The sequence below is a fragment of the Choloepus didactylus genome, chromosome 12 (genome assembly GCF_015220235.1).
Source record: "Choloepus didactylus isolate mChoDid1 chromosome 12, mChoDid1.pri, whole genome shotgun sequence".
NCBI classification, from domain to species: domain Eukaryota; kingdom Metazoa; phylum Chordata; class Mammalia; order Pilosa; family Megalonychidae; genus Choloepus; species Choloepus didactylus.
The window spans coordinates 102,662,666-102,734,754 of record NC_051318.1 but is presented as its reverse complement, the minus strand read 5'-3'; positions in this window follow the sequence as shown (position 1 = coordinate 102,734,754).

Here is a 72,089-nt window from a genome sequence, read left to right as displayed (position 1 = left end):
AGTCATTCGGAAGAAAGAATACGTTCCCATGCCAGAGTACACAGAGAGTGGGGTGAGAGCTCAGGAAGAGGGAAAGGGTGGGGAAACAGTTTACAATTTAATATATGCATAGAAGTGCTTTATTAAAATTATTTTCATTTTCTCATAGTCATGTTGGGTGTTTACCCTGATCTCCTCTGTACATGTTTCAAACTATCAGGAAAGATCTTCCTCCTTCCTGATACCCATGCCCATTTAGCCATCGGGTCCAACCTATTCTGCCTCCTCCACATCTTGTGCATTTTATCTCCTCCTTTCTATCCCCACAGGTACCAACTTGGTTCAGGCCATCACTAAGTTTTGTCTGGCCTATTACCATCATCTTCTACCCGTTCTTGATCGTCTCTGAATTATCTGTCCCTGACGCTCATACCAAGCATCTCCTCCTACACCACAAAAGCTAGTCAGTTCTTTCTTGGCACCATCACTGAACCTTGTGTTAACCATTCTGTGATTCTGCCCAAAATGTATTCATATTCTTAGTTTATTTACTTTTCTCCCCTACTTGCTGTGAGCTCCTTGATGACTGGGATTGTGTCTTCCTTATTTTCATATCCCTAATGCCTAACCATGTTGGGCAAATGTAAATGAATGAAAAATGAACAAAATAGTGAATGAGTCCACTGAGTGTTCATTGATGGACATATTAACTAGGAAACTACTCATTACTAATCTCTAGCAAACATTTCTCCCAGGAGCCTATGATTTCTTACATGCAAGATCGTCTCCTTTAAGATGACATCTTACAAGCTATAGTTTCTCTTGTACAAATACATTATTTTCTTAAAATAGCAAAGGTTACTTTTCCTTTCGAAAGGCATTTGTAATTATTGTGTCTTACGTCTCCATCTAGTGAAGTGAATTGATAATACAACAATCACAATACCTATGAATGAATATATTAGAAGCACAGATGTGAAAAATTATAGAAAATTAATCTTCCTTCTCGAGGTTCCAAACACTTTGTCTGTATCTACTTCTAGTACTTTATAGTGCTCCCTACTTTCCAGAGTCAGCAAGTTTTTCCCTGCCAAAACAATCTATTTCTAGATGCCTGGACAGTATCATGCCAATGGAAAACAATATGGGTGTAAGAAAAACATTTACAGTTAGCTTACTTTTCACCATTTCTTAATCAAAAGGCCAATGATCTTTATTAACATCAAATGTTATTTAGATATTTTTTGAAGTAACATTTTCACAAACTGTGCAAACAACCCCTCCAATTCAGTGTAATAAATATTGAGTGGTTCTCTTTTTTTCTTTTCTTTTTTTCATTAAATTCAGTTTTATTGAGATATATTCACATTCCCTACAATCATCCACAGTGTACAATCAATTCTTCACAGTACAATCATATAGTTGTGAATTCATCACCCCAATCGATTTTTGAACATTTTCCTTACTCCAAAAAGAATAAAAATAAGAATAAAAAATAAAAGTAAAAAAGAACATCCAAATCATTCCATCCCCCCATGCCACCTTATTTTTCATTGAGTTTTTGTCCTCATTTTTCTACTCATTTGTCCATACACTGGATAAAGGGAATGTGAGCCACAAGGTTTTCACAATCACACCATCACACCATGCAAGCTATATAGTTATACAATCGTCTTCAGGAATCAAGGCCACTGGGTTGCAGTTCGACAGTTTCAGGTATTTCCTTCTAGCTATTCCAATACATGAAAACCTAAAAAGAGATATCTATATAACGCATAAGAATAACCTTCAGAGTGACCGCTCAGCTGCATTTGAAATCTCTCAGCCACTGACACTTTATTTTGCTTCATTTTGCTTCCCCCTTTTGGTCAAGAAGATTTTCTGTTGAGTGGTTCTTAATGTTCAAGATATGCTTCAGGGTAAACACTATTTCATCATGGTACCCATTGCACCTAGAATAAATTTAAAATTTCTTACTTCGGCCTAAACACTTTAAATGACCAACCCTTGCTCTGATCTCTTCCGCTACTGCCTGAGTTTCCTGGCTGCTGTAGCAAACTACCACAATTTGGGTGGCTTAAAACAGCAGAAATGTATTGTCTTGCAGCTCTGGAGGTGAGAAGTCTGAAATCAAGGTGTTGGCAGGGTGTGCTCCCTCTGAAATCTGTGGGGGGATCCTTCCTTGCCCCTTCCTGGCTTCTGGGGCTTGCTGGCAGTCCCTGGCTCTCCTTGGCTTGCAGATGCACCCACGCTTCCATCTCTGTGTGGCTTTCTCTCTTGTCTCCATCTTCACACGAGCCTCTCCCATTGTCCTTGTCTGTGTCCCCTCTCTCCTTCTCATAAGGACACCAGTCATCTTGGATTTGGGCCCATCCTAATCCAGTTTGCCTCATCGTAATCAATAATGGTTTTGTTCAAAGACGTGTTTCCAGTAAAGGCTCATTCACAGGGCCAGGGATTAGGACTTAAAGGTGTCTTTTTGGGGGACACAATCCAACACATAACACCAATAAAGTTCCCTACAGAACCCAAAAGGTTGACTCTAAAGTTAACGTGGAAATGCAAAGGACTGAGAACAGCCAAACCAATCTCAAAAAAGAAGAAAAAGTTTGGAGGATTAAGATATTGATTTAAAACGTGCTGTGGAGCTAGAGTAATGAAGACAGTGTGGTATTGGCATAATACGACAAAGGAGACAATGGAACAGAAAGGAGTCTAGAAAGAGACCCCCCTAAATAAGTCAATTATTTTTAACAACACTGCGAAAGCAACTAAATGGGTAAAGAAAATTCTTTTCAACATGAGGTGTTGCTACAACTGGATAAACATATACAAAAAGAAGAAACTGGAACCCTACCTTACAACACACAAAAATAAATCTGGGGTGGTTCCTATATCTAAATGAGTGTTTCTAAAACCCCTTTTTCATTATTGTCCCCTCTAACTCATAGAATGTAGGTAAAGTGGTAATTAGAGGGAGATTTGAATTTATGTCTTCAGGTACTTGCATTACAAGGGGGAAAAGAGCAAAAATGGATGAACTAAGAACCCAGTGTAAGAAGTTAGGAAAAGGACAACAGAATAAACTTAAAGTAAAAGGAAACAATAAAAACTAGAGTAGAAATTGATGAAAGAAAACAAAAACAAAGATATAATAGAGAGGATCAACCAAACCAAAATTTAGTTCTTTGAAAAAAAATCAATGACATAGAATACTGCTGGTGGCGGTGTGTGTGTGTGTGTGAACCTACTATTCAGCTAGTAGAACCTACTAGCTGAATAAGAGTGGAGACTGGGCACCCTTGTCTTCCTGAATCTTGGGAGGAAAGCACTCAGTTTTTTACCACTGAGTATGCAAGTTTTTTGTAAATGTCACTTAGGTTGAGAACGTATTCTTCTATTCCTAGTTTGCTGAGAGTTTTCATCAGAAATGGAAGTTGGATTTTGTCAAATGCCTTTTCTACATTAATTGAGATAATTGTATGACTTTCCTACTTTGTTAATATGGTGAATTAAATTTGATTGATTTTATAATGTTCAATTGCCCTTGCATTCCTGTTTAAACTCCACTTGGTCATGGTGTGTTATCTTTTTTATATGTTGTTGGACTTGAGTTGCTAAAATTTTGTTTTGAATTTTAGCATTTATGTTCATGGGAACTGTGGGTCTGGAGTTTTCTTTTCTTATGCTTTTTTATTTGGTTTTGATAGTGTTAATATTGATGACAGATTCGGTTGAAAACTATTCCCTCTTCTTCGAATTGCTGGAAAGTTTGTGCAGAATCGATACTACTTCTTCGTTAAATGTTTGGTGGCATTCACTAGTGAAGTCACGTGGGTCTGGAGTTTTCTTTGTTTGAATTTTTTAACTGCAAATTCAATTTTAAAAGTAGGACAAACCAATGCCCCAACGAAGACTTTCCCCCAAGGTGGGACGTACTTGGGTTATGAAGGAAGTCCTAGACATCTCTGTACATAAGAGGGGCACAATTTGCAAGAAAACTGTCCCAGTCGGAGATCAGGAAAGGATATTTTATTGTCTCTGGGCTACTTGGCCTGGTGTCATCTCCCTGCTCCTACCTTACACATCAGAGTAATCCTGATGCATCATTCTTAACATTATAAAGTGAGATTGTCTCCATGCCATTAAACTTTCATAGAAATCACCATCTTAAAAGTATAGTTATGAAAATTTTAATTTGAACAACCTAACTTGTGAGTAGGACCAAACAATCTGCCAGAAATAGGGAAGCGCAAATTGAGTTTCCTTATGAGAAATACTAAGTGCACTGGCTTTTCTTATCACAAGGGATAATGTCATTGTTTGCCACAGCAAGACTTCTTTTACAAATCAAAAGAGACCCCCCCCAATATATAGTCAATTATTTTTAACAATTATTTAACAACACTGTGAAAGCAATTCAATGGGTAAAGGACGAGAGGTTATGTGTTTCATTGGGGGACACAATCCAACACATAACACCAATAAAGATCCTGGCAGAAGCTAAAAGGCTGACTCTAAAATTAATATGGAAATGCAAAGGACTGAGAAAAGCCAGACTCATCCATGTATCCCCCGGGACACCCGACAGGGCTTTGCACGTGACTTGAGCTCGAGCACGTCAGCCAAACTGATTGACTTGGTGAGATGCTGGTGTGTAGAAAAAGCCTCGTCTGAGCATCAGCAGCTGGTTCCACCCTGGCTCTGGGACAAAATAGTGGACTAATTTTCATTAAGTTCCTCCCATCTGCCTGACCTTTTACAGAAGTTCTCTATTTGGTTATAAACGCAACCTTGAGAGAGGGACTCTTAATATTCATTATGTAGAATTAATATTCATTAATATTCATTATATATTCATTATGGATGGGAAATCAAAGGCTCTAAGAAGGGAAGAGACTTGTCTTGACTAGAGGCACACAGTTGGTGTCCAACCCAAACCCAGTTCTGTACCACCCTAGCACATGTGCTCTTTTCATTATATCATGCATGGGAAGACGAGACTGGGAGGATGTTGACCACCAGGGTTGGCTCATTCTATCTCTCTGACCCCCTTGTCTAGCTTCCTCTCAATTCCCTTGCCTCCTTCTCACAGTTTTTCCTTACTTTAGAAGGAGAGCAAATCTCTAGACAAGAGCTTGTGTCTGCTAAGAAGGTAACACTGGCTTCTTGGGTTGAAAGTTGAATCTCCTTATTCTCCGTAGATTAGCCTTTCATATTTCTGGAGATGGGAAACTTCAACAGTATATAGGTGGCTTTTTTTTTTTTTCACTCTATATTTCTTTGTGGGGGTGGGAATGGGAATACAATTACCCATAAACTGAGTGTATCATTTCATCCTTCCTTTTGTCTTATGGATTGCGGGTTGTCTATTTCATCAGCTCTTCTGCAATGTGGTTTTGTGATCCACTCTTAGGCCCAGAGCCCAATCAGCCCCTCTTGTACCTTTGGAGAGGACGTGCCCACACTGAGCTGCAGGGGAGGCTGGGAGCAGGAGTCACTGTCAGCTGTGCCACTTCTGGACTCCACAGAACAGAGATTCTATTGGTGAGAAGGAAAAGGACTGAGTAAATGTTGGATAGGAGGTCACAAGAGGGGACTCCAAGCAAGAGGGTGCTCTTTGTGGAGTTCTGAGGTCCAACATTCTGTAGAGTTGTCCCATCCTGGGGACTTGAGTGAAGATGTACTCACTCACCTGTGAGCAGTTGTGACATGGGGAGTATGAACCAGAAGCATAGAATATGTGTCCTGGCTACCCACCCTCTGCTCAAGGTAGGGTCCTACCCTCCTTCTTCGTGGGGAGACCATCTGCTTCATCTTTTCTCTGTACTTGGGAACTCCTGGTTTGAGAGAGTGAGCCTGATTATAGAATTTTTTCTTGGGCTTCTAGCTCATTTTCTGCTAAGGTCCTCTTTGTCAACATCTTAGGTCATAAAGAAATGCAATTATGTGTAAGAGATATTGCACATTGCAATATATATATATAATATAGACAAATATATATTGTACCTATAATCTGACTGATAACATTATTTCCTAGTTCATAATTTCCACATGCAACAATCGATACTCCTGGGCAATATTTTCACAGCTTTCCTGAGCTGCTGGTGGGCTCATTTCAATGTGCTGTGAATGGCAAAGTCAGGGGCTCCAATCATTGTCCCCAAATCCCTCCTCAGCTCTCCCTGCATTCTCCTGAGCCAAGGATGAAGGCACATTACTGATTTCCTGGCAAGTCTCCTTCATTACACCTCAGAGACCTCCCAAGTCAACAGGACAATGTCTTTTCTGGAGAAAGGCTGCTGGCATCTGGGACACCTCTGTCACATGGGAAGGCACATGGCCGGTGTCTGCTTGTCCTTCTCTCCTGTGTTTTGTTGCTTTCAACTTCTGGCTTCAGTGGTTTCCTCTCTCAGCTTCTGTGGGTGTGTTTTTGTCTCTCAGCTTCTCTGGGACTTCTCTGAGCTCTCTGGGCTTTTCCTGTGTGTCCTTTATCCTCTCATAAAGGACACCAGTAAGGAGATTAAGACCCGCCTTGAATGGAGTGGGTCATGTCCCAATTGAAATAATCAAAAGGTCCCACTGACAATTGGTCTACACCTACAGAAATGGATTAAAAGAGCATGGCCTTTTCTGGGGCACCTAACAGCTTCAAACCACCAAACCACGACTCTTGCTGACAGGGCTCTGGATCTTATCTCCACCAGCACTTAGGTTCCTCACGTGCTTGATGGGGCCTTGCAGAGCTCCTCCAGGAGCACAGAGCTCATGCACCACAGGAGAGCCCTGCACCCTGCACCCAAACAGCTGAAGGGATCAGAGAGCTCCTTATCCTTATCTACTTCCATGACATATAGATCGGAGCGGTGGAAGGGCCCGGTTGAACAGCTGCTGGTAAGAAAGATTTCAAAAAGGTTAGAGCTACCAGAGAAGGAGGGGCATAGGAGTTGGGGTTAGCATGTAGGTGTAGTGTAAAGAGACATGGGGTCATGGTGTACACCACTTTTCTTCAAGCTCAGAGAGATGGACAAGTTTGGGGCCACAGGGCTCATCCTGGCACCACGCCACTCTGCTCTAGCTCTCGGATCTCTGGACATTTAGGCCCTTACAGAGAGGGCCAAAGTTTACAGGCTGGCAAGATTAATAGCTGCTCTTAATAATTTAACAATATCACATATCCATCATTTTATTTGATTCTCACAAATTGAGTTTCAGAGAGAATGAATTACACAACAGATGGAAAAGACAGGACTAGAGAACTCAGGAGTTATGACTACAAATCCAATGATTTTTTTTTTCTCATGTACTCATGGCCCCAAAACTTTTTAAGTAATGTCTTAAAAGGGCCGAGGCACTGTCCTGAGTTCATATAGCAAGTCATACCTAACTCCCAGGTGTTTGCTTATCTCTAGTGACACAAGTGGGGAGGAGACCATCAGGATTTGCACACACAAGGGGGCTAGTAATTGACCTGCCCCAAATGAAGAGGGGGCACATCCAGGAGGGGAGCCTCATCTTGCTCTGCTGCTATCGCTGTGTTTCCCTGTCCTCCCATTCCTGCCCATGTGGGAAAGCATGAGGGTCCAAGAAACCAGGAAACAACAGGTGGATGAGAAGCTATTTGCCTAGAAAAAAAATTAAACACTTTCTGCTCATACCCAGGGCTTACAGTTTTGCACAACTTCAGGGGGGTTCAGTCACTTTGCAGAGGGTTGCACCCCAGGAGATGCCAGTGACATTAAGTATATCACGAGTGGGGTGCAGTTTGTTATTCAATACCCAGGCCTCCTCTCCACCTCTAATATCTGGGCAACAAAATTGCCTGAAGGGGCTGGCATCTAGGGGGTGGTGTGAGCACAGGGCCCCCAGAGCCCAGCAGCTGGTCTTGCTCTTTCTCTCTGGGTTCACACTCCTGGGGGCGGCCTTCAAGGCAGTGATGCACAGTGAGAACTGAACCTGCATCTGCAGGCTTAGGGTAGGGGCCTAGCTACAGAAGGGGCTCTTCTCTTTGAGGCCTGTCATCTAGAACTCCCATTGGCGCCGGAAGCCTGAACCTAAATGAGTGTGTTACATGCCTTGGGTCACAATGAGGAGTTCAGGTTTTATTGGAGAGGCCAAGTGGCAGTCCAGAGACCTGTGATTGCTGCCTTCCTTCCTCCTGCTCCAAGAGTCAGGGTCAGGGAATGGGCACACTATTGTGCAAGCTTAAGGGCGAAGGCAATGCTTCAGTGTGGGAGAGTCTGGGCCAACAAGAACTGGAAGGCATTCTCCTTTGCAGACATGCCAGCTCTACCTCCTTATGCAGGAGGGAAGTGGTCACAACCTAATCAATCTTTTTTGTGGCTGTTGCCATGTTGAAGTGGGCTTGTAGCCCTACCTGTTAATGGCAAGTTATTCTTGTAAATTAAACAAAATCTAGCATGTTTATACACATAGTATATGTTATGCAAATCCTATAAATGATGCTTAAAGAAACTACAAGTTTTGAATGCTAAATAAGTCCTTAAATTAGCAATTTTGACAAAAAAGTCCATGTAGTGCTGTTAACCTTACTAGGACACACAAAGCTATTTGAATGCTCTTCAATAATATTCACTGTTCTTTCCCAGTGTTTCAATATTTGTTATAGGCCATAGTTTTGGGGAAATATTACTAAACTTAGCATTTCTTATTTTTTAAAAAAATAAATAAAGGGTTATAAAAGTACACAGTAACATATGATTTGGGGAATTCCTTAGAATTTCCAAGAATTCAAATTTCTAATTCCTGAAACCAGAACTAAATTATCTTTTGTGAACTTAGAAACACTAGTGTCAGCCATGATGAACTGAAGATGAGAGACTCTTTCCTAAGCTTTTTAGAGCAGTGTATTCCACAGTAAAGAGCGAAAAGGGCCCCGAATCATGATTGATATTGGGTATCTTCTTACATGGATGTAGAACCAGATTTAATTTAATTTAATATAGAAAAATTAATATGATGTTTTTTCCACCTCAATGTGGAACAAATTCATTTTTTAAAATTTATTATCCACTTAATCTTTTTGAACTATTTACTGTTCATTCCCCTTGACAGAAAGAGAAACTGAGACCTAGAGAAGTTAATACGTATTTAGTGAGTTAATTCAGGCACAGGAGCCAGTGATGAAGAAACTCGTGGTATCATGGGGAATAATCTGGATGTTGGTGATGGAGCATACAATTCCACTGGCCTAAATACAAAAGGGAATATATTGACTCATGTAATTAGAAAGTCTGGGAGGGGGTGCTGGCTGCAGGTGGCAGGGTTGACGCAGGTCTCAGTCAATGTCACCAGAATTTTGTGTGTTCTTGGCTCTCTGTCTTCTCAGACTTTAGAGGATGGCAAGATGGCTGCCAGCAAGTTCAGGGCACCATCCTCCCAGGTTCAAATACAGCTAAAAACGTGGTGCCTCACTCATAACAGTCTGTGCAGAAGTACCTCATAGCTTCCAGTGGGGTCCTGCGCCCATTTTTTAATCAATTCTTGTGGCCAGGGGAATGGAAAGTTCCTTTTGCCAGGCCTGAGTCACAAACCCATCCTTGGTTATCACTGCAGTGTAAAAGACCACAATACCTGCATATGGACCAAGATTGAAGAATGGGGATCAATTCCCAGAGGGCAATAGATACTGTTTTCCAGATGGGCAAATGAACACTGGGTGTCAAAATAAAACAAAAACAAAACAGTTGTCCACTACATCCCTCCTTCACTGCCCACTCCTGTTGTCTGTCCACTCCATTGCCCCTCTGGATCTCAAGCTTAGATTGAAGGTGAATGCACATTCTTTGGAGGCCCTGGGAGGGGGGAAGGAGTGGGATGAGTCTCAGGGCAGGGATCTTGAAGAGGATGAATATCTCTGGTGAATCCCAACATACTCTGAGTGAACCATCCAATAACCTAGATTCTCAACTCATAGAACTTCTTATCTCAGAGTCCTTCATCTCCATGCCAATTCAGCTCTGAATACTGCTATATTTTATTACTAGGAACAGCTCTGCTTTCTGAAATAATACAGACTGACACCCCACCCTTTGATCTCGACCTCAAGTCCTTCCAGCCTATATCCTCAATTTGCCAATTATTCAATCTTGTCTGGATCCATCAATCTTTCCACTTACTTACTGTCCATCAGCAACCTCTCACTTCATTTCTTCCCTCTGTGTGGTAGATTTAATGGTCCATCACTTTGGGGAATTGAATCATGCACCCCACAAATGACATGTTCAAATCTTAATCCACATTCCTGTGTGTGTGAACCCATTTGTAAATAGGACCTCTGAAGACGTTATTATTAGTTAAGGTGTGGATTCATTAGTGAATTGGATCTTTGAAGATCCTATTTAGATGAGACCAAATTGAAACAGGGTAGGCCTTAATCCATGTGACTGAAGGCCTTATAAAGAAAAGAAATTTGGATGCAGTTAGTCAGTAGAGGCCGGAAGTCAGAAAAAGCGAGAAGTAGGAGAAGCAAGGGAGAGAGATTACCATGTGATAGAGGATTGCCAGCACCGGAATGCAACAGACTCTGGGAGAAAGTATGGCCTTGCTGAAGATTTGATTTGGGACTACTGGCCTCTTAAAGAAAGCCAAAAAATTCCTGTTGTTGAAGCCAACCCATTGTGCGGTATTTATTGTAGCAGCCCTGGAAAACTAAGACATTCATTTAACTAATATCCTGAACACCCACCCCATCCTCTTTGCATCATTCCTGCCTGGCAAAAATCCCAACTGCCCTCTAAGAAGTGGCTCAGGCTTATTTGATAAAATAACACACAAGAGGATGTTGATGCCAGCATGAAATCATGGTCACAACTGATGATCAGCACCTGAAAATCATTTATTCATTCATTACTTCATTTGCTCAATTCATGTTAAGTATCTGCCATGGGCTAGACACAGTACTTAGCACTTGTAGGAAAAAACAAACAAACAAAAAACAAAAACAGAAAGCTTCCTGTCTCATGGAGCTTACATCATTGATTTCGTAGTTAATCCTCTCTTTCTTTCGACTCCAGACTATTTCAAACCTTGTCCGCTTTCCTCAGAATTTCCCTCCCCCCACTCTTCCAGCAGATGCGCTGGAGCCCACTTCACAGGGGCAAAGAAGCCATTAGACAGGAACTTTTCATCACTAAACCTTCAACGAGACGTTATCCCACCCCATCTTTCCTCTGTCCTTCCTTTTATTGAGAAAGAAGTGTTCCTCTGGGAGCTGTTCTTCCGTGACCCTTCCTTCCTCCATCCCAGCACTTTTCACCGTGGTTTGTAACTTTTGCTGGTTCATCTCTTTTCCCAGGTCGGGGACCCTGTCCCCAGCATCTGGTCGTTAGCATGTCGTTGGCGCTCAGGTATCCTTCCGGAGAAGGAAAGCGGCTCAGGGGGGATCCCTGGTGGGGAGCCCCGCCCAGCGCCCTCTGGGGGCGGGGCCACCGCGATGGGCGGGGCCTGAGGAGAGCCCTCCTCCCGCCTCCAGCTGGTGGTTTCTGAGGAAACGGATTTCCGCTTCCGTTCTCTCCCAACCCGGAGGTGAACCCTTAACCTCCCAGATAAGGGTCAACTCGGCCTTCTTGATGCCCGCGGGACCTTTCAGCCTGCACCAGCTCAGGCGCTTATCCCTGGGCCCTGCCAGACCCGCCTCAGGGCCGGCGCAGCCGCTCGCTTCACGCAGGAGAGGCCAGGGAACCCTCGAGGCCCGCTAGGCCGCGTCGGAGCGCGCTCGCAGGCCTGCCGGGGAGCTGGGCCCGGCCCGTGCACCCCAGCTCTCAGGACGACGGGGATAAGGATCATAACGCCAACCATAACATTGACGACTGTTTATTGAGCCTCTGGGACGTGCTAGTTGCCAGGACTGGGCGAGTTGGACCACCCAAGGCCCAGGCCTCCTCCATTCCATGGAGATCTGTCAACACCTCCCTGCCCCCGTTGTCGTGAGACAAGGAATGAAGCAGCAGGGCGCTTTGCTCAGTGTGGGACCCGGCCTGCCGCATGGCCTTAGCGGACAGCTTCTCCAGTCCTGAGAGCCCTGGCGTCCTGGAAACGTCAGAGGATCGCGAGGCAGCGAGGCGCCAGACCCTCCCCGCCCTCCAGATTGGGGGCCGAGTCTCTCAAACGCTCTCTCTGCGGGCCCCATATGCAGAAGGTGGGCACACCCACAGCCTCACTGGGACTTGCTTCCGGAAGAGCTGACCAGGGTTTTGAGCTCCCCGGTGTGCACAGTGAGGCCAGAAGGAAGGGTGCGTGGGAGCCCCCGCTAAAGGCCAGAGAGGGGCAGACGCCAAGACCCGGGGGGCTGAGGCCTGGGGATCCCTCCAGCAGACAGGACCAGACCCCAGGCGGCATAGTAGGGCAGAAAATCAGAAGCCACTGCATTTAAAATAAAACACAGGTATTGATAAATTCTACAATTATGGAGGGCCTACCATGTGTCAGACATGGTTGGATAGGAATTGTAGCTGTGTTTGTCTCTAGAGGTGAATAGGAATGTGGTTTTTCAAAGACTTTTATTGAGATATTATTCACATACCATCCATTTCATCTGTTTCATGGATTTTAGTATATTCATGATGTGCAGCCATCACCACTATCTAATTCCGTAATGTTTTCAACACCCCAAAAGGAAACCCCATACCTGTTAGCAGTCATTCCCTAATTCCCTCCTCCCTCCCACCCCAGGCCCGGGCAACCACTAATATACTTTAACTTTATGGATTTGCATATTCTGCACCTTTCACGTATATGGAATCATACAATTTATGGTCTTTTATACATTGTTTGTTTCAGCCTAGCATGATGTAGCATATGTAAGTACTTCATTCCCTTTTATTGCTAAATAGTATTCCATTGTGTGACTGTATCACATTTTAGATATCCATTCATCAGTTGATGGATATTTGGGTTGGTTCCACTTTTCGGCTATTAGTAATAATGCTGCTACGAACACTCAGGTACAAGCCCTTGCATGGGTGTATATTTTCATTTCTCTTGGGTATATACCTAGCAGTGGAATTGCTGGGTGGTATAGTAACTTTATCTTTAACCTGTTTGAGGAACTGCCAGACTGTTTTCCTAAATGGCTGCACCATTTTAACATTCCCACCGCCAGTGTAGGAGGGTTCCAGTTTCTCCACATTCTTGACAGTACTTGTTTTTGTCTGTCTTTTTAAATGTAGCCATCCTGGAGCAGGTGGTGGTGGTGGTAGAAGTGGTAAAGCAGTTGTCATTGTGGTTTTGATTTGCATTTCCCTTAATGACTAATGGTGTTGAGCAACTTTTTAGGTGCTTTGGGGAAATGTCTATTCAAATATACATTCAGAATATATATTCTGGATATTTATTTTGGATACTAGGCCCTTTGCAAATATAATTTGCAATATTTTCTCCCATTGTGTGGATTGTCTGAAAATTACAGATTTTATTATTTAGTACAGTTTTAGATTTACACAGTAATTGAGCAGATAGTACAAAGAGTTCCATGTACCCACTTTTCCCACAGCACCAGTATGCATAATGGCTCAAAAGTGGAAGCACTCCAAATGTCCATCAGCTGATGAATGGATATCTCAAATGTGGTCTAGTCATACCATGGAATATTATTTACGCATAAAAAGGAATAAAGTGTTGATTCATGCAACAATATGGATGAACCTTGAGGTCTTTATGCTAAGTGAAAGAAAACAGACATAAAAGGCCATGAATTATATGATTCCGTTTACGTGAAATGTCCAGAATATTTCTAGGCAAATCCATAGAGACAGAAAATAGTTTACAGGGACTGGAGAGGGGGGAATTGGGAGTGACTGTCTTGGGGTATGGGGTTTCTTTTTGGGGTGTTGAAAATGTTCTGGAATTAGATAGTGGAGATGGTTGCATGACCTTGTGAATACACTAAAAACCATTGAATTGTACACTTAAAGAGTGAATTGTATGTGAATTATCTTAACAAAAAAATGTACATTTGCTTTAATTTATCAAGAAACACTTGTTTTCATCTAGTTTATTAAATTTTTTAATCAAATTATTGCAGGTATGTTGTGCTGTGGTGGGAGGACATTTCGGAATAACTTGCTTTGTTAAACTGCTGGAAATGGAAATGTAATAGGTATTGCTTATTAAATTAGCTCTGTCTCATGATTACTTTTACCACCTAACCTCTGTTAAACACTTATTTTTTCTTCTAAGTTATTTTCAAAATTATTTTCATCAGATTAATGCATGTACATTGTTTTACAAGTTAAGCAGTAGTCCCCCACCTTCTTCTATTTCAAGTCCTTCTTCACAGAAGAAACCACTTTAACTGTTAACTATTTCTTATTTTTGTGTCCATATTTTAAAATAGTATACTTTTATCAATATTTCTTATATTTACTTTAGTCATTACATACTCACCTTTTACTGTCAAAGATGAGGATTTGGCTTCCCACAACCACCCCCATTTTCTTCCTCCTCTAAATAAAGTCATATAATTTTGAGGTATGTCAGTGTTCAGTTTCTACATTATTCTATATAAATATTTTGTTTATTGTTGAATCAAGTAATGTGCTCTAATTATGTTTCCTTTCTTGTACAACTTTTTTGTTTTGTTTTTTTCTGCAGTCAATAATTAACTGATTTTTTCATTTTCTTGGTTTCCTATATGTCTATAATGTCTGAAGTCTGCTTATGACGTGGGCAAAATCATTAAATAATCATCTTGCATTTTTTCCCTGTAGATCTCCCTTCTAGAATCCTCCATCCTCCTTTTCTCCTGTGGTCTGGTGGGTTTTAGGACCTTCTGTACAGCTGTCATTCCAGGACTTTCTTTTGCTGCTCTCCTGTATTGGAACCCCATTTCCTAGATCTGTGTATTCCTTTTTCTTTTAATTTCCCCTCAAGTATTGGTGACAAGACATCATCCAGTGGCTTCCTGAGAACGAGTACATGGGAGATAAAATTTTTAAGATTTGCTTGTCTGAAAATGTTTTTTTTTCCCTTACTCACAAATGATTAATACTTTGTTAGGGTAGAAGAGAATTCTAGATTGGAAATAATTTTTTATTAGAATTTTGAAGGCATATTTCCATTTTTTTATCTTCTAGGGTTGTGATTGGAATGTCCAGTGCCATTCTAATTTACTCATCCTTCATTATATGTCATTTTTTCTCTTGATACTTGAAGAATTTTCTTTTTATCCCTAGTATTTTGAAGTTTGCAGTTGAAGTACCTTACTATATATTTTTCCATTCATTGTTCATGGGCCTTGGTGGGTCCTTTCAATTCAGATTCAGTCCTTCAGTTCTGAGCAACACTGTTGGCTACATTTTGAAATATTTCTTCTTTCTGGCAGTCATAACTAGTTGGATTCTTGGACCCTGAACCTCTAATTGTCTAAGCATTTCTTTCCTTTTTTATCCATTTTATTGAAAAGACACTTTTTTTTCTGTTTTCTAGAAGATTTCTTCAACTTTATTTTCCAGTCATTCTGTTGAAGTTTTCAGTTTTCAAAAATCATTTTTCCTGTTTTTTATTAAGGCAAGTTTACATAAAATAAAAGTCACCCTTTTTAATATTCAGTTTTGTGAGTTTTGACACATGTCATCAGTCATGTAACCACTACCACTATCAAAATATAAAGCAGTTCCATCACTCTCTTTTGTAGCTAGCCTCCATGTTCGGCAACTACTATTTGTTTTCTATTCCTATAGTATTTCTTTTGCAAGAATGTCATATAAATGAAATCATACAGTAAAATAGTCGTGTGAGTCTGACTTCTTTCACTTAGCATAATGCATATGCGATTCATTCACATTATTGTGTGTTTAATAGCTTGGTCATTTTTCTTGCTGAGTGGTATTTCATTGTGTAAATATGGCACAGTACCTTCATATATGGATTGCACAGATAAGCAAATTGGGTTGTTTCCAGTTTTAGGCACTTAAGATTAAAGCCACTACAAACATTCATGTACAGGTTTTTGTATAAACATAGGTTTCATTTTACTTGGCTAAATCCTTAGGAGTGGATTTGCCTGGTCATATGGTAAGTATATCTTTACGTTATAAGAAATTTTATTTTCCAAAATGCAAATTATCATTTTGCATTGTTACCAGCAATGTTTCACACTTCAGTTGCCTCACATGCTTGCCAACACTTGGTATTGTTGGGATATTTTCTTTGTTGTTTGTTTTTTGCCATACTCATAGGTATATAGTGGTATCTAATTGTAGTTTTAAATTGCAGTTCCCTAATGACTAATGATGCTGAGCATCTTTTCATGTGTTAATCTGCCATCCATATTTCTTCTTTAGTAAAGTGTCTTTTCAAATTTTTGCCTATTTTTTCTCAGGTTGTTGTTTTCTTATTGAGTTTTGAGAGCTCTTTTTATATTCTGGATGCAATCTTTTATCAGATTTGTGATTTCTGAATATTTTCTCCAAGTCTCTGACTTATCTTTTCATTCTCTTAACAGTGTCTTTCAAAGAGCTTATTAATTTTAAGAATTCTTAATTTTAATATTCAACTTATTAAATTTTTAATGTATCATGTTTTTGGTGTTATATCTAAGAAATATTTGCCTAACCCAAAGTTGCAAAAAAATTTCTTCCATGTTTTCTTCTAGAATTGTTAGTTTTAAACTTTACATTTAAGTCTACTGTCCATTTTGAGTGTATTTTGGTTTAGGTACGAGCTATGAATCGAGGTTCATTTATTTTGCATATTGATATCCATTTGTCCCAGCACCACTAATTGAAAGATTTTTCTTTCTCTATTGGATTGCCTTGGCACCTTTGTCCAAAATGAATTTATGTATTATATTTGCATATTCCTTTATTTCTGAAAACTGTGTTCCGTTCCTTTTGTCTGTTTGTCTATCCTTTTTCCAATAATAAGTCTAGGAATCAGGTAGTATGAAGAAAAGCTTGTTTTTCTTTTTAAAAATTGTTTTGTCTTTCCATATACATTTTGGAATCAGCTTGTCAGTTTCTACAAAAAGTTCTGCTGTGATTTTGTTAGAAATTGCTTTGAATCTGTAGAACAGTTTAGGGAGAATTGACATCTCAACAATTCAGTGGTCCAATCTATGAACATGATATGTCTCCTAATTTATTTAGATCATGGACATTTTTCATCAATATTTTGTAATTTTTATCATACAGATCTTGCAAATATGTGGTCAACTTTATACCTAAGTATTTCATGTTTTTAGGGAACTGTTATAAACAGTCCTTAGAATTTCAATTTATAATTGTTCATTGCTAGGCTATAGAAATATGATTGATTTTTGTTGGGTTTGGGATGAGTCACTAAGAACTAAAGCCTATAATGAATATGAGGAGCCATGCCCCCCTAATTCAAAGTTACCTTGCTCACAGAATCCTCCAACTATCAGTAGCACTTGCACTGTTATTTCACTCAACAGGGTGTATTTAAAGTCCATCCATGTTGTTGCATATATAAGGACTCCATTCCTTTTTATGGCTGAATAATATTCCATTGTACATATATACCACATTTTATTTATCAATTCATCAGCTGATGGACACTTGGGTTGCTTCCATGTTATATCATTTGTGAATAATGCCGCTATGTACATCAATGGGCAGATATTTGTTCGAGTCTCTGCTATCAGTTCTTTTGGGTATATTCCTAGTAGTGGAATTGATGGGTCATATGGTAGTTACATACTTAGTTTTCTGACTACCTGCCAAACTGTTTTCCACAGCAACTTCACCATTTTACATTCCTACAACAATGAATGAATGTTCCTATTTCTGTACAGTCTCTCCAAAACTTGTAATTTTCTGTTTGTTTTTTTTCTTTTTAGTGGTAGCCATATTAGTGGGTGTGAAATGGTATCTCATTGAGGGTTTGATTTGCATTTCCCTGATGTCTGCTGATGTTGAATATCTTTTCATATACTTTTTAGTCATTTTTATATCTTCTTTGGAGAAAAGTCTTTTCAAGCCTTTTGCCCATTTTTTAATTGGGTTGTTTGTCATTTTATTGTTGAATTGAAGGATTTCTTTATATATTTTGGATATTAAATCCTTATAAGATGGGTGGTTTCCAAGTATTTTCTCCCACTGAGTAGGTTGTGGGGCTTGATTTCTGAGCTCTCGATTTGATTCTGTTGTTCTACATGTCTGTCCATATGCCAGTACAAGGATGTTTTGATTTCTGTGGCTTTGTAATAAGTTTTAAGACTGGGAAATGTGAGTCTTCCAACTTCATTCTTCTTTTTCAAGATGGCTTTAGCTTTTTGGGGCTCCTTACCATCCATATAAATTTGATGATTGTATTTTCTATTTCTGCAAAGATGGTTGTTGGAAATTTGATTATGATTACATTGAATCTATAAATTGCTTTAGATAGGATTGACATCTTTTTTTTTATTAAATTCAGTTTTATTGAAATACATTCACATACCATACAATCATCCATGATATACAACCCACTGTCCACAGTATGATAACATAGTTATGCGTTCATCACCACAATCTCTCTCTGAACATTTTCCTTACATCAGAAAGAACCAGAACAAGAATAAAAAATAAAAGTGAAAAAAGAACACCCAAATCATCCCCCCATCCCACCCCATTTGTCCTTTAGTTTTTATCCCCATTTTTCTACTCATCCATACACTAGATAAAGGGGGTGTGATCCACAAGGTCTTCACAATCACACTGTCACCCCTTGTAATCTACATTATTATATAATTGTCTTCAGAAGTCCAGACTGCTGGGTTGGAGTTTGGTAGTTTCAGGTATTTACTTCTAGCTATTAGGATTGACATCTTAATGATAATTAGTCTTCCAATCCATGAACATGGAATAACGATCCATTTATTTAGATCTTTTTTGATTTATTTTAGCAATATTTTATAGTTTTCTGTGTACAAATCTTCTACATCCTTGGTTAGACTTATTCCTGGATATTTGATTCTTTTTGTTGCTATTGTGAGTGGAATTTTTTCTTGATTTATTCTTCTGATTGTTCATTGCCTGTGTATATAAACACTAGCGATTTTTTCATGTTGAATTTGTACCTGCTACTATGCTGAGTTTATTTATTAGCTTTAGGAACTTTGGTATGGATTTCTCAGGATTTTCTGTATATAGGATCATGTGATCTGCGAATAGGGAAGGTTTTACTTCTTCCTTTCCAATTTGGATGTCTTTTATTTCTCTTTCTTGCCTAATTGCTCTGGCTAGAACTTCCAGTACTGTGTTGAAGAACAGTGGTGACAGTGAGCATCCTTGGTTTGTTCCTGATCTTAGAGGGAAAGCTTTCAGTCGTTCACCATAAATTAGGGTATTAGCTGTGGGGTTTTAATACATGCCCTGTATCATGTTGAGAAAGTTTCTTCTATACTTAGTGTTCTGTGTTTTTATCAAGAAAGGGTGCTGGGTTTGTCAAATGCCTTTTCTGCATCAATGGAGATGAGTATATGTGTTTTTTCTTTCATTGTATTGGTAGAATTCCACTGTGAAGACATCTGGTGCTGTGCTTTTCTTTTGGAGGAGATTTTTGTTTACTAAATCAATCAATCTCTTTATTAGTAATTGTTTTGTTACCTTCTATTCTTGTTGAGTCAGTGTAGGTAGTTTGTGTGTTTCTAAGAATTTGTCCATTTCATCTAGGGTATCTAATTCATTGGCACACAGTTTTTGTAGTATCCACTTATAGTCCTTTTTATTTCAGCATGATTGGTGTTAATGTCCTTCTTTTCATTTCTGATTTTCATTATTTTATACTCTCCTTTTTTCTTTGGCAATCTAGCTAAAAGTTTGTCAATTTTGTTGGTCTTTTCAAAGAACCACCTTTGGTTTTGCTGATTCTATTGTTCTTTTATTCTCTATTTCATTTATTTCCACTCTAATCTTGGTTATTTCCTTCCTTCTGCTTGCTTTCAATTTAGTTTGCTCTTCTTTTTCTAGTTATTCTAGTTTTGAAGTTAGGTCCCTTACGTGAACTTTTTCTTCTTTCTTAATGTAAACACTGAGAGCTAAAATTTCCCGCTCAGCCCTGCTTTTGCTGCACCCCATAAGGTTTGTCATGTTGTATTTTCATTTTCATTCACCTCAAGATATTGCCTAATTTTGCTCGTGATTTCCTCTTTAACATATTGGTTTGTTTAAGAGTATATTGTTTAATTTCCACATATACATTGTATAATTTCAGTATTTTTTTTAAATTTATTGAGACTTGTTTTGTGATGTTAACAATTCCTGATCTTTTCTGTCCTGGAGAATGATCCATGTGCACTTGAGAAGAACGTGTATTCTGTTTTTGTTGGGTGAAGTATTCTATATATGTCTGATAGGTCTAGCCGATTTAGTGTCTTGTATTTCCTTATTGATATTCTTCCTCCAAAGTGTCAATATTTGCTTCATACACTTTGGGGCTCTGCTGTTTGGTGCATAATATATTTATAATTGTTACATCTTCTTGTTGAATTGTCCCTTTCATCAGTGTATAATGACTGTCTTTGTCATTAAGAAGACATTGTCATTAAAAAGATTTGTCATTAAAAGACGTAAAGTCTTTTTTATCTGATATTAGTATAGCTATCCCAGCTCTCTTTTGGTTACTACTTGCATGTTATATTTTTCCCATTCTTTTATTTTCAACCTACTTGTAAGTGTGAGTTTAAGTTGTGTCTCTTGCAGACAGCATCTCCCTATAATCCCTCCCTTCAGTAATCTTTTATACTGGATGTGGATGGTGGTGAATTGATGATTAGATGGAAAAAATGCTGCCCCCATTATACAATATTATTTTCAAAACAAGAATTAAGAACTTAATTGGTGCTTCAACTTTACTTGCCCTTCACCCTATACTGGGCATATTTCATATACTGTTAATTTTCTCTGGAAACTCCCTAGCGTTAGAGTTTTTTTTTTTTTTTTTTTTTTTTTTTTTTTAATTATTGCAGCTTATGAATTTTGTGTTTGAACAGAATAAGGAGTGAGAGCCTCCTTATAAATCTAGGAAGGCATGAAAAGGTCTGCAACCTATCATTTCTTGATGGTCTTTCTCTTGAGTCTTCTTTAGCTACCAATGTCTTGGCATTTCCATTGCAGTATGAAGGAAAATATTTTAGTATTTTTCTGTGATTTATGTGTACTGAACATGGTTTACTGGTTTTCATCTCCTCAGTTCTAGTTCAGTAGTTATATTCTATTATATATTTATTCTAAGATAATATGTAAGGATGCAATGGGAACCATGGGGGATGGAGCATGAATTGCTAATGGCAGGGTTGATTCTGGGTGAAAAGGAATTCTTTTTCATGGCAAGATTGACCAGTGTAGGAGAAGCTGAGAGGGGAAGAGTTACACAAGATTACTTACTAATCTGGGTTTTCTCATTCACCTACCAAGCATCATCAACCAATCAACCATGCTTTCCAAGAGCAGTCTGACTGTGGTCAGTATTTGCTGACAAGAAGAGTTGGACAGTTCACTTCTGGTTTCTTGTTCTGTCTAGCTCCAGTTTATCTCCTTTTTTCCAGCCATTTCAACAGATTACTCTTTGGAGTTCTGAGATGACATGTTTCTGTTTTTATGTAGGTGTGTCTTTTAAAAATATCTCATGTTTGGGAAATCTTGTGTACTCATTCACTTTGAGAACCTTTGACTATTATATCTTAGATGTGAGTTCTGTATATGCTCACATTCTGTTTACTATGCCTAATTTCTGCTTTTATACAGACTGTTCTTATCATCCTTTGTGGTTTCTGAACAAGTATTATTTTATTACAATTATACTAATGACAACTAATTACTCTTCCAACTCCACCTGCCATTTTTAGTTACAGAAGTAGTTTATATAGCCAGTTGATTAGTTTACCTGCTCTTCCCAGTATTGAAAAATGATTTTTCATTAAAAAGAACTGAGAAAGTTTGGGAAAGTCAGTCAAAAGCATGAATATTTTTGTTATGAAAACAAACATAAAGAAGAGAGCATATTCTCAGTATTTTTTCCAAGAAATCTGGAGGAAAAGTCCTTATGAGACCAATTTTCCCTGTTGCGTGACTTTTTGTTTTTTGCAGTAATACAGCATGAGGATTTTCAGGCCAAAATGTGTTACTATATTTCAAATGCAATTTATCTTGAATGTCTGTATCTTAATCCAGTTTTTACTTGTTGGTTTTATTTTGGCAGAAAGTCTAATGTGCAGTCAGTTTTCACGGAAAATTAAACACAGTAATTTTTCAAAAAAATTATTTTGCTTTCAAGAATGACTCACCATTAGCAGCAGACAAAGCCCCAACACACATTTATGAACGTGAAAACAGCTGTAAAGAATTAGTGGACTGATTAGATTGTGTCCACTTCTCTCCTGCTGTTTCTGTCACAGTTTGCAGAAATGCTGATGTTAATCTTTGACTCCGTGTGTCAGCATTACCTGCTCTTGCTTTTGATTTGACCTCAGTGAATTCCTGCCAACCAGTAACATCTCTGTGTGGATTGTTAAATTTTAATTATAAAAGAATTATAAAACTTTCTCATTTTTTCCCAATTTCTTAACTGGTTGCTTTCAGATTTAGAAAAATATATAAATTTCCTTGAGAAATCTAGAGAGAATTTGCCTACAGAGACACTAGTTGCTATGGGGGATGCTCACCAAACAAGCTCAGATGGCCCATTTGAATATATGTTGTCATCAAGTGTGATTAGAGGGAGACGCCAAGCTCACCTTCCCCAAAGAATTTGCCTCGCTGTTTAGGAGTGGGGATGGGGGAAAGCTGGCCCAGGCGGAATGTCAATTTACATGTCCTGGGCTTTGAATACAGTTCTTTCTCCAATGGCTAGGGAGTGACCTGAGTGTTACTCGAGGATATGTTGAGATCCTTGGCCAAGTCTGAAATTGCATGGCCCCTTCCCTTCTCAGACTTGCTAAGTCCTTCTCTCTGCTCTCTACTGCACCTGCCCTCCTCCTGTTGGCGGTAGGAAACAGAGAGAAAGAATATTTCTTTACCACCCCATGCCACTCTTGGATCAGAGTATCAAGTAGACATATGCCCACACATTTGCCACCCACACAGGGCAGCTTCTGCCCTCTTTGGGGTTTGGTAACTGACAGACAGGGTCACTGAGTATAAGAGAGCCTTCACTGGAGCAGGGAGGCAAACTTGGTCCTGAGCAACCTCTCTAAGGCTCCTCTGCCTGAACACACACTCACAGCTGTGTCCCTCCTTCTCTCAAGTATGTTCAGAGTAGAGGAAGGGAAGATGGTAGATTTCTATATTAAAGCTTACTCTGAGACTTGGAGAGCAGAATCCATTTCCTCAGCCTTGATCTGAAAGAGGAAAGAGTCTTGGGGCCAAGTGGAACCTGTTCGCCACCAAGGGATCCAGGATCACAAATTTCTCTCCACAGTCTGAATTCAGGGCCTGGTCACAACCAAATTCCAGTTCCTCCTTTTGGGATATGTGAAGCTACTTGCTTTATGCCTTTCCTAGAAGCTGAATAGGGATTTCTGGTCCTGTTAGGCCTGTGTAACCCTGCTGATCCCTACAGCTATATGGTGTGCAAGGTAGTTGGAAAAAGGAGCAAAAGAGGTTGATTAAGCTCCTGGGGTGGAGCCCCTATTGGTTTTTCTCACTTTGGCAAGTCTCTCCTTAAATTTTTAGAGCAATATGTATATATACATTCACACACACACACACACACACACACAATTATTAATTGAAAACCAAATTATTTTTAAAAATAGAGCACCTGAGTAGGTAAAAATGAAGGAACCAGGATGGGAGTGGGTATCCAGTGCCACTGTCAACCCCCTCCATGTACCTGGAACAACATTTTAGAAATTGAAAAAGGCATTCAAAAGAGCCAAAGCTAGCATGTTCCCTTATCTAAGCCTAAGCTTCTGGGATATCCTAAACTTATTCCCCAAACCTGATACAGACATAAGACAGCATGCTCCTAATGAAAGAAAGAAATATATTTGCAAAGAAATAATACCCTTGATTGTGAGAAACCTTGGGGCTTGTGGGGACGATGCCTTGGACATGGTTGCTGATAATTACTTTCACAGTTTTCCTGAATGTCTGTCCGGGTCTCTAATCTGTCTCTCCCTGCTGTCAGTGCAGCTTTGATGGCTGCAGGACCTGGCACTTAGTACTTTCCTTTGCTTGGGGGTGAGGGAGGGAGGCCTGTAATTGCAGGAATACCCATTCACAGACTCTGTCAGAGCTAACTTTTACCCCAAGAATGAAGTGCATGCCCAAGTCCCAGTGTCTTCTCTAGCCATGGCCTATATCTGTCTTGTGCTGCTGAGCTTTAGTGTTCCCACTGCCCATAAAGACAGTTTCCATTTCTACTTGGCCTGGGCTCTGCAAAGAGCCTGACACTGACTTACCTTTTCAAAGGGAAAATGCCCAGCCCTTTGACTTGTTTCTTCTGGGATTAATCCTCTGAAATACAAACAGACCTCATCCTTTTACCTAAGGTATACTTTGGAGAATCCTCTCCATTCTGTGGCAGGAAATGCAGATTCTTACCTACAAGGGTGACTGGTAATCCCCTGACATGGTGGCTTTCCCCTCTGGCTTGGGAGGTCCCCGATTCTGCATCTCCTTCTAGATGCTCTCCTCCTTTGGGTCCTTTCTCATCAATTGGGGCCAAACTCTTGTCCTAGCTTTCTACAGGACTAGAAGGTTAGAGACCCAGGGCTCCTGCTTGCCCTGGCTGCTTCCTCTGGCCTCCCTGCAGAGGCACAGCACCTGGGAAGCTGCCTTACAGTCACTGAGAACACTCGGTGACCGTGATCTTCTTTTGCTACAGCTCCCAAACTAAGAATGTTTTTTATGCTTTTAAAAGACTTGTTAAAAAAAAGAAAAGAAGAATATGTGACAGAGACCGTGTGCAGCCTGCAAAGCCTGAAATATTTACCGTCTAGCCCTTAACAGAAAATGTTTGCTAACCCCTATCTGAGACAGTGGGCTCTTTATTGGACAGTTCTGAGGCCAACCCTGTGGTGTTACTTCCAGTCTGACCATTTCAAATGTATGTGTTTTTAAGATTTTCTCCCAGACTCTGGCTTGTGTTTTCCTTACCAGTGTCTTTTGAAGAGAAGTTTTTTATTTTGATGAAGTTCAGTTTATCAGTTTACTCTTTTATAAATTGTGCTGTTATGGTTTTATCTAAGCAATTAAAATTATGGAATACTGAGGGGTAAATTTGACACAGCCACTGTCAAACTGTAGTTGAGAGAGCACATGGAGTTTAAATACACTGACCATTCTTACTCCTGCCCTCTGATCTCTCTGATCTGTAACTAAGGTCACAATGATTTTATCCTAGGAGTTATAGTTTTAGATTTTACATTTAGTTCAATGATTCATTTTGACTTAATTTTTGATATGGTATGAGTTATGGATTGAAATTAATTTTCTTGCATATGGATATCTAATTGATCCAGCACTATTTGTTGAAAAGACTATCCTGAATTGAATTGCCTTTATACCTTTACACCTTTGTCGAAATATCTGTTGTCCATATGTGTGTGGATCTATTTTTGGACTCACTACTCTTTTCTATTGCTCTATTTTTTTGTCTTCATACCAAATACCACCTGTTTTGTTTATTCTAGCTTTATGATAAGTCTTAAAATCAGAGTGTTAGCCCTCCTATTTTGTTCTTTTTCAAAGTTGTTTTGTTTATTCTAGTTTCTTTGCATTTCCATATGAATAGAAATTGTCAGTTTCTGGAAAAAAAAAAAAAAAAACGCCTACTGGAATTTTGCTTGCGATTGCATTGAATCTGTTGACAGTTTAAGATTATTGAGTCTTCCAACCTATGAACAAAATATAGCTGTTTATTTATTTAGGTCTTTAATTTCTCCCAGAATGTTTCAGAGTTTTCAGTGCACACGTATTTTGCATTTATAGAACCTGCCATTCAGCAACAGCAGAGAACATACTCTTCAAGTACACTTGAAACATTTGTCAAGATAGACCATATTCTGGGTCATAAAACAAGTCTCGATAAATTTAAATGGTTTCAAGTCATACAAAGTATGTTTTATGCCCACCATGGAATTAAATAGGAAATTATTAACAAAGATCTCTGGAAAATCCCCAAATATTTGGAAAGAAAATAAAACACTTCTGAATAATCCATGTGTCAAAGAAGAAATCAACAGGACAATTAGACAGTATTTTGACCTGACTGAAATGAAAACAGAACACATCAGAATATGTAGGATGAAATTTACAAAAAAAAGAGTACCATCTCAATAGTATCAAAAAATTATGAACTACTTAGGGATAAATTTGATACAACCACAGTCGAGCTGTAGCTGAGAGATTGGAGGGAGTTTAAATATACTGACCATTCTCTTTCCTGCCCTCTCATCTATTACTGGAGCCTCCCATTTGCTAAACCCAGATGGAGACCAGAGGGCAAGGGAGCTTTTGGTATGATCTGTAAAGGTTATTCTCTCCAGACACAGAGCTGGTGAAGAAGTGTGGGAAATGGGTCCAGAGTGGCAAGTGGAGACTTTTGAGAATAGTGATGAAGCTCTAAATTGCAGGCCCCATTTGTACTAACAGTTAATCTCTGCAGATAACTTGGATGCACACTGGTTACAAGTGAACAAAGTATCTAATAGATACAAAGATGGGCATTTGGGGCCATCACTGGAGGCTGTATGGTATTGATTGCATCAGTCAGTATTATATGAGAAGACACTTTGGACCTGCAACCCAAAGCACTCAACTGGAGGCAAAATTGTGAATTTTCCATAAGTGGTTTTTCCTAGCACTGTCACACGTCCCATAGCACCTATCATACAAAAACATCTCAATGAATATTTCTTAAACAACTCAGGAACTATCCTGCATCTGTCACATCAGTTGACTTTATTCCTTAATGCTCTACCTGCCCCAAATTACTCATCATTTATTCCTTCATATCTTTTCAACCCTTAGAAAAGCAGCTGCTACCCAAAAGCTATTCCCTGTGTCCTCAGGTCTGGCCTTAAGGTCTTCAGTCTGACAATGAAATCAGTGACCAGGTTTTATTCAGTTTTGTGTCTTTCAATGTGCTTTACAGAAATACTAAATATGAGTTTTAATTTTTTATTCCATGTTTTCAGCTGTGACAATTTTTTTTTTTACTCAGCATCAGAATATGTACCAATACATAATACAAACTGATCTTTATTTATTCCTCTTTTTGTGGTAATTTTTATATTAACAGAAATTTATAACATTTCATTACATTTTAAAAACTTTCTCTCTGAGTTCATTTTCATTTGTTTGGCATTTGTTACACTTTTCAGATTTACTCTACCAGGAATATGGGTGTATTCTTAATTTAAAATGAATACTTGATTGCTTCTTCCCAATCTTAGTAAAAGATAGCTTGAGTAAATGAAATACTTTTTTTCCTGAAAAATGACTGTTGACCTTGCCTATTTAATCAAATATTGACCAGAAAACATTCAGCCCTCAGGAGAAGTCAAAAGCTATATGTTACCTTCTTCAAAATCAGAATATGTAAGAAGCATCCCTTCTATTAGACACAGAAGAAAAACTAACAGGTGGACAGAGATCATTGCCTTGGAATCTTTGAAATTGGTACATCTTCTGCCCCCTCCCGCAATCTTTAAGGAGACCAGCGCGTTTAGTCCCGGCTGTCCGAGACCCAGTGTGTTCTATTCCCCAGTCAACAGCATTTCAGGATCTGTAGGGATCTGTTCATTGGGATGGCCACGGAGGGGTTCTTACTCCAGTACAGGCTTGTTTGAGCACCAGGTGAAGACCTAAGGGTGGGAGTCTCTGAGGAAGCGTGTCTTGTCGCATCCTCTCTGCCCTGTAATGTTGCTCTCTCGTCCTCACCGAGAGAGTTAGAAGAGTGTGACTTCGGTTATGGAGGGAGAGCCCCACCTGTTTGGGGCCCATGGGCAGGAAGGTTTGCCCCGTGCCCATGCAGAGATACCTTCCGGAGCCCCCTTACCCTTGGGGAATGGGAACAACTACGTGAATGTGGGGACAAGTAGCAGCAATCTTGTTGCTAGCCAGGAAATGGGCGAAGAATTCGGCTTAATGGGCTTTGTTTGGGAAATTAAAAAATAAAAAAGAATGAAAGAAAGGAAAGGCCATCATCCTGAAAGGCGGTGGGTGAGGAAACCGCTACCAGGATCTCAAGGAAAGTTTGCTCCCAGTTAGAAGTTTTACTCAAGTCACAAGGATCTGAAACACGCTGTGCACTGCTGTCCGTCCGCCCGCAGCTTCTTCCTGGCCGTAGCGGCCCTGGTCGAGCAGCCCCGCCAGCAGTTAACCGGGACGGGGCTTGCAGGGAGAGGGGACCCCCCAAAATCCCCTTCTGCCTTTGCCTGGTTCTCCCGGCCACATCTCTGGGTCCTGAAGCTGTAGCCTCGGAGTCTGGGGGACTCGTATTCTCTCTATGCAGGAGCTGGTACCCCTCAAAGGTAAGGAATTTACAGGTGGCTGTGCCCCAGGCTCCAAACTCAGAATCAACATTTATGCCCAAATTGCTGCTTATCTGTCTTTTTCTTTCCTCCCTCTTTTGTAAAAGGTTTTTTTTTTTTAAGTCTGTTTTCATTTGTCTCTTCTTGCCAAGAGTTTAGGGGCTTGTGGCACATTTCTGTCTGCCTCAATGTAGACATCATGTTACTAGTATTCACTTGGCGATATTCTTTGCCATGTCTTTTTATTCTCCAGTGACTTCCTGTTTTCTTGCATGACATAAATCCAGCTCTGTGAAATGTTGAAGGGCACATCTCTTCCCTCTCCCTCTTTTAATTTATTCTACAGAATATTTCAGGATGGAAATATCATCAATCACTATGATGATATAAAATCGTCTTGGAATATGTTTTGTTTCATATTCTGGGTCCTATGTAGGAAATGGACAGTCTTTCAAGTGTCCTGTATTTGAGCTAAACTTAAATTTTGTTGAACAAAGAACAGAAAGTTCAACAAAGAGAACAAAGAACAGTTATTTCCTGATCTAAAATACCATTGGTGAACATAGAATGCAAGTTATACAGGATTTATAAAATTGCACACTATTGTAAATTTCATAAATTTGTGGATTCTTAGAAATGATTCATACCTAATAAGCTCTATGCATGACTTTCTGATTTAGGGGATATCATATATATTTTAAATACATTCATATGTCCTTTTCTTTTTCTTAGATTAACTGTAGATTAATTTCAACCACAAGACAATACCATGCAGAGATTAAAGAGAAAAGCTTTGGTACACCGAAAAAGTAATAAGTAAGTGATATGACTCAAATTTGCTGAATTTTAAACATAATGCTCAGCCTTGGTTAATGGAATAGGGAATATGTACCTTCTGTCATAATAAATGTAAACTGTACACAAATGAGATTCTAAAATGTACTAGGCAAACTTACAATTTAAAGTCCTTTTTCTATGCCTGTAATTTCTTTAGAAATTCTTCAGTTTAGGCAATGTGATAAAATGTATGTGCTGGTCACTTTAAGCTTCTCCTATAGGGGCAGCTGATTGCCCAAATGCTCGATCAGGGCCTAGAGCTAGTGTTCTGCTCAGAAAGCCATTCTCCAGAGAGGTCACTACAAGGCCTTCAGTTATCCCATCTGGATCAACACCTGGAACATTGTTAATTACCACAGTGATGGTCAGAAATGGATTTTTATTAGTAAGATGGATGTTAGCATTGTATTAAAATTCAAGATATATGAATTGGCTAAAATGATTTAGGTATAGCCCCACCCTTGCATAACCAAGGCAAGAATCTGAGTGAAGCCTACAGAGTATACCCTTGGGGTATATATAACATAACCTTAGGGTTTTAACCTGAGGCTTGGTCCCTCTAAATTCCTGTCTCAAATCCCTGGTTTAGGATAATTTCAGCCTCTAGAAAGTTGGTGTATCTGCCAGGAAAAAACATTTCATGTGAGGTGTTGCTTAGAGCACCTGAAAGGACAGTGTTTACAGGACATATGAACTCTTTTATGTCTGCTTGATGCTGAATATTTGTTCATTGAATGTCTGTATGTGTGGCAGATTTGGTCAGAAACCTGCTTTTGTTATAACCTGGTAGCATGATTATAAAGGTGAAGTGATCTTCACCTACCTGAAACTTCCAGTGTGGCTATTCTTATCTACCTAAACACAGCTAAGATTTGTGCATTACCAAATTAGTTCAGGTCAATTCACAACATCCACTTTCCTTAGAGGGCAGTTTAGCTACTTCTCATTCATGCCCCCATGCAGCTTATCAAAGTCAGGCTCCATATAGTACTCTCCCTGAGAGGAGTTCAGATAACATCTAGTTATATACTCCATTTATAGATTGATGCCCCAGGCAACTGGCTTAGCAGGCCTGGCCTGTTATCTGGATCTGATGGGTAATTTGAATATCTGCCAGTTTTATTCCTTAGTGGAAGTCATCGGAAAAATCCAGTGCTCTTTCAATATCACTGCCTTTGTCAGAAACTCTAATTCTTACCTTTTTGGTGGTTGAAACATTTTTCTCTGATGTAATTGATCAGTATATTCTACGTGGTCAACCCCATTGATCTTTCCTGTTGAGAAGCAACTGATTGATACCTATCGATGCCTTTCTTTTTATAAAAGTTAATCTTTCCTCCTAAGGCCTGAAGGGACTTCCATGAGCCATGCTTCAAGGGTATCGACACCCACGTGGAACACGGAAGGCTCTTTTCATGGACCCTCAGTCCAGTCAAGGGGTTTTGGTGACTCAAACTGTAGCCCTTCTTTCCAAACAAGCTGAGAGAATAGCATAATATTAATGTTATCTGTGCTTAGAGTTTTAAGCTATTGATTCAAGTCCAAAATTGGTTTGTGGGAGAGGACTTATGTAAAGAGACAAAGAAATACCATTTTATAATAGTCTTTCCAAAGTGTATTTTGCACACATTTCCTCTGTGCGAAAAAGATTCTGTGGTTAAATAAGTGTAGGAACCTCTGCATACTCCAGTTCCCTCTCAGAGGTTCACAGCGCTTATCAGCATACAAGTCCACAGAAAAGAAATGCATACAACCAATAATTTCTCAAACTCATTTGAACATTTAGAAAATTAGGAAAATGTTGTGACTGTGAGCATGGATTCTTGGGTCAGATTGAATTCAAATCTCAGCTCTACCTCTTTCAGGTTGGTGATGATGGGCAAGTTATTCACGCTCTCTGTGGCTCACTTCTCTCATCTGTAAAATGGGGGATGTAATACTGTATACCTTATAGGATTATTGTAAGAATTAAATGAATTATTATATATAAATCATTTAAAATAGCATCTGGCATATAAGTGCTATTATTATCGTTAATTCCCATTAATAGCTCCCAAACTAGTGTGCCATTATATATGTTTGAGAAACACTGGCTTAATGATACATTAAATATGACCCAGTGATGCCACAGAAGCAAATACTGGTGTATTCATTTGAGAAATGTCTGTAAAAAACATTTCCTGAAATATTTATCTATTCATTACTTGCAGACTTGAAGTTAACTAGTCATATATAAAGCCTAAAAGTTCATTTGAAGAAAAGTTTTCAGTGCTTAAAAATGTTTATAAGTCTTATGTAAGGCAATAATGAAAAAAGGAAAACTCCAGGCCTTCTGTCACCGGGAAGACCTAGTAGAATGTTCAGAACCTACTTTTTGATCCTTCTGACACGTGAAAGAGATGATTCAGTTGGCAAAATGAGTTATGAGTTTAAAAGGTCTATTCATTCTAAAATTTCTGCGTTCATTATCATAGTGTCATGGCTTCATGACTAGTCATACAGCTGTACCTAAAGACAACTTAAATGGAAAACTCTTAAAATATTATAGAAATCTTTTCTATGAGATGATAGCATATAATTTCATGCTATTTTGATGAGAGATTTTAATATACTATCAGATTGAGTCACTTTTCTATTTAACTGTAATACAGCTATTTCAGGGTTTGTATCTCTATCATGGTTGAGAGATGGTAGAGAGGATATAGATGCAGGGTGGTCGAGTGAGGACAAATCAGCTTCCCAGAACTGTATATTGTGGGCACTGCAGGTCAGACGTCTGGTGCTCAGCTATACATGTTCATGTTTTCCAGGCAGACTAACTCGTGCTAACCAAACTCAGGAGACTGACTCATTAGAGCCCCAGTTTATTCATTTTAATCTGAAATATAATTGTAAGGATTCAGAGTGCTCATAGTGGCTGCTAGGCACATTCTCTTTCCAGAAAAAGTATCTTCTTAGAAAACCAAATTAAAATTTGTTACTGAGGATGGTCATGATAAGGATTGCTGACTGAGCTCAAGAGCAACATATGGCCCTACTTCCTGTTGGGCCTCACCTCCCAAGTGGTCCAGGATACCTCTGTCACCCTGGTCGGAGCTCGTGGTATACAAGCCAACATGAAGTCTTGGGGGGTTCTCTTCTTACTCCAAATATCCTCTACCCCCTTTCATAACACTGGTGTCTGCACATCAGCGTTAGTTAGATCACAGGTGGTCTGATGTTGTATTTAGGCTCTTGCTGAGACCAGGGAGCCTTTCTGGTCACCTGGGAAGACTTGAGCAGACAGTGGTCCCATCTGTTACTCATTTTCAGATCATGTGTCATCGGTTACTTGTGCATATGACTATTCTCATTCATTTTGTATTGATTCTTCCCAGTCTCGCTTTCAGAGTATGGCATTTTTGGAACTGCCAACTGACGGTGACATCACAGTAAGGATTTTTCTTTCCTACTGATGGTAACCATGGCATTTTTGCAAATGGATAGCACATTTTTATATTGCTTACAGAGCAAAAGATTTCCAAGTAAAGCATCAGCTAATCTTTTACAACCAGATATTCTGTTTACTTATTTAGCAGTTAGACATTATAAAAAGACAAATTTCTGTATACCTACCTACCTAGAAATTTTGCCTCCTACAGTGTCAATAGAAATAATTAAAACAAGTTTGGGGACAAAATTATGCAGTAACAGATGTTTTTGTAATTTAGGGTTTGCTATAAAATAAGTAGATTTTCTTACTTGAACTAATCTCTAGGTCATTTTTTATTCTTGTCTCCAATCTAGGAACCCTAAATATATATATCTTATTCTATTTCATGTAAGTATTTCTAAAAGGTCCATACTCTAAGTTTTAAATAAACTAGTATTTTAAATGTAATTTGGGCACAGTAATTTCTTAAATGAATTTTATCAGATAATTAATTATTAATTAATCTAACAAAAATATGTTGCACACTTAATATTTGCCTTGCACTATTATGGGTGCTTGATATAGAATTAAACAATAGGTACAAAGTTCTCATTCTCTTAAAATCATCATTCCGGCAGAGGAGGTGTGGGAGACAGCAAACAAGCAAATTAGTAAATGAAACAAAGCACTTAGTGAAAAGTTATGACAAATATTAGACAGGGGAGTGTAGCAAGGAGTGAGTGGGACCTGTACCAGTTGAGGGTCAAGACAGGTCTCTCTGAAGAAATGAAATTTTAAATGGTGTCTGAGTGACAAGAGGCAAATGACTGTTAACTTTTTCTTTTATGTTTTGGGAACTTTCGCATTCATTAGGAGTTGGGCGTATTTATGCTATAGCTACTTCCATCTCTTAAAAAGACATCCAGGGAAATTCTTAGATCCCTTTTTTGACCATTTTGATGGGAGATCAGCTACTTCTAAGGGTTTAGTGGTCTTCAATTTTTCTTTCTATGTATTTCATACACATTTATAAACTGCTAAAAGCTCTATGAATTTTGAAATGGATTAATTGACATATGTGAACTTTATTATTTTAGTTAGACAGCCAAGGAGCTGTTTTGGACATAGCTATGGCTAGCCTAAAGACTGAACATTAAACCTTTAAGCTAAGAAAATGGCTTATCATATCACTTATGTAGTGACTTTTTTCCTTCACTAGCATTTTTCAAGAGTACCTAAAAATTTAACTTAAGAGAAAATGAAAGCATTCCTATAAAATCAATGACAGTAGTTGAGAGTATAGAATGATTCAAATCTCACAGTTAATGCAGAAAGAAAAACCCTATATCCCTGTACTCCCCTATTATTGACACTTAGCATTGGTGTGGTACCTTTGTTACAATTGATGAGAAAATATGCAAATATTACTAACTATAGTCTTTAGTTTGCATTAGGTGTATTTTTCCCATATTCTACCCTATTATTAACACCTTATAATATGGATGTACATTCATTCTAGTTCATGAAAGAACCTTCTTATATTTCTACTGTTAACCACCGTCATCGTCCGCGACAGGTTTACTGTGATATACAGTCCCATGTTTTATCTTCTAGCATTCCTTCCAGTGACATATATGACCCAAAACTTCCCCTTTCAGCCGCATCCACACACGTAATTCAACGATGTTAATTACACTCACAATAATGTGCTACCATCACCTCTATTTCCAAACATTTAAATTTAACCAAGTTAAAAACCTTGCACATATTAACCAATCGCTCCCCATTCTCTAGCTTCATTCTATATCCTGATAAAACTTCTTTCTAGATTTTATGTCTATGAGTTTATATATTATAACTACATAATATGATTAGTTCATATTGGTGAGATCATACAATATTTGTCATTTGTGTTTGACTGTTACACTCAACAGAATATCCTCAAGGTTCATCCAAATTGTTGTGTGCTTCAGGACATCATTCCTTGCTGCTGAATAATATTCCATCGCCTGTATATACCACATTTTGTTTATACATTCATCAGTGGATGAACACTTGAGTTTTTCCATTCTTTGGCATTGTGGTTTTGATTTTCATTTCCCTAATAGCTAGTGAAGATGAGCATCTTTTTATGTGCTTTTTAGCCATTTATATTTCCTCTTTGGAAAAATGTCCATTTAAGTCTTTGCCCATTTTTAAACTGGGTTGCTTATCTTTTTATTGTTGAATTGTAGGATTTCTTTATATATTCTGGATAACAAGCCCTTATCAGATATGTGGTTTCCAGATTCCAAGATCCCATTGAGTTGGCTGTCTTTTCAGTCTTTGTACAAAGTCCCTTGAAGCACAGAAAAATTCAGTTTTGAGAAAGTTCCATTGATCTGTTTTTTTTTTTCTTTAGGATTTTAATAAATGACCTTTATTGTATTGAGAAAATTCCCTCCTATTCCTACTTTTCTGAGTGTTTTGTTTTATCAAGAAAGGGTGCTAGATTTGTCAAATCCATTTTCTGTGCCTATTGAGATAATCATATGGTTTGTCCCTTCATTATTATTTTTTTTTATTAAATTCAGTTTTATTGAAATACATTCACACACCATATAGTCATCCATGGTATACAATCCACTGTCCACAGTATGATAACATAGTTACGCGTTCATCACCACAATCTATCTCTGAACATTTTCCTTACATCAGAAAGAACCAGAACAAGAATAAAAAATAAAAGTGAAAAAAGAACACCCAAATCATCCCCCTATCCCACCCCATTTGTCCTTTAGTTTTTATCCCCATTTTTCTACTCATCCATACACTAGATAAAGGGGGTGTGATCCACAGGGTCTTCACAATCACACTGTCACCCCTTGTAATCTACATTATTATATAATTGTCTTCAGGAGTCCAGATTGCTGGGTTGGAGTTTGGTAGTTTCAGGTATTTACTTCTAGCTATTCCAATACATTAAAACCTAAGAGGTGTTATCTATATAGTGCATAAGAATATCCACCAGAGTGACTTCTCGACTCCATTTGAAATCTCTCAGCCACTGAAGCTATTTTGTCTCATTTTGCATCCCCCTTTTGGTCAAGAAGATACTCTCAGTCCCACGATGCCAGGTCCACATTCATCCCTGGGAGTCATATTCTGCATTGCCAGGGAGATTTACAACCCTGGGAGTCGGGTCCCACATAGAGGGGAGGGCAGTGAGTTCACCTGTCGAGATGGCTCAGTTAGAGAGAGAGAGGGCCGCATCTGAGGAACAAAGAGGTACTCAGGGGGAGACCCTTAGGCACAATTACACGCAAGTTTAGACTCTCCTTTGCAGTAACGAGCTTCATAAGGGCAAGTCCCATGACCACTGATCTATTTTTGTGCTTTAGGTGTAAGGTCTAAGAAACTGCTGCCTATCACTTGGTCCTGAAGATGTTTGCTTACATCTTCTTCTAGGAATTTTATGGTACTGCCTCTTTGATCCATTTTGAGTTAATTGTTGTACAGGGTGTGGGATTCATTTTTTTTTTTTTTTTTTTTTTGAATATGGGTATCCAGTTCTCTCTGCACCACTTATTGTAGAGACTGTTCTGTCCAAGTTGAGTGGCCTTGGAAGCCTTGTCAAAAACCAGTTGAGTTCTAAAATTGATCATGGGGTTGTATGCAGAACTATGTGATGATATCGTGAGCCAGTGATTGTATACCTCAGATGGTTTGTATGGTGTAGGAATATATCGCAATAAAACGTCATTAAAAAATCAATTAACCATAGATCTGAGGGCCTATTTCTGAACTCTCAATTTGATTCTATTGATCAAGAGGTCTATATTATGCTACTGCCATGCTGTTTTGACCACTGTGGCTTTATAATATGCTTTAAAGTCTGGAAGCGTGAGTCTTCCCACTTCATTTTTCTTTTCCAAGATGTTTTTGGCTATCCAAGGCGCCTTACCATTCCAAATAAATTTGATAATTAACTTCTCCATTTCTGCAAAGTAGGCTGTTTGGAATTTTGGTTGGTATTTCATTGAATCTGTAAATCTATTTGGGTATAATTGACATCTTAATGACATTTAGCCCTCTAATCCATGAAAAAGAAATGTCTTTCCATTTATTTAGGTCTTTTTTGATTTCTTTTAGCAATGTTTTGTAGTTTTCTGTGTATGGGTCCTTTGTATCATTGGTTAAGTTTATTCCTAGATATTTGATTCTTTTCACTGCTATTGTAAATTAAATATTTTTCTTGATTACCTCCTCAGATAGCTCATTACTAGTGTATAGAAACACTCCTGATTTGGGGGTGTTGATCTTGTATCCTGCCACTTTGCAGAATTTTTTTATTAGCTCTAGTAGCTTTGTTGTAGTTTTTTTCAGAACTTTCTGAATACAGGATCATGTTGTCTACAGATAGGGAAAGTTTTACTTCTTCCTTTCTGATTTGGATGCCTTTTGTTTATTTTTATTGCCTAATTGCTCTAGCTAGAACTTCTAAGACAATGTTGAATAGCAGTGGTGAGACTTGGCATCCTTGTCTTATTCCTTATCTTAGAGGGAAAGTTTTCAGTCTCTCACCATTGAGTGCAATGTTAGCTGTAGGTTTTTATTGCCCTTTATCATATTGAGGAAGTTTCCTTTGATTCCTAAAACATTCCAAGTGTTTTTATCAAGAAGGGATGCTGGATTTTGTCAAATGCCTTTTCTCTGTCAATCAAGATGATCATGTGGTTTTTCCCTTTCAATTTGTTAATGTGGTATATTACATTAATTGATTTTCTTGTGTTGAACCTTGCATACCTGGGATAAAACCCACATGGTGATGGTGTATAATTCTTTAATGTGCTGTTGGATTCAATTTATAAGTATTTTTGAGGATTTTTGCATCTATATTCATTAGAGAGATTGTTCTGTAATTTCCTTCTCTTGTAGTAACTTTATACAGCTTTTGTATTAGGGTAATGGCTTCATAATGAGTTAGTTAGTGGTCCTTTTTCTTCAGTTTTTTGGATGAGTTCAAACAGGATTGGTATTAACTCTACTTGGAATGCTTGGTAAAATTCTCCTGTGAAGCCATCTGGTTGTGGACTTTTCTTTGCTGGGAGGTTTTTGATGACTGATTCAATCTCTTTACTAGTGATTGGTTTGTTGAGGTCTATTTCTTCCCAACAGAATGTTGTTCTATTTACTAGAAACAGAAATAATTGTTTGTGTGTTACTAGAAGCTTGTCCATTTTGTGTAAGTTGTCTAGTTTGTTGGCATTCAATTGTTCTTAGTATCTCTTATGATCTTTTTTTATTTCTTCAGGGTCTGTGGTAACATACCCCCTCTCATTTCTGAATTTCCTTCCATCTTTTCTCTTTTGTCAGCACAACTAGAGGTGTGTCTATTTTATTAATCATCTCAAAGAACCAACTTTGGGTTTTATTTACCCTCTCTATTGTTTTTGGTTCTCCATTTCATTTATTTCTACTCTAATCTTTGTCATTTCTTTTCTTCTGATTGCTTTGGGATTACTTTGCTCTTGTTTTCCTAGGTTCTTCAGGTGTTCAGGTAAGTGTTTGATTTTAGCACTTTCTTCCTTTTTAATGTAGGTATTTAGAGCTCTAAATTTCCCTCTCAGCACTGTCTTCACTGTATCCCATAAGTTTTGATATGTTGCATTCTCTTTTTTGTTTGTTTGTTTGTTGTCTTGAGATATTACTGATTTCACCTTCAGTTTCTTCTTTGGCCCAGTGATTGTTCAAGATCATGTTGTTTAACCTCCATATATTTGTGAAATTTCCAGTTTCCAGCTGTTATAGAGTCCCAGCTTCTTTCCATTATGATCAGATAAAGTGTTTTATATAATTTCAGTCTTTTAAAATTTGTTAAAACCTGTTTTGTGCCCCAGCCTGTGGTCTGTCTCTGAGAATGTTCCATGAGCACTTAAGAAGAATGTATATCCTGCTGTTTGGGGGTGCAGTGTTCTATGTATGTCTGTTATGTCTAGTTCATTTACCATATTATTTGGGTTCTCTGTTTCCCTATTGATCCTCTATTTACATGATCGATCTATTGAAGAGAATGGTGTGTTGAATTCTCCCACTATTATTGTAGAGATGTCAGTTCCTCCTTCAGTTTTGCCAGTGTTTTCCTCTTGCAATTTGGGGTACCTTGATTACGTGCATAAATATTTATGATTGTTATTCCTTCTTGGTGAATTGTGCCTTTTACTAATGTATGGTGTCCTTCTTTATCTCATAATATTTTTGCGTTTAAAGTCTATTTTGTCTAATATTAGTATAGCTACCCCAGCTTTTTTTGTTATTGTTACTGCTTGCATGGAATATCTTTTTCCATTCTTTAACTTTCAACCTATTGTATCTTTCGGTCTAAAATGAGTCTCTTTTAAACAGCATAAGATGGATCATATATTTTTAATCCATTCGGCTGATCTGTGTCTTTTCTTTGGGGAGTTTAGTCCATTAACATTCAATGTTATTATTGTAAAGACAGTACTTACTTCAACCATTTTGTCCTTTGGCTTTTGTTTGTCAGATCTGTTTTTGTCTCTCTTTTACCTTTTTAGTCACCCTTCATTTTTACACTCTCCTCCAAGCCTCTCTCTCCTCTTTTCTTTTCAGCTGGAAGAACTTCCTTTAGTGTTTCTTATAGGGCTTGTCTTTTGTTAACGAACACTAACAGCTTCTGTTTATCTGCAAATATTTTAAAGATTCCCTCATTTTTGAAGGACAGCTTTGCTGGATAAATAGTTCTTGGCTGGCAATTTTTCTCTTTCGGTATCTTAAATATATCACAACACTGCCTTCTCCCCTCCACGGTGTCTCATGAGAAATTAGCACTTAAACTTATTTGGCTTCCCAACAGGTGGTAAATTTTTTTCTCTTGCTGCTTTCAGAATTCTCTCCCCTTTGGCACTTGGCAATCTGATTAGTATGTGTCTTGGAGTGGGTCTATTCAAATTTAGGATTTATTCTGTTTGGAATATATTGGGTTCTTGGATTTGCATATTTATGTCTTTTATAAGGGTTGGGAAAGCTTTGGCCATTATTTCCTCAAATATTCTTCCTGACCCTCTTCCCTTCTCTTCTCTTTCTCTGCAATACCCATTATGCATATGTTTGTATGCTTCCTCATCAATCATTTTCCTGAGACCTGCTCAAATTTTTCCTTTTTTTACATTTGTTCTTTTGTCTGTTCAAATTTGTGTGCTCTAGCTCCCTGATGCTGCTTTCTGCCTCTTCAAAACTGCTGTTGTGTGTCTCTAGTATATTTTAAATTTCATCTATAGTGCCTTTCATTTTCATATGCTCTGTTATTTTTCTATTTCTATGTATTCTTTCAAATTCTTCTTTATGCTCACCTTGTGTCTTCTTAATATCCTTTATTTCTTGAGCCGTCTTGTTGAATTTGTTTAGGAGATTTGTTTAAATATCTTTGATTGGAGGCAGGGCAAGATGGTGGAGTGGTGAGGAGCAGAATTTCGTCTCTCCCCTAGAGCAGCTGGCAATTACCCAAGAACTATATGAAACAGTGTTTTCGGGGTTTCCAGTAACCAGTCACACATTGGACACAAGTTTGGAATTGGAGGAAAAGCTGAGATCGCAGCGAACATTGTAAGTTCCCCGGACCAGGGGTCTGGCGCCCCTCCCCACCCAGACCTCACAGACTGTCTTGCTGCCGGCTCCCTGAAAGGGGGGAAAAAAAAAACCAAAAAACAGCAGTCTGCTGAGGGCAAGAAGGGAGGCTCAACCCAGCCTCAACTGCAGAATTAATTAACAAATTAATTAACTAACTTTGGGAGCTGGGGTGCTAAAGAAGGGCTGGGCTGCGAGGAAGTGGGAGCACGTAAAAGCGGGCACCCATTCCCAGACTCCAAAAAAGCCATTTTTCCCCCTACATTTTGTCCCTTGTGGCTTCTCACTGATCCCTTATCTTTTTGCATTTCAATAGCCCCTGGCAGGGGTGGAACTGAAGCGGTTGGAGAGTAATTATCACACAAAAGCACAAAGCATATCTTTAAATGCTCTATTCTGACACTGACAAAATTTCCAGGCTGGGGAAAGACTTAAGAGACTCTTTTTTTTTTCCTTTTTTCTTTTCTTTTTCTTGATTTCTTTTCTTTTTTTTTTTTTTTTTTTTTTTAAATCTAAAAGTAATATATGTGGTTATTTTCTATTGGAAAGCCCAGGTTGAGGGACTAGGCTGGGCTTGAGGGAGACAGAGTACCCACAGTGTTTTTGAATTCCGTATTCACTACTGAAGGCCTCCACCCCCGTCTTTAATTGGCAACTCAGGCTGACCAAGGAATCTACCTGGAGAGGCCCCAAAGAGGAGAGGGGAGAAGGGAATAGTACCCCTGAGAGACAACTGGAGTTCTGAGGGTTGGGAGAGTGGAGGGAGGCCCAGCTCAACTGGCAGTCCTCCTTCTGGGAATTCAGACCCCAGGGGCTGGAATTCAGATTCCAGCTTCAGTCAGCCACGCCCCTGACAGGATCAGAGTCACCAGGAGAACTAAAGGCTCCACACCTCCTTACACTGGTGGGGGAGCTGCAGGCTGGCCAGCGCCACCTGCTGGACAGAAGAGGAAAAGCACCAATTCTAAAGGCCTCATAGGAGGGTCTCATTCTCAGGAAAACTCCATACCCTCCCACTGAGACCTGGGCCTCACTAGACTGGGAAAATCTGACTAGGGTCGACCATATCTGAGGAGACCCACTCACAAAAAGGTTACATAGAGGCAGAGCAAGAAACAGAAAAAACAAGAGGGGAAAAATTCTGATCAACTAAATAGAACCTAAGTTAGAGGTCTAGAATAAGTTGAACTGAATAACAGAGGCCAGAGAACAAAACCAACCAACAAGAAAACCACTAAGTAAAAGACAGAAAACAAGCTCCAAAATAAACTAATCAAGAGAATCAGATGCCTAGACAACTTAAGATAACAAGCCATACCAGGAAACACGAAAACATGGACCAGCCAAAGGAACAAACTAATAGCTCAACTGAGACACAGGAGCGGAGGCAACTAATGCTAAATAAATTTGATGAAATGAAGGAAGATATAGCAAAAGAGCTGAAGGATATAAAGAAGACACTGGCTGACCATAAAGAAGAATTCATAAACTTAAGAAAACAAATGGCAGAACTCATGGGAATGAAGGCCACAATGGAGGAGATGAAAAACACAATGGAGGGACACAACAGTAGATTTGAACAGGCAGAAGAAAGGATCAGTGAACTGGAAGACAGGTCATTCTAATTCATACACACAAAAGAACAGCTGGTGAAAAAAATGGAAAAATATGAGCAGGGTCTTAGGGAGCTGAGTGACAACATGAAACGTACAAATATACATGTTATGGGTATCCCAGAAGGAGAAGAGAGGGGAAAAGGGGCAGAAAGAGTAATAGAAGACATATTCACTGAAAATTTCCCATCTCTTATAAAAGACAGAAAATTAGAGATTCAAGAAGTACAACGTACCCCAAATAGAATAGATCCCAATAGACCTACTCCAAGACACTTACTGGTCAGATTGTCCAATGTCAAAGACAAAGAGAGGATTCTGAAAGCAGCAAGAGAAAAGCGATCCATCACATACAAGGGAAGGTCAATAAGACTAAATATCTTTGATTAGTTGTTCCAAATTCTGTGTCTCTTCTTTTTAATTTTTTTCCTTTTACTGGGCCATATCTTTGTGTATTTTAGTAAGCCTTGAATTTTTTGCTGATATCTGGTCATTTGATTATCTTGATGGGCTTATAATGAATCTCAGTTTCTCTCTCTTGTCTAAGATTTTGTTCTTGCTTGGGTTTTTGTTAGGGTGCTTATTTGACAGTTGGAGCGTCACACAGGGCTAGGTACCCATGCAAGGGTTATAGACCAGTTCCAGTGGGCCCTGGGATAAGGTTGGGAAAGACTCCAAAAAGCCCTTTTTTTCCCCTGAACTTTCTGGCTTCAGCAGATGGTGCACCCTGACTACATATTCCTCCTCTAAAGCAGTTAAACTGTGGCTCCCATCAGCATCTGACTGGGCAGGGCTGAAACTCGGGGGATCCTGTTTTCTCACTTTACTGGCCAATATCTGACTTAGTTTGGGGCTGTGTCCCACTCTATACTTGAGCAGAGGAATTCTGCTGCCATCCCAGTCCACAGTCATTGCCCAGGCCAGGACTGGGTTGCCTACTGCTGCTTCCCTCAAGTGTGGGGGTTGTGCGCCAGGAGTTCTGGGCGTAATAACATCCTCTGCCCGCGTTTTCTCAGTTTCTTTGTACTGCACTTCCCTGGGCATTGTACAGTCGTCTCCTGTTCCCTGAATCCCCAAACAGTTGATTCAGACAGTTTCTGCCTGGTACATGCTGCTTTGGGGAAAGAAGTAGTATTCCGGTTTGCTACTGCTGCCGTTATGCAAAATACCAGAAATGGATTGGCTTTTATAAAGGGGGTTAATTTGGTTACAAATTTACAGTCTGAAGCCATGAAAATGTCCAAACATGAGTTTATCTTCCCCAAAGTAAGGCCAGTGGCATCAGGAAAACCTGTGAGCTGGGAAGGCACATGTCTGGCATCTGTTGATCCTGAGTTGTGTTCCAGCTCCTCCCTCACCTCCTGTGCATTCTTCAAAGTCTCTCTCTTGGCTGCAGCTAACATCAGGGATCCGCTACTCCAAGCATGTGTAAGCATCAGCATCAGCTGTTAATGGCCATCTTCAAAATATGTCTCTCAGCAGCAGCTATTCTGAGGTCCTTCTGTTTGTGAGCTGTTTTATAGGACTCCAGTAATTAAATCCAGACCCACCCTAAATGGGCAGGGTCCACACCTCCATGGAAGTTATCCAATCAGACATTTCACTCACAGTTGATTGAGTCACATCTCCATGGAAACAATCAAAGGATTCCAACCTAATCAACACTAAATGTTTGTCCCCACAAGTTTGCATTAAAGAACATGGCATTTTGGGGGATATAATAGATCCAAACCAGCACAGGTAGGTTCTGCCATTCCCTCCCTATTCTCCTTGTGGATACTCCTCCGTGGGACCCTTTTGTATTCAGCACTCCTCAGCAGCTTGTGTTCTGCACTAGGTCTCTGGGGCTTGGGTCTCTGTGTCTGGATATATATGGGGTTCTATCTCACTGTTGGGAGAAGTTTTATAATCTGTGTCCCCGTTGGGAGGTGGGAGGGATCCCAGCCACTGCCTCTGAGCACTTCCTCAGCTGTGTGGAACCAAGTGAGGGAAAGGGAAAAGGACCTGTGAGTTCAGGACTGAAGTTTCCCACCTGATAATTTTCTCTTTCTTTGATTCAGCAATTGTGGAATCCTTCTCCAGTTTTTACCTCCCTCCATATTTCTAAGCAAGTGAGATATGTCCTTTTTTTCCCCAAAATCTCTGTGGAGGGTTTTTCAGTGGATGTCTTACATTGCCATGTTGATACTTCTAATGCATTTTTAATCCCTTCTATTGTGACTTTCATTGCCATAAGTTCTGTTATCTTTCTTTTCATACTTTCAAATTTTCTTATTGTCTTCCTAATATCCTTTATCTCTTTAGCCATATTTTCCTTCATCTCCTTGAATTACTTAGGAGTTTGTTTGAGCATCTTTGGTTTGTTGTTCCAAATTATGTGTCTCCTCCTTTGATACGTTGTTCCAAATTTGTTGCTTTGACTGGGCCATATCTTCCTGTTTCTTAGTATGGCTTGTAAGATTTTGCTGATGGCTAGGCATCTGATTATCTTGATGAGTTTACTCAAGGTCAGTTTCTCTTATTTAGGGTTTTGTTGGTTGGCTTTGTGTTTCTTTGACACTTGGCTCAACGTATTCTAATGCTATAGAATTGTCCATGTTTAACTAATTCAATTTATTCAACTCTTCTACATATGATTCTTGCCCTGGATATGTGGTAAAATTTTTAAGATTGCTCTGTTTGTGCAATTGGTTCAGCCCCTGGAGAAAGGTCCTTTCCTTTGTTCCTTTTCAGGGAATCTCGATCTGTTCTGTTTGTTTTGGTTTTGTCTCTGTAGTGTTTTTGTTTGTTTGTTTGTTTTAACTCCTCTATCATTAGCTGTAGCTGCTTTTGTCTAGAGGACAAATTCAGGGAGGAGGGTCACCCCAAAGAGACTTTCCCAAGTCAGTATTTCCCAGCCAAAACAGAGTCAGGGACCCATGAAATGGGTGCAGACCAGTTCCAAAGGGCCCTGGGGAGGAGGTCAGGAAAGAGCCAAAAAGCCTTTTTGTCAGCTCCTGTAGGCTGTCCTTTCCTGGCCTGCCCAGCAGATGGAGCTCTTTGAAAAACTGTTCCATACAACTCTAAGTAGGCATTGTGTCATAAAATCTCTTTTACCTTGCTTCTTTCAGGGGCATGGTTGAAACAGTGGCCACGGTGGTTCCTGTTTGGGGCAGGCTAAAACCCTGATTCAGAGCTGCAGTTCAGTGATCTAATTCCCTGATCAAAAGCCTTGATCAGTACTCAACCCCCCTGCCCCCATTCTTGGGGAAGAGGGCTTCCATGTCCCTATCTGTCTACACCAGCCAGCCAAAAACTGTACCCAGAGTAGCTTGCCAAGGGTGGAGCATGGGTGCTGGGGAGGAAATTTACTCACAGATTTTTATGACAATTTCTCGGTCTCTTTTACTTGCTTTTCCCCAAATGCTATACAGAGCTCCCCTGACCTGTGGAGCCCCAGAACAGGTTGTTTCAGAGAGTTTCTGCCTGTCCACTAGCTGTTTTTGCAGGAGGAGAGTCCTGTAGGTCTCTACTCTGCAGTCTTCCGCAGATGTTCTCAATGCCCTTATTCTTAAAATGAGGTGAATAGTAACTATCCCAGGTGTTCCAGTTTGCTAATGCTGCCATTACACAAAACACCAGAAATGGATTGGCTTTTCTTTTTTTTTTTTTTTAATTTTATCTTGAAATAAATTCAAACATACAGGAACAGTTGCAAAAACAATACAAAACTCATACACAGAACTCCAGCATACCCCGACCTCCCTTCCCCGATACCCCAATCCACCAACTTTAACATCCTGTCACACCACCATTTCTTTCTTTCCCTCCCTCTCTCCCTCCCTCCCTATCTATCATCCATCATCTATTGCTCTGTCCTCTGAACATATGAGAGCAAGCTGCACATGTCTTTGAACAAACAATATAATTCACATATACATTTCCCATGAACAAGAACATTCTTTTATGCAATCTCATTAAGCGCAGCTAAGAAGTTCAACAAATTCAACATTGATACAAAGGTTACATTCTATATTTCCTTTTTTTTTCTTATGTCCCATCAGTGTCCGTTTGAGCCTCCTCTCCTCCATCCTCAGATCCCATCCAGGATCATCCTTGGCATTTAATTGTCATCTATTTAGACTGTTTTTTTTTCAATTGTGGAAACATATATACAGCCTAAATGTTCCCATTCCACTCCCTCCCTAGCATTCCATTAGTGGGATTAATCACATTTAGAATGTTACAATGCTATCACCTTCCCACCATCCACTACTAGAAATTTCCCTTTACCCCAAACAGAAACCCTACACTCATTTCTTAACTCTCCATTGGGAGTTCCCCCACTTCTCATAACCCCTACTCTACTATTAATCTCTATGGTCATATTCCTGATGCTTTCTTTGTGTTTGCCATGGGGCTTAAATTTAACCTCTTAAATCTATAACAATCTTGTTTTTCTTTGATACCACCTTCACTTCAATAGGACACATAAACTATGTTCCTATACTCCTCCATTCCCCCACCTTTATGTAGTTGTCTAAAATTACATATTTTACATTGAGTCCAAAACGATTGATTTATCATTACAGTTTATGTATTTTAGATCCTGTAGGAAGTAAATAGTGGAGTTACAAATCAAAAATACAGCAGTATTGGTATTTATATTTACCATGTGATCTTTACTGGAAATCTTTATTTTTTCATTTAGTTTCAGTCAATTGTTTAGTGTTCCTTCCTTTCATCCTGCTTAGGACTGATCTACTGGTGATGAAGTTCCTCATCTTTTGATTGTCCGCGAATGTTTTCATCTCCCCTTCATTTATATCCTCCAGGTGTTTGTGAATTCTCCAAGTCTCTGATGGTTATTGACTTCTATTTGTATTCCATTGTGGTCAGAGAATGTGCTTTGAACAAATTCAATTTTCTTTTTAATTCATTGAGGCCTGTTTTATGTTCCAGCATACGGTCCATTCTGGAGAAACATCCGTGATCACTAGAGAAGAATGTGTGTCCCGGTGACTTGGAATGTAATGTTCTATACATGTCTGTTAAAATTCTCTATATCTCTCTCTCCTTTCTTTGTTTCTCTGTCAGTAGGGCTCCCTTTAGTATCTGAAGTAGGGCAGGTCTTTTATTGGCAAACTCTCTCAGCATTTGTTTGTCTGTGAAAAATTTAAGCTCTCCCTCAAATTTGAAGGAGAGTTTTGCTGGATAAAGTATTCTTGGTTGGAAATTTTTCTTTCTCAGAATTTTAAATATGTCATGCCACTGCATTTTCGCCTCCATGGTGGCTGTTGAATAGTCACTACCTAGTCTTATGTTGTTTCCTTTGTATGTGGTGAATTGCTTTTCTCTTGCTGCTTTCTGAACTTGCTCCTTCTCTTCAGTATTTGATAGTCTGATCAGGTATGTCTTGGAGAGGGTTTATTTGGATTTATTCTATTTGGAGTTCGCTGGGCATTTATGCTTTATGTATTTATATCATGTAGAAGGTTTGGAAATATTTCCCAACAATTTCTTTGAATACTCTTTCTAGACCTTTACCCTTCTCTTCCCCTTCTGGGACACCAATGAGTCTTAAATTTGGACTTTTTATTTTATCTATTGTATCCCTGAGATCCATTTTGATTTTTTTGATTTTTTCCCCATTCTTTCTTTTGTTCTTTCGTTTTCCATTCTGTGGTCCTCGAGGCTGAGTCATTGTTCAACTTCCTCTAATCTTGTATTATGAGTATCCAGAGTCTTTTTATTTGGCCAACAGTTTCTTTTATTTCCATAAGATCTTCTATTTTTTTTATTTACTCTTGCATTGTCTTCTTTATGCTCTTCTAGGGTCTTCTTTATGTCCTTTATATCCTGTGCCATCCTCTTCTTCATTTCCTTTATATCCTGTGCCATGCTCTTGTTGTCTGTCTTTAGTTCTTTGATTAATTGCGCCAAGTACTGTGTCTCTTCTGACCTTTTGATTTGGGTGTTTGGATTTGGGTTCTCCATATTGTCTGGTTTTATCATATGCTTTACGATTTTCTGTTGTTTTTGGTCTCTTGGCCTTTTCTTTACTTGATCTCTAATTTGTCAGAACTACAGCTTGGTGGTGTACACTTTCTCTAACTAATCAGCAGATGGCGTCTGTGAGTCACCTATTCCCCTCAAGTCAGTTATCCCCAACTTTGTCTTTGTGGTGTGTGGGTATCTGATTCTTGTGGGGTTCAATTGGTGCACTAAATTTGGGTGTGTTTTTGGTGCTGTCTGCCCTGAATGTGGGGCATGTGTCTGGGTGGTTAGGGAGGCAGGGCAGCTTTAATAATCTAACCTCCCAGGTGTTCCTAGAGATTTAAGGCTGTTTGAAGAGCCTAAGCCTTCATTTCAGTCTTGCCACAGATTGTCTCTGCCGCTGACCCACAGGTCCCTGGTATTGGAGTAGGATCCCTGGAATTTCTGAGCGGGTCCCCTTTTTCAGCCATGCTCTTCCAGGACCTATGTTGAGGGAAGGTTGTGCCACATCACAAGTGCATGCCAGCCTGCCAGGGAAGCCCTGGGCTGCCAGGCTGTGGAGGGGCCTTCCCAGCCTGCTGTAAAGGTGGCTGAATGGGACGTGTTAACTTCCCCCTTTTCATACAGCTCTGCCATCCTAGTTCCGGGACAATTAGCTGTGGGTGCACTAAAGGCCACTGTCCACGGCTAATATTGTGGCATGTGTGTGGTGCTGCGGGAAAGACTCCCCATCACACTGGGTTTCTTGATGCGGCTCTGGGCTGTGGGTCCGGTCCCAGGCAGGAGTGTCCCCAGCCTGCTGGGGAGATGGCTGCAAGGGGTGTGGTTTATTTCTCATTTTGGCTCCCCTCTGCTCCCCTGGCCCCAAGACAATCAGCAGCGGGTGTGGGAATGGCTGTCCTCCATGCCAGACACCAAGGCGTTGGCCCAGCCCACTCCAGCCATGCTTCACTGTGCGGTTCTCCCCATTGTATCTGCAGCCGCTCCCAGGTTTTTTTTTTTTTAAAGAACTAGTTTGTCTCCAAATGGCAACCCAGCATTTCCCCACACCGCAGCGTGGCCACTGGACTTTCAGCCAGCTCACTCACTCGTTTCAGAATGCAGACTTCCAGTTTCACCAAATGCATGGTCCCTGTGGATTTAGCAGACCATGTCTGGCTGGTTCATCGCTAGAACTGCTGTTCTGGGTCACTTTCTGGTTTTTATCTAGTTATTTTTCATGGAGGTGTTTTTTTGCCCTGTCTCACCTAGCCGCCATCTTTGGTTCTCTCCTGGATTGGCTTTTATAAAGTGGGTTTATTTGGTTACAAATTTACAGTCTGAAGTCCATGAAAATGCCTAATTAAGGCATCAACACGAGTATACCTTCCCCAAAGAAAGGCCAGTGGTGTCCAGAAAACCTCTGTTAGCTGGGAAGGCACGTGGCTGGCATCTGCTGATCCCAGGTTGTGTTCCAGCTCCTCTCTCAGCTCCTGTGCAGTCTTCAAAATATTGCTCTTGGGGTGTTTTGTCCTCTCTCAGCTTCTCCAGAGCAAACTCTGGGCTGGCATCTCCAAAGCATCAACAAAAGTCTGCTTTCAATGGCCATCTCAAAAATGTCTCTCTCAGGTGCTCTGAGGTCCTTCTGTTTGTGAGCTCTTTTATAGGACCCCTGTGATTAAGTCAAGACCCACCCTGAATGGGTGGGGTCCATATCTCCATTGAAATAATTTAATCAAACATTTCACTCACAGTTGATTGAGTCACATCTCCATGGAAACACTCAATCAAAGGATTCCAGCCTAATCAACACTAATATGTCTGCCCCCACAAGATTGCATTAAAGAATATGGCTTTTGGTGGGACATAATATATCCAAACTAGCACACCGAGGGTTGTAATGAGGCCCAATTGAGGTAATAATTTGTGCCCCATTTAGGATAATGCCTGGCAATTAGTGAATATCATTTAACTGTTTATTGGATGAAACATCACTTCAATGATATTCTTTCTTTAATTCTGGAAACTTATCTATTTTTTTTTGTTTCAAATATTTCCTCTCCTCCAGTTTCTTTTTTCATTTCTTAGAATTCTGTTTTTATCCTCCATATCACTTGCCTTTTCCTTGCTTTTCTTTATTGTATGTTCTGTCTCTTTATTCTTTTCTACAATTTCTGCAGTCTGATCTTCCAGTTTACTACTCAGCTTTTCACATGTATCCATGCTACTGTTTATCCCATGAATTAATTCTTTATTTCAACAATTTTACTTTTACATCTGAGATTTCCTCTTGGACATTTTTAAAGTGATTTCTTGTTGTAACTTCAAGTAACTAACTTCTTCCCTTATCCTTAAGTATATTTCTCATACTTTTTTTAAAATCTTGGTCATCCACTAGCTCTGCTTCAGATGTGTGTGTTACTCAGTTTGTTGTATTGCTTTTTCAGTAATTGTACTCCTCTGGTAGCTAAACACACATTCCTCTTGGATCTTGCTAGTTTGGTAACTGGTATTGGTGGAAGGGCAGAGGTTTAGCTTAGGACAATCTCAGTATGTGGCTGTTGTGTCAGGGTAATTATCAGTAGTGCCCTTTTCACTTTCACTGTGTCCTGGTTTGGGTGATGAATTATATAGTCTCCCTCCTTGAAGGCTAGGACACAACCTTTGTCCTTCTCCGTAAGTTAAAGGTGAGGGCAGGAGATGAGCCCCTGGCAGAGAGTCTAATGATTCACAAAATACTGTGACCCCCCACCCCCCACTCCCCATCAGGGTAGATAACCTTGAAGCTCCTGGGTGAAGCAGCATCGGAAGAGGCAGCCTCCCTGGGTTGTGACGTGGGGCTTTGGAGATGAGGAGATGTAGGATTGAGGGCTCAAGGATTGCTCTTCAGCCCTTTCCTGTTTTCATCAGCTACCTGAATGCTGGTCTAATTTTACCCCAGCAACATCTGAATAGTGCTGCCGATTACTACCAGGAAGAGAAAGGCAATTATGATCTCTCAGCAATTCAAGAGGAATGTAAGAATAGAACTCACAAGCTTCCCTTCCTGTGAGCTTCTCGAGGCTGCCCTGGCCTCTGTCCATCCCAGGCCTCCCTCCATCCCTGGCTCTCCACCATTAAAGGGCAGCCTGCAGTCCCCCAGTGTCTCCCAGGGACTGTGTTGTTGTTTCTTGGCATCCATACTTCTGTTGAATTCTGTAGTTGTGGGAGGAGGATGCAGCATACTGTATAATTTGTCATCTTCACAGAAATCCCACATTTCCCAGAAAATCATGGGACTGTATTAATTTGATGAAAATATTTAAATGTATTTGAAATTAAACATATACATATGTCAGTTTATATTGTCCTGTATGGATTTTTATGCCATAATGTTTGATGAGGAGGGCAGATTGTCCGGAAACCATTAATATTTTTGAAATGGGAGGTTTTTAGCATGATTTTATGAGGCTTACTCATGTAAGGTGTTTTTTGCATGTGTCTCATTTTACAGATGAAGAAATTAAGATTTAGAAAGGTAAAGTAAATTACCCAAGCCAGTTTTTTGGCAGAGGGCAGTCTTGATTTTTAGCAGTATAGCCAGATATCTTTTTAAAAAATGAATTCAGAAAAATGAAAAAAAATTTTTTTGATGATCTGCTTTACTTGCAGTTCAGAAAATATTGTAATTTAGGCCATCCCTGACCTATCTGTTCTTGTTTCTCTCCTCCAAATGGTCCCCAGGAACTAGTCCTTGCCATTGGAGCTCTCCTTATTTCAGGAGAGCTTTTTTTTTTTCCTCTGTATCCCTTCATCAGCTATTACCTGGATCCACCTCCCCATTCCTACACTCTATGTGTCTCTCCCATTTCCCAAATTTTTCTAGACTAGTAGAGAAAAACGGGAGGAGAGGTGGAAGTTTAATCCAGAATGCTGCTTCTCCCTCACTTTCTTCTCTGTGCTTCCAGTTCACACACACAAGCACACACACGCACACAGACACACACACACAGGCACACATACACAAACATACACACAAGCACCCATACCCCAGATACTGTCTAGGGGTCCCATTGCTGTGTCCCAAAGTTGTTTCTTTAGTTCCTGCCATGTCTCCTAAGGATTTTACTTTTCCTGCCCTAGATCCTGTAAGAAAAATGAGACTGATAGTCTTCCAAAATGTCTGACTTTATTCTATGTATTTGTTTTTACTCTTTGGCAGAGTTACGGATGCTTCAACAGTCCCGTTAGTGTCCTCAGTCAAGAATGACAAGTGGTGAGTTGATGACTCATATGAGTGGGGAAAGGTACAGTGAGTATCCATGGCAGTACACTGTTTCCTTGGCAGCCTTGTAAGCTTCTGCAAGGTAATTTTCTTACTTTTTGGATATTGGTGGAAAAAGTAGGAACAGGGCATTAGAGAGACTTCTTACTCCTGATCTATTTGTGACCTTGAGTTATTAGCAACCAAAATCATTAGAAAACTATCAGAATGCCCGTGCTTGAGACTCTAGCATAGTGGGTCAAGGAAAGGTAGCCAGGAGGGTGGTAGCAGTGGACAGGGAACATAGGAACCCTGGACAGAAAGGAAAGGAGTTAAGAGACCCTGGCTCTGTCCCTCACCGTCCAGAGCTCTGCCACCATCTGAGGCTGAGGCCCCAAAACCTAGACTGACCCTCATGTTAGATGGAGTCCCTGCCTTGGTCATTTGAACTTTACCTGGGGGCAGAACAGACATCCATGTTACATGAAGAGAAAGGAGGTGGTAGAGGGGCTTGAGAAGCAGGAAATTAAAAGGGGCAAGAAGGATGTGTACATACAAACTGAAGTTGAATTTGAAAATTTAATGTCACAGTGTTGTTATATATGGCAGATTCAGTAGTAAAGAAATGTACTTTAATCTGGGTTCATTTGACCTTTTTGACAGGACTATGGCCTTCCTTAACAACCATAAAAATCATTGTTTCTAGAGAAAAATAAAATATGAGGGTCCAAATAACTAAGTTACAAATAATATTTTAGATTTCAACCATTTTATAAGTTGAAGAGCAATTGTAACTAATGTCAACAAAAAGAGTAAGCTGATGATGTCAATTGGTGTTTGTCTAATCGTATATACTTTTAAATCTTTAGCACTGAGCCAAATGAGCTGACATCGGTAATTTGTGATGCAGTCTGCACTGAAGGGTAAGATATAAATATATATTAAGGGAGAGGAGAGAAAGAGTTAGAGAGTGAGATTGAGAGAGAATGAGAAAGAGAGAGATTAATTTTGTGAAATTCAGTCTTGGGAGCACCCATGTCATAAATAGCTTCTTCAACAGTGTCTCTAAAATCTTCTCTGTTTGTCTTCTGTATATAACTTTCTCTCTCTTTTGGGTCATGGTAAAAAAAGAAAAACAGGACATCTGAGGGAAACTCTTACCTAGAGTTGAGTACAGATTGGTTCTGTGTTGAGGCTCTTCTTCAATGCTTAGCCCACCATATGCTAAACCTATAGAGTGACCCAAGGTTAACAGGTTCTTCTCTTGGCCTGGGCATGCGTGGGAGCTTTCAAGAATTCTTCATATATGTGACTGCCCCCTCCGTCTGCCCCTAAAGAAAGGGGTTTCTCTCTAAAGCTTCTTTCTGGGGCCCTGGGCTATGCTCTTTGATGTACGATTTCTTTTTTTAGTTTTGATGAAGTCCTATTTTTCTATTTTTTCTTTTGTTTGCCCATGTTTTTGGTTGTAAAGTCTAAGAAATTATTGCCTAATACAAGGTACTGAAGATTATTCCCTACATTTTGTTCCAAGAGTTTAATAGTTCAGATTTTTATATTTAGGTCTTTTGATACATTTTCAGTTAATTTTTTATTAGAGAAGTCATGGTTTATAGAACAAATCATGCTATAAAATATAGGATTGCCATATATCACCCTATTATTAACATCTTGCATTGGTGTACATTTGTTACAGTTAATGAAAGCACATTTTATAATTGTATATAAAACTATTGTCCATGGTTTAACTTAGGGTTCAGTGTTTGTGTTGTGTAGTTCCATGCATTAAAAAAAATTATTATAGTACCATATATACAACCCAACATTTCCCCTATTAATTATATTGAGATATGTATTTCAGTGCTGTTAATTACATTCACAATATTGTGCTACCATCTGCACCATCCATTACTAAAACATTTTTATCATTCCGAATAGAAACTCTGTACATTTTATGACTTAACTCCCCATACCCTAATCCCACCCCATTCCCTGGTAACCTGTATTCTAAATTCTGACTCTGAGTTTGCTTATTCTAATTATTTAATATCAGCAAGATCAAACAATATTTTTCCTTTTGTGTCTGGCTTATTTCACTCAACATGATGACTTCAAGGTCTACCCATAGTGTTGCATGATTAGAAATTCATTCCTTTTTATGGCTGAATAATAGTCCATTGTGTGTATATACCACATTTTATTTATCAGTTGATGGACACTTGGATTGCTTCTGTATTTTGACAATTATGAATAATGCCACTATGAACATCAATGTGAAAATATCTGTTTGAGTCTCTTCTTTCAATTCTTTTGGGTATATTCCTAGAAGTGGAATTGCCAGGCCATATGTTAATTCTATGCATAACTTTCTGAGGAACTGCAAAGTGACTTCCAAGAGGCTACACCATTTTACATTCCCACCAGGAAATGATGAGTGTTCCTATTTCTTCCCATCCTCCCCAACACTTCTAATTTTCTTTTTTTTATAGTAGCTCGTTTAGTTTCCTAGACTGCTCAAAAACATACTATGAAGTAGTTTGACTTAATTGGAATTTATGAGATCACACTTTGAGGTAGAAAAAGTTCAAATCATGGTTTCATCAAGGCAGTGCTTTTGACCCAAAGAACAGAATTCTGAGGGTGCTGATGATCCTTGGTTCCTCTGTCACATGGCAAGGTGGTGTCTCCTGATCCTTCTGTTCTCTTCTGGATTCCATTGATTTCAGCTTCTGGCTGCTCCCTCTGTGGTGTTCTCTCTCACTGTCTCTGTATTCATTCTGTTTATAAAGGGCTCCAATAATAGAATTAAGACCCATCCTGATTGAGGTTGGTCACACCTCAACTGAAGTGGCCTCAACCAAAGGTCCTACTTAAAATGGGTTCACACCCACAGGAATGGATTCATGTTAAGAACATGTTTTTCTGGGGTTTCATGCAGTTCGAAACCAAAACAGGAGACTTCTAGTGGGTTTGAAATGATATTTCATGGTTTTGATTTACATTTCGTGATAGCTAATGATGTTGAGCATCTTTTCATGTGCTTTTTTTTTTTTTATTTGTATTTCTTCTTTGGAGAAATGTCTATTCCAGACTTTTGCCCATTTAAAAATTGGGTTGTCTTTTTTTGTTGTTGAGATGAAGTATTTCCTTATATATTCTAGCTATTGACCCTTATCACATATGTGGTTTCCAAATATTTTCTGCTATTGTGTAGGCATTCATTTTACTTTCATGATAAAGTCATTTGAGGCATGAAATATTTTATTTTAACAAGGTCCCATTTATCTGTTTTTTTCTTTTGCTGCTTGTGCTTTGATTGTAAGTCTAACAAACCATTACCTAGCACATGGTCACAAAGATGCTTCCCTATATTTCCTTCCAGGAGTTTAATAGTACTGGTTGTTGCATTTAGTCCTTTGATCTATTATGAGTTAATTTTATGTATTGTGTGAGGTAGGGGTCCACCTTCACTCTTTTGCAAATGGAAGTCCAGTTTTCTGAGCACCAGAGACTGTTCTTTCCCAGTTGAGTGGGATTGGCACCCTTGTCGAAAATCAGTTGTACATAAAAGCAAGGGTTGATTTCTGAGCTTTCAATTAAAATCAGTTGACCTATATGTCTGTCCTTATGCCAGTCCTATGCTATTTTTATTACTGATGCTTTGGAACAACTTTTAAGATAGGGAAGGGTGAGTCCTCCAACCTCATTACTCTTTTTCAAGATAGCTTTGGCTATTTGGGACATTTATTCTTCCAAATAAATTTGATGAATGGCTTTTCTATTTCTGCAAAGAACTTTGGAAATTTTATTGGGCTTGCTTTGAATCTCTAAATAAATTTGGGTAGAATTGACCTCTTAATGATATTTAGTCTTCCAATCTATTAACACAGAATGTCCTTCCATTTTTTTTTGGTCTTTGATATTTTAGTAATGATTTTTAGTTTTCTGTGTACATGTACTTTCCATCCTTTGTTGGATTTATTCCTGGATTCTTTTAGCTGCTATTGTAAATGGAGTTGTTTTTTCTTAATTTCTTTTGATTGTTCATTGCTTGTGTATAGAAAAACTACTGATTTGGGGGTGTTGATCTCAGACCTCACCACTGTGCTGAATACTTTTATTGGCTCTAGGAATTTGTTATGGATTGTCAGGATTTTCTGTATATGGATCATGTCATCTAAAAATAGTGAAAGTTTCACATTTGTCCAATTTGGATGCCTGTTTCTTTTTCTTGCCTACTTTCTCTGTCAAGAACTACCAGTACAATGTTGAATAACAGTGGTGACAGTGGGCATCCTTGTCTTGTTCCTTATCTTAGAGGGAAAGCTGTCAGTCTTTCACCATTAAGTATTATGTTATCTGGGGGATTTTCATATATGCCCTTTATCATGTTGAGGAAATTTCCTTCTATTCCTAGTTTTCTAGTTATTTTTATCAACAGGGGGCTGTTCAATTTTGTCAGATACCTTTTCTGCATCAATTGACATAATCGTGTTTTCCCTTCATTTTGTTAATGTGGTTATTACATTAATTGATTTTTATATCTTGAATCATCCTTGCATGCCTGGAATGTATCCCATTTGATCATGGTGCATACTTCTTTTCATGTGCAGTTGGATTCTATGTGCTTATATTTTGTTAAGGATATTTGCATCTGTATTCATAAGAGATACTGGTCTGTAATTTCCTTTTCTTGTAATGTCTATATCTGGCTTTAGTATGAAGGTGATTTTGACTTCATAAAATGAAAGAAGTGTTCTCTCCTCTTCAAATTTTTAGAAGAGTTTGAGAAGGATTGGTATTAATTCTTTTTTGGATGTGTGATGGTTAATTCATGTATCAACTTGGCCAGGTTAGGATCCAGCAAGCACTGTCCTGATTGTTATTGTGAGGATATTTCATGGTATCAGTAAGTTGGTTTGCATCTACGACTGATTATATCTATAATCAACTGAGATTGCCTTCAACAATGAGAGAAAGTCTCATCTAATCCCTTGAAGTCTTTAAAAGGAGAAGATGATTTCAGCAGTCAGAAGAGAGAATTTCTATCTGTCACCCAGCTTCTTCAAGGGAATTCATTGAAAACCTTCATCTGTGTTCACAGGTTGTGGCCTGCTGTTTGGAATTTGGACTTACCCATCCCCATATTCACATGAGACAATTCTTATAAAAATTTCAAAATATTTACAGATATCTCCTGTTGTTTCTGTTTCCCTAGAGAATCCTGACTTATACAGCTTCGGTACTGGAGAGTCGTTCTTGAGAAACAGAATCTTAAGGATGAGATTTCTGAATTTTCTGGGGTTTTTGGAATTGATTCTGTAATCTATTAGATTCAAAGGCACTAATGACCTATTTCCAACATTCAGACTAGCACTGATAGTCTATGGCATGAGATGGCACTAGAGATATGCAAAATATCACCACTAGATATGGTTACTTAAATGCTAATGTGCTGGTTTGGATCTATTATATTCCCCAGAAAAGCCATGTTCTTTAATACCATCTTGTGGGGGCAGACTTATTAATCTTTTTGATTAGGGTGTGACTTTTGATTAGGTTGTTTCCATGGAGATGTGACTTACCCAACTGTAGGTGAGCCATTTTGATTAGATTATTTCCATGGAGGTGTGTCCCCACCCATTCAGGATAGGTCTCTATTAGATCACTGGAGTCCTGTGAGGGGCTCAGGAAGAGAGATAGGAGCTAGAGCTGATAGAGATGCTTAGAGATGCTTGGAGATGCGGAGAGAAGGACATTTGAAGATGCTAAGCTAAGACATGAAGCCCAGAGTTTGTCTTAGAGAAGCTAAGACCCAATGCTTAGAGAGAAACGTCCTGTGAGAAAGAAGCAAGGACACAGAGGAGCTGAGAGACAGGTGCTAAGACAGGTGCACAGAGACATTTTGGAGAAAGCCATTTTGAAACATGACCCAGGAGCAAAGGACTGGCAGATACCAGCCACATGCCTTCCTAATTGACAGAGGCATTCCAGACCCATTGGACCTTCTTCAGTGAAGGTATTCTCGTGTTGACGCCTTAGTTTGGACACTTATGGCCTCAGAACTGTAAATTTGTAACCTAATAAATCCCCTTTATAAAAGCCAATACATTGCAGGTATTTTGCATAAAGGTAGCTTTAGCAAACTGGAACAGCTTATAAGAGGCAAAGCTCTAGGTGAGAGTGTTTTTGACACCTTAACAGAGTTTTATGGAGATGAATGTTATAGTGATATTGGCTGGTAATTCCTAAATATGTTGGACACATTTATAAAAGAAAGGAATGAGTCAAGTCTTCAAATTTCTAAATTAAGCACCATGCGAAGGACGTGAAAGTTTCTGTGTGTGCCCTGAAAGAAAATCTTATTTCATGTAGCTGAACACTTGAGATTTCTGAAAATCTGACCCAGACTCTTATTCTGTGAGTGCCTGAATTACAATGGAAACTAAATTCCCAACCTTGCAGAGTGTCTGCTGTTAAAGTGAGGGCATTGATTGGGAAGGAATGGGATCCTGAAAATTGGAATGGAGACATTTGGGTTGATAAATGACGTACATGGGGACATTGAAACCCTGGATTCTACTGAGTCTTTGCCAGGTAAACCTGTAATGGTCTGCCCTGAGGAGTGAGTCACTCGACCTCCAGTCTACCCTAAGGAATCTGCCATCCAACCTCAACCTGAAATGATGAGTCCTGCTGTGCCTTATAAAACTAGCCACCTCCCCTGAGGAAACAGCCCTCACTCTTTATCAGAAGAGCTTAATCCTGTTTCACCGGTTGATATTGCAATGAAATGACCTGATGCAGTTGGCTTGCAAGACACTTCTAATTCATCTTGTGACCCACTCCCAGCACCCCTCTTCCAGACCCATAACTAGACTGAAGTCCCAACAATTCCCAAAAGTTAAGGTACGAATTGTGACCCATGAAGAGGTGTGCTGCACTCCAAAAGAACTGCCTTAATTTTCCAAATTATATAGACAGAAATCAGGAGAATATGTGTGGGAATGGATATTAAGGATGTGGGATAATGGTGGAAGGAGTATCAGCCTATATTTATTGATATGGGCCCACTAATGAGTGATTTTGGATTCAATTTTTGTAGCTGAATAGTTAGAAAGGGCTCTGATAGTCTGTTCAGGTTGTTGGCTGAAGCATGGACAAAAGGTGGCCTACATTACCTGAAGTCAAAATGCCAGAACTACCATGGTATAATGTAGATGTGGGATTGAAAGGCTTAGAGAGATTGAAATGGTAGAGTAGATTGTGTAAAACTTGTTTGACTACCCCAGGAATGTCCAGAGCATACACCTTTCACCAGGACTGTGAGAAATAAATTTATGAAACTAACTCCATCATCCTTGAAGTGCTATGTGGTCACTCTTCTCTGGTAGGTCAGATATTACTATGGGAACTATCGCTGAGTTTGGATCCTTGAACACAATGGGGATGATCAGATCCCAGGTTGGCAGAAGACAAATGGCATCACTTAATCACCAAAAAATAGATGGATATGGCTGCCATAATGGACAGCAAATTCAAAGCAGCAATAAAAATAGTCTGACTCTCAGATGCCTATGGCATTATCTAGTAGATTATGGAGTACCTAGAAGTAAAATCTATGGGCAGTATACTAAATTTTTACTTCATCTGTATAAACAGAAGAATACAAGGTCAAGTGTACAAAGTCTAACTCTGATTACAAAAACAGAAAATTCCCGGACTTGAGACAGTTTGCAGACCCAGAGCCCCTTGAATGAAGGGAAGGCTGGGTCCCCTTGAGGAAGGACCCTGTTGCACTGCCAAAAGTTTATACTTTAATCTTCCTTAAAGCCTTCCCCCAAGAGACTTATGTCCTTTATTATTTTTTATTTTTTTCTTTATTAGAGAAATTGTGGGTTATCAGAACAGTCATATATAAAATACAGGATTCGCATACAACTCCCCTCCACAAACCCTTTGATTGGTATGGAACATCTGTTACAAATGATGAAGCACATTTTTATAATTGTGCTATTAATTATGGTCAATGGTTTGACTCAGAGTTCACAGTTTGTGCATTGTAGTTATATGGAGTTTTTTAAAATTTTTATTCTGTTACCCTGTATATAATCTAACATTTTCCTCTTTTAATCACATTCAGATATGTATTTCAGTGCTGTTAATTGTATTCACAATGTTGCACTATAGTTGCCACCTTCCATTACCAAAATATTTCCGTTGTTGCAAATAGAAATTTCCCATGTCCTATTTCCGCCCCATCTTCTGGTAACTTATTTTCTAGATTCTAATTGTATGAGCTTTGTTATTGTAATTGTTTCAAACCAGTGAGATCATATAGTATTTGTCCTTTTCTCTTTGACTTGTTTCAATCAACATGATGTCTTCAAGGTTCATCCATGTTCTTATAAAAATCAGAACTTCATTCCTTTTTACAGCAAAATAATATTTCATTGTATGAATATACTACATTTTATTTATCCATTCATTGGTTGAGGGACACTTGGATTGCTTGCTTCTTTTGGCAACTGTGAATCATGCTGCTGTGAACATTGCTGTGCAAATATCTGTTCAAGTCCCTGCTTTAATTCTTTTGGGTATATACAGAGTAGTGGGATTGCTGAGTCATATGGTATTTCTATACTTAGCTTTCTGAGGAACCACCAAACTGTCTTCCACAGTGGCTGCACCAGTTTACATTGCCACTAGCAATAAATGCATGTTGCTATGTCTCCGCATCCTCTCCAACACTTATTTAACAGTTTTTTATTAGCAGCCCTTCTAATGGGTGTGAAATGGTTTTGGTGTGCATTTCCCTGATGTCTAATGATGTTAAGCACCTTTTCATATGCTTTCTGGCCATTTTTGTATCTTTGAAGAGATGTCTGCTCAAGTCTTTTGCCCGTTTTTATATTGGGTTTATCTTTATTGTTTAGTTGAAGGATTTCTTTATATATTCTGGATATTAACCCTTTATATGATATGTGGTTTCCAAATATTTTCTTCCATTGTATTGTCTGTCATTTTACTTTCATGATGAAGTCCTTTGAGAAACAAAAGTTTTTCATTTTGATGAGGTCCCATTTATTGTTGTTTTCTTGCTTGTGCTTTGGGTATAAAGTCTGAGAAACCATTGCGTAACACAGGGTCCTAAAGATGCCTGCCTATGTTTTCTTCTAGGAGTTTGATATTTCTAGTTCTTATGTTTAAGCCTCTGGTCCACTTTGAATTGATTTTCATATATGGTGTGAGGTAGAGGTCCTCCTTTTTTCTTTTCTTTTTTTTTTTTTTTTTTTTTTTGAATAGAGATCCAGTTTTCCCAGCCCCACTTGTTGAAGAGATTTTCTTTCCCAATTAAATGGTCTTTGCCCACTTGTCAAAAAATCAGTTGGCCATAAATGTTTGGGTTGATTTCACAGTTCTCAACTCAAATCCATTGGTTTGTATGTCTGTCCTTGTGCCAATCACATGCTGTTTTGATTACTGTGGCTTTGTAATAGGTTTTAAGATTAAGAAATGTTAGTCCTCCAACTTCATTTTTCTTTGAGGTGCTGTCCATACAAATTTGATGAATGTCTTTTCCATTTCTGCAAAGAATATTGTTGGAATTTTGATTGGGATTGCATTGAATCTATAAATTGTTTTGGTCATATTTACATCTTAATGATATTTAGTCTTCCAAGCCATGAACATGGAATGTCATTCCACTTAATTAAATTTTCTTTAATTTCTTTTAGCAGTGGTTTGTTGTTTTCTGTGTACAAGTCCTTGCATCCTTGTTTAGATTTATTCCTAGATATTTGATTCTTTAGTTGCTATTGTGAATAGAATTTTTTCTTGATTTCTTCTGATTGTTCACTGCTTGTTTACAGAAATACTACTAATTTTGGGGTGTTTATTTGTACCTCACCACTTTGCTGAATTCATTTATTAGATCTATGGTCCTTGTGGATTTTTCAAGATTTTATGTATATAGGATTAAATCATCTGCAAATAGAGAAAGGTTTACTTTTTCTTTTCCAATTTGTATGGCTTTTGTTTCTATTTCATGCCTAGTACTTCTGGTGAGAACTTCCCATACAATGTTGAATAAAAGTGTTTGACAGTGAGCATCCTTATTTTGTTCCTGCTCTTAGGGGGAAAGATGTCGGTCTTTCACCATTAAGTAGGGCATTAGCTGTGAGCTTTTCATATATGCCTTTATCATGTTGAGGAAGTTTGCTTCTATTCCTAGTGTTCTCAGTATTTTTATCACAAAGGGGTTCTAGATTTTGTCAGATGCCTTTTCTGGCATCAATGGAGATGATCCTGCATTTTTTCCTTTATTGTGTTAATGTGGTTTACTACATTAATTGATTTTCTCATGTTGAACCAACCTTGTATACCAAGGATAAATCCCACTTGTCATGGTGTAAAATATTTTTAATATGCTCTTGGATTCGGTTTGCTAGCATCGTGTTGAGAATTTTTGCATCTATATTCTTAGGACATATTGGCTTATAGTTTTCTTGTATCTTTATCTGACTTTGGTATGAGGGTGATGTTGGTCTTGTAGAATTAATTGGGGAGTGTTCCTTCCTCTTCAATTTTGTTTGGAAGAATTTGAGCAGCATTGGAGTTAAATCTTAGAATGTTGGAAGAATTCACCTGTGAAGCCATCTGGTCCTAGGCTTTTCTTTGTTGGGAGGATTTTGGTTACTGCTTCAGTCTCTTGACTTGTAATTGGTTTGTTGAGATCTTCGATTTCTTCTTGAGTCAATGTAGGTAGTTTGTGTGTTTCTAAGAATTTGTTAGTTTATTGGTACACATTTGTTTTTGGTATCCATTTATACTCCTTATAGTTGGGTCATTTGTTTTATCCATTCTGCCAATCTCTGCCTTTTCACTAGGAGTTTAATCCATTTACATTTAAAGTCACTAGTGATAATGTAGGACTTTCTCTGACCATTTTGCTACTTAGCATTTAAAAGTCTTATACCATTTTTGTCCCTCACATTCATTATTGTGTTTTATTATATTGAGTCCCTTTTCATTTATGTCTGGATATGTTCCTCATCTACTTTCTTTGTGATTCCCGTAGGATTAAAATTCATCATCCTAAATATATATATAGTTTGATACAACTTAACTTCAATAGTATGCACATAAGCTTTTTTTTTTTACATTTTTTTAAATTTTGAAATAAATTCAAAGTTATAGGAACAGTTGCAAAAACAATACTAACCCCATACAAAGAATTCCATCATACCCTGACCCCCCTCCCCTGATAGCTCAATCCACCAACCTTAACATGTTGTCACATCGCTATTTCTTTCCCTCCCTCCCTATCATCCATCATCTATTGCTCTGTCTTCTGAACATATGAGAGCAAGCTGCACACATCCTTGAACATATGCTATAATTCACTTATACACTTCCTATGAACAAGAACATTCTTTTATGCAATCCCATTAAGTGTAGCTAGGAAGTACAACAGGTTCAACAATGATACAAAGATTACATTCTATATTTCCTTTACCTTATGTCTAAACTGTGTCCCTTTGAGCCACCTGTCCTCTATCCTCTAATTCCATCCAAGTTCATCCTTGGAATTCAATCATCTATTTAGACTGTCTTTTTTTTTTTTTTTTTTTTTGGTTGTGGGAACATATATACAGCCTAAATCTTCCCATTCCATCCCCTCCCTAGCCTTCCATTAGTGGGATTAATCACATTTAGAATGTTGTAATGCTTTTTCCCACCATCCATTACTAGAAATTTCCCTTCACCTCAGACAGCAACTCCACCCTCATTTTTCAACTCCCCATTGCCCCTTCCTCCATTTCTCTTAACCCGAACTCTACAATTCATCTCTATGGTTACATTCTCTGATAGTTTCTTTGTGTTTGCTGTGGGGGTTAAAATTAACCTCTTAAATCCATATCAATCTTGTTTTTCTTTGATACCACCTCCACTTCAATAGTACACATAATCTAAGTTCCTATACTCCTCCATTCCCCTACCTTTATATAGTTGTCTAAAATTACATATTTTACATTGAGTTCAAAACCACTGATTTGTCATTAGGGTTTGTGTAATTTATATCATGTAGGAAGTAAATAGTGGAGTTACAGTTCAAAAATTATTGACTTCTATTTGTATTCCACTGTGGCCAGAGAACGTGCCCTGAGTATATTCAATTTTTTTTTTTTTTTTAATTTCTTGAGGCTTGTTTTATGTCCCAGCTTATGGTCCCTTCTGGAGAAACATCCATGATCGCTAGAGAAAAATGAGTGTCCTGGTGCTTTGGGATGTAAGGTACTATATATTTCTGTTAAAATTCTCTTTATCTGTTTCTTCTTTCTGTTGTTTCTCTGTTGGTAGGGTTCCCTTTAGAATCTGAAGTAGGGCAGGTCTTTTATTGGCAAAGTCTCTCAGGATTTGTTTGTCTGTGAAAAATGTAAGCTCTCCCTCGAATTTGAAGGAGAGTTTTGCTGGATAAAGTATTCTTGGTTGGAAATTTTTCTCTCTCAGAATTTTAAATATGTCATGCCACTGCCTTCTCATCTCCATGGTGGCCACTGAGTAGTCACAACTTAGTCTTATGTTGTTTCCTTTGTATGTGGTGAATTGCTTTTCTCTTGCTGCTTTCAGAACTTGCTCCTTCTCTTCAGCATTTGAGAGTCTGATCAGAATATGTCTCAGAGTGGGTTTATTTGGATTTATTCTATTTGGTGTTCGCTGGGCATTTATGCTTTGTGTATTTATATGGTGTAGAAGTTTGGGGAAGTTTTCCCCAGCAATTTCTTTGAATACTCTTTCTAGACCTTTACCCTTCTCTTCCCCTTCTGGGACACCAATGAGTCTTAAGTTTGGACGTTTTATTTTATCTATTGTTTCCCTGAGATCCGTTTCATTTTTTTTAATTTTTTTCTCCATTCTTTCTTTTGTCCTTTCATTTTCTGTTCTGTGGACTTCTAGGACACTGAGATGTTGTTCAGCATCCTCTAGTCTTGTATTTTGATTATCCAGAGTCTTTTTAATTTGGCCAACAGCTTCTTTTATTTCCATAAGATCTTCTATTTTTTTATTTAGCCTTGCAATGTCTTCTTTATGCTCTTCTAGGGTCTTCTTTATGTAGCTTATATCCTGGGCCATGGTCTTCTTGATGTCCTTTAAATCCTTTGCCATGCTTTCATTCCTCGATTGTGTTTCTTTAATTAATTCTGCGAGGAACTTTGTTTCTTCAGATAACTTGATTTGTGTGTTTGGAGTTGAATTCTCCATATCGTCTGGTTTTATCATATGCATTGAGATTTTCTGTTGTTTTTGGCCTCTTGGCATTTGCTCTGCTCGACAGGGTTCTTTTAATTTGTAAAAAAGAAAAACCTATCTAATTTTTCAGAAACACTGTTTGGCAACATACACTTTCTCTAACTAACCAGCAGATGGCATCTGTGAGTCACCTATACCTCTCAAGTCAGTTCTCCACCTCTTGTGGGGTCCAGCCAGAGAACTCAGCCTGGGTATGTGGCTGGAGCTGTCTGCCCTGAATGCGGGGCGCTTGTACAGGTGGTCAGGGAGGAAGGACAGCCTCAATATTCAAATCCCCCCGGTTCCCGGAGATTCAAGGCCACTGCAAGAGACCAAGCCTTCATTTCATTTCAGCCCCAGCCCCTGCCCCTCTCTCTTGATGTCCCACAAACTTGGCATAGTGTCTCTGGGATCTCCGAGCAGGTCCCCCTGCCCAGCTGCGCTCCTCCAGGACCACTGCTGAGAGAATGCTGCGCTACGTCATCAGCGCGCACCATCCCTCAAGGGAAGCCCCGGGCCGCCAGGCCGAGCCGGCTTGCTTTCAGCCTTATGCAAAAATGGCCAAACGGGGCGTCTCCACACCCTCCTCCTCGCACAGTTCCTCCTTCCCAGCTCCGGGACAACTGGCGGGGCTCTGGGCTGTGGGCACGGCCCCAGGCAGGAGTTTATCCAGCCCTCCAGGGAGCAAGCTGCTAGCCGCGGGGATTCTTTCGGCTTCTGGCTCTCCGCTCCGTTCCCCTGGCCCCAGGGATATCTGCAGCGGGCTATCTTCCAGGCCAGTCACCGAGAGGCCCAGCCCCCTCTTGCTGTGTTTTACTGCGTGTTTCCCACAATCACACCTGCCGCCCATCGCACCTGCAGCAGCTCCTGGCTTTTCCCCTTTTTCCTTTTTTTTTTTGTTTCCCCAGACTCCAAACCCCGGCTTTCCCAGATCGCCGCGCAGCTGCAGGACTTCCAGCCAGCTTACTCACTCGTTTCAGAATGCAGACTCTCAGTTTCACCAAGTATACAGCCCCTGGGAACTAGCAGATCTCATCCAGCTGGCACATCACTTTAACCGGTATTCTGGGTCACTCTCTGGTCCTTATCTAGTGTTTTCCACGGAGGTGTTCCTTAGCCCTGTCTCACCTAGCTGCCATCTTGGTTTCTCCACCACATAAGCTTTTCTTATACCCCTCTGTCCCCCCACCATTTTTCTTTTTCTTGTCACCTTTTATATCTTTGTGCATTGTATGTCCAGAAACAGATTTATCATTACTTTTTATTCATTTACATTTTAGCATCTGTTGTAAATAAGAAGTTGGGTTATGTATCAAACAATACACTACAGTAATACTGGCATTTGTAATTACCCTAATGGTTACATTCACCACAGGTCTTTATCTCTAGCCCCAGTGGTTTCTGATGAAAGAAATTGGCACTTTATCTTATTGGGCCTCCCTTGAACAAAACATGTTTTTTTCTTGCAGCTTTCAGAATCTCTTTTTGTTCTCTGCTTTTGACCGTTTGACCACTATGTGTCTGGCTGTTGCTCTCTTTCAGTTTATCCTGCTTATTGTTCATTGCCTTCTTGAATGTGTATACTCATTAAATTTGGGTTGTTTTCTGCAGCTATTTCTTTGAATATTTATTCTGCCCCTTTCTCCCTTTCTTCTCCTACTGGGACTTCCATATTGCATATATTGGTATGCTTACTTGTGTACCACAGGTGTCTTAGGGTCTGTTCACTTTTTTCTTTTTGCTCCTTAGCCAGACTCATCTAAATCATCTTGTCTTTGAGTTCACAGTTCTCTCTTGTGCCAGCTCCAGTTCTCTCTTGATGCTCTCTAGGGAATTTTTCACTATAGTTATTGTAGTCTTTTACCCCAGTAGTTGTGTTTGGTTCCTTTTAAAATTATGTATTTCTTTAATGAGATTCTTATATTGTTCTCATATTATTCATTCATTGTTTTCCTGAAATCCCTTAGTTCTTTCTTGGTAATTTCCTTCATTTCCTTGAGCATATTGAGGGTCATTTTTTAAAACGTCTTTGTCTGGTATATCCACAATATGGTGTTCCTCTTGATTTTTTCTGGAATTTTATCCTCTTTTTTTGGATGGACCTTCATTTCCTCTCTCTTTGTTTGTCCTATAATATTTTGTTACACACTGTTCATTTTAATATTTTAAAGTGCTATCTCTATGATTTAGTTCCTGAGCTGTTTCTTGAGTTTGTATCCTGCTGGTATTATGGCCCAGATTTCCTTGAGTGCCAGGATATGACAAGCCCAAAGAAACTAATGCAAAAAGCACCTTTCACAATATTTGCAAATTTTATTTCCCGAGGCCAGTCTTCTCCTTCTGAGTTCAGCCCTCCTATTAAGAACATCAGCCCATGGCACATATGAAGTGCAGGGTCTCCCTGTTCTTTCTAAGCCTGTGTCTTCTCCTGGGTTCTTTTTGCTAGTGACCTTAGGAGTTCTTTGTTTACAGGAATTTGAATTCCCCCTCTGCTCCCTATGAAATAGACTTTCTTTCCCTCCAGGACTTAAAGCAGGTAAGCCTTTGCCCCAGGATGTTTGACTCAATTATTTTTAAACTGCTTTAGATGTCCCAAGATGCTTTTGCTTTGGGACAAATTCTGGTGTGGGGTGGGCAAATTCTGGGGGCAGGAAGGGGTGAGCCTAAGAGGGGTTTCCTTGATCAGTTTTTCCCAGCCAGAACAAGGGTAGGGGCCCACAATGGGTATGCAAGCTGGCTCCACAGAACATTGGGGAAGGCCAGAGGAGGGGCCAGCAAGGGCACTAGGAGTGCCTTCTGTTGCTTTTGAAGCTGCATTTTCTTGAATCAGTAATTGACCCCTTTAACTGTTTTCCAGAGTTTTGAGGAAAGGTACTTCTCTATGACTCTGCCACTTTTTCCCACAGGGTTTGGAACAATGGCTGCACTTAGAGCCAGGCCCCCAGTGATCTGAAGTAGTTGATGAAAAGCAGTGATCTGCAGTGGAGCCACACTCCCCTCCATTTAGGGAACTCAGTATTTATATCCCACCATGGCACTAGCAGGTTGCACCAATTGCTGGGGCTGCAGAACCATTGCTGCCTGCCAGAAACCTCCAGGATAGCCTCTCGACTCTATTTGAAATCTCTTAGCCACTGAAAACTTATTTTGTTACCTTTCTTTTCCTCCTTTAGGCCAAGAAGACATTCTCAATCCCTCAGTGCCATGGCCAGGCTCATTCCTGTGATCTGTGTCCCATGTCACCAGTGAGACTTACTCACCTGGGAGTCAAGTCCCACATAGAGGGGAGGGTGATGAATTTATTTGCTGAGTTGGGCTTAGAAAAAGGCCACATCTGAGCAACAAAAGAGGTTCTCTGGAGTTGACTCCTCGGCATAATTATAGCTGGGCTTAGCTTCCCCTTAACAGCCATAAGTTTCACAAGAGCAGGCCTCAATGTTGAGGGCTTGGCTTATTAATAGGGGGTTTCTAAATTCACATAGAATATATTCTGTCCAAGACAAACAATCAATATCTCACATTATCTCCATTTAGTTGTATAATCATCATCACTCTCCATTTTAAACAATTCTCATGACCCAAAACACCCCAAAGCTCTTATCAGCCTGTAATTATTTATTGCTAGTATTTGTGTGGTACTGGTAAGGTTTTCCTATTAAAATATAGTCCCTAGTATGCAATAGGAAGTTTTACCCATTTACCATTTTGTTGTTAACTCTGTATCAGTGCCATAACTTACAAGTGTATCATGCAAGCACTTATTTATATATGTAGTGTTAATCTATGGGATACATGCCTTTAAATAATCTCTTTCAGTTCAACGTGGCACTGATACTTATAATCCCATTAACGAACAGTCATCACCGTTGTCCATTCCCATACCTTTAAGTTCACCCTCTTTAATGTGTCTGTACATATTAGGTTATCATTCCCCCTTCACTAGCTTCTGTCTATCTCTAGGTCCCCTATATTCTGCATCGTTTAAAACTGCTTTTATATTGTTCAGGGAGTTCATAGTAGTGGTAAAAAAGAGTCTCTCTTGTTTTGTGTCTGACTTATTTCACTCAGCATTATGTCTTCAAGTTTCATCCATGTTGTAATGTTTTAGGACCTCCTTCCTTCTTAACTGCTGCATAGTATTCCACCACATATATATATATATATATATATATATATATATATGTATATCACATTTTGTGTATCCACTCATCTGTTGAAGGACATTTGGGTTGTTTCCATCTCTTGGCAATTGTGAATAAAGCTGCTATGAACATTGGCGTGCAGATATCTGTTCGTGTCACTGCTTTCAGATCTTTTGGGTGTATACCAAGACGTGCAGTTGCTGGATAGAAGGGTAACGCTATATTTAGTTTTCTAAGGAACAGCCACACTGTCTTCCAGAGTGGCTGTACCATTATACAGTCCCATCAACAATGAATAAGAGTTCCAATTTCTCCACATCCTCACCAGCATTCATAGTTTCCTGTTTGTTTAATGGCAGCCAATCTGATTGGTGTGAGATGATACCTCATTGTGGTCTTACTTTGCATATCCCTAGTAGTGAGTGAAGCTGAGCATTTTTTCATGTGTTTCTTGGCCATTTGTATTTCCTCTTCAGAGAACTGTCTTTCATATTTTTTGCTCATTTGATAATTGGACTGTCTGTACTATTGCTGTGTTGTAGGATTTCTTTATATATGCAAGATATCAATCTTCTGTCAGATACATGGTTTCCAAAAATTTTTTCCCATTGAGTTGGCTGCCTCTTCACCTTTTTGACAAATTTCTTTGAGGTACAGAAGCTTTTAAATTTGAGGAGTTCCCATTTATCTGTTTTTTCTTTTGTTGCTCGTGCTTTGGGTGTAGGGTCTAGGAAGTGACTTCCTAGTACAAGGTCTTGAAGCTGTTTCCCTGTGTTATCTTCTGGGAGTTTTATGGTACTGTCTCTTGTATTGAGGTCTTCGATCCACTTTGAGTTAAGTTTTGCATAGGGTGTGAGGTAGGAGTCCTCTTTTGGATATGGATATCCCTGTTGGCTGTGTGCCCACAAGCCTTTGGGGTTGGAGAGGGCCCTGGCACTTCTGTGTGGTACCCTCGCCTCTCCCCTCCTCTCACCTGTGCACACCATGGACTTCCATGGAGGAAGAGTAAATGTGGTCACCAGAAATCCTCTGAATCCTGAGTTCCCTCCTGGGAGCTCCTGGCCACGGGGCTGTGAAGGGTTATCTCCCCAGCCAGCTGCTGAGATGGGTGTATGGGGGGTGGTTAACTGCTCCTTCTCTTGCTTGGCAGCTGGCTCCAGCAGCCAGCCCCTGGCGGCAGTCCTGGTCAGATAAACTCACCTCATCCTCTCAGATGCAATTTCTCTGCTTTTTCATCCAGTTCCCCAATTTGTGTTGTAGAGGTCCCTCTACAGCCCGTCGCACCCTGGAACTGTTGTTCTGGGTGCTTTCTGCCCTTTTTCTAGGTTTTTTTTTCCCAAAGAGTAATAGTTTACTTTGCCTCTCCTATTCTGCTATCTTCCTGGAGGTCCCTATACTTTTTTTAAAAAAAGCAATTTTGTTGACATGTGTTCACACACCATATAATCCATCCAAAGTAAACAATAAACAGCTCATAGTGTCATCACATAGTTGTGTATTCATCACAACAATTTTAAAACATTTTCATCACTGCAAAGAAAAGAAAGAAAACTAAAAAAGAAAACCCAAAACATCCCATTTCCGTATCCTCCCCTATTATTTTTATAGCAGTTTTATTAACAGATCATACAATCCATCCTAAGTGGAAGACCAATGGCTTTTGGTATAACCACATAATTATACATTTACCAGTACAGTTAATATGAGGGCATCCTCTTTTCTTCCAAAGGAAAAAAACCCATACCCCTATTATTGACATTTAGCTTTGGTTTAGTGCCTTTGTTATCATTAATGCAAGAATATTACATTGTTACTGTTAATTATAGACCTTAGTTTATATTAATTGTATTTTTCCCATATACCACCCTAATATCAAAACCTTGTGATAGTGTTTGTTCTGGTTTTCTTATATTTATACAATTAACCATCATCATTGTCCACTATAGGTTTCACTAAGTTATACAGTCCCAGTTTTTAGACTCTAGCTTTCCCTCTGGGACATACATGATTCTAGCCTTCCTCTTTCAACCATACTCATACTCAGCTTTGTTAATTAAACTTATAGTATTGTGCTACCATCTCATGGTATTGTGCTACCCATTTCCAACCCATCACAATCAATCTTAGTGACTATTCTGTACTCCTTAAGCATTGATGGCCAAATCTCTGCCCTCTTTCTATCTCCTTATAAGCTATGCTTTTGACTTTAACTCTCAGAGTTTGCTCATTATAGAGTTCATATTAGTGAGACCATATAGTATTTGTCCTTTTGTTTCTGGCTCATTTTGCCCAACATAATGTCCTCAGGGTTCATTCACATTGCCACATGCCTTAGAACTTCATTCCTTTCTGCAGCCACACAATATTCCATCATATGTGTTCACCACAGTTTGCCTTTCTGCTCATCAGAAGTAGGACCTTTGGACTGCTTCTGTCCATGCCAGGAGTGAATAATGCTGCCATATGCATCAGTGCACAATGTCTGTTTGTGTCCCTGCCTTCAATTCTTCCAAGTACATACCTAGTAACGTGATTGCTAGATAGTATG